Source organism: Somniosus microcephalus, chromosome 15 (genome assembly GCF_052327205.1).
Source record: "Somniosus microcephalus isolate GS21.2 chromosome 15, FLI_Smic_1.0, whole genome shotgun sequence".
Lineage (NCBI taxonomy): Eukaryota > Metazoa > Chordata > Chondrichthyes > Squaliformes > Somniosidae > Somniosus > Somniosus microcephalus.
Window position 1 is genome coordinate 95,930,645 of NC_141001.1, and position 72,089 is coordinate 96,002,733.

A 72,089-nucleotide genomic window follows, 5' to 3' on the forward strand; every position below is an offset into this window, starting at 1 on the left:
AATCTTTGGAATTCTCTACCCCAGAGGGCTGTGGAGGCTCAGTCATTGGGTATATTCAAAACAGAAGTCGATCGATTTCTGACTAGTAAGGGCATCAAGAGATATGGCGATAGGGCCGGTGAATGGAGTTGAGGCAGAAACATAGAAACATAGAAGATAGGAGCAGGAGTAGGCCATTTGGCCCTTCGAGCCTGCTCCGCCATTCAATGAGATCATGGCTGATCATCCAAATTCAGTACGCTGTCCCTGCCTTCTCCCCATATCCCATGATCCCTTTAGCCTTAAGAAATATATCCAACTCTTTCTTGAATATACTTAATGAACTGGCTTCCACCGCCCTCTGTGGCAGAGAGTTCCACAGGTTCACCACTCTCTGGGTGAAGAAATTCCTCCTCATTTCAGTCCTAAATGGCTTACCCCTTATTCTCAGACTATGACCCCTGGTTCTGGACTCCCCGGCCATCAGAAACATCCTTCCTGCATCTAGTCTGTCCAGGCCTGACAGAATTTTATAGGTTTCGATGAGATCCCCTCTCAATCTTCTAAACTCCAGTGAGTATAAGCCCAATCGACACAATCACTCCTCATACGTCATTCCTGCCATCCCAGGTATCAGCCTGGTGAATCTTCGCTGCACTCCTTCCATGGCAAGAACGTCCTTCCTCAGGTAAGGCGACCAAAACTGCACACAATACTCAAGGTGTGGTCTCACCAAGGCCCTGTACAACTGCAGCAAGACATCCTTGTTCTTGTACTCGAACCCTCTTGCTACGAAGGCCAACATACCATTTGCCTTCTTAACCGCCTGCTGCACCTGCATGCTTACCTTCAGCGACTGGTGCACAAGAACATCCAGGTCTCTTTGCACTTCCCCTTCTCCCAATCTATTGCCATTCAAATAATAATCTGCCTTCCTGTTTTTGCCACCAAAGTGGATAACCTCACATTTATCCACATTATACTGCATTTGCCATGTTTCTGCCCAATCACCCAGCCTCTCCAAATCGTACTGGAGTTTCATGACATCCTCCTCACAGCATACCCTCCCACCCAGCTTTGTGTCGTCTGCAAATTTGGAGATATTACATCCAATTCCCTCGTCCAGATCATTAATATATATTGTGAACAGCTGGGGTCCTAGGACCGATCCTTGCGGTACCCCACTAGTCACTGCCTGCCACTCGGAAAATGACCCGTTTATTCCAACTCTTTGCTTTCTGTCCGCCAACCAGTTCTCTCTCCAAGTCAATACCTTGCCCCCAATCCCATGTGCCTTAATTTTGCACGCTAATCTCTTATGCGGGACCTTATTGAAAGCCTTCTGAAAGTCCAAATACACCACATCCACTAGTTCTCCCTTATCTATTTTACCAGTTACATCCTCAAAAAATTCCAGTAGATTAGTCAAGCATGATTTACCTTTTGTAAATCCATGTTGACTTTGTCCAATCCAGTCACTGCTTTCTAAGTGCTCTGCTATTACATCTTTTAGAATGGACTCTAGCATTTTCCCCACTACCGATGTCAAGCTTACCGGTCTATAATTCCCCGCCTTTTCTCTACCACATTTTTTGAATAGTGGGGTAACATTAGCTACCCGCCAATCCATGGGTACCGTTCCAGAGTCTATCGAGTTCTGGAAGATGACCAGCAATGCATCTACTATTTCTAGGGCCACTTCCTTAAGTACCCTGGGATGTAGATTATCAGGCCCTGGGGATTTATCGGCCTTCAGTCCCATGAATTTTCCTAACACCATTCCCCTACAAATACTGATTTCTTTCAGTTCCACCCTTTCATCAGACCCTATGTTCCCCGGTATTTCTGGAAGGTTATTTGTGTCCTCCTTTGTGAAGACAGAACCAAAATATGTATTTAGTTGGTCTGCCATTTCTTTGTTCCCCATTATAAATTCACCCAATTCTGACTGCAAGGGACCTACGCTTGACTTCACCAATCTTTTTCTCTTCACATATCTATAAAAGCTTTTACAGTCAGTTTTTATGTTCCCTGAAAGCTTAGTCTCATATTCTATTTTCCCTTTCTTAATTAATCCCTTTGTCCTCCTTTGTTGAATCCTAAACTGCTCCCAGTCCTCAGGATTATTGCTTTTTCCGGCCAATTTATGTGCCCTCTCCTTGGACCTTATGCTATCCCTAATTTCCCTTGTTAGCCACGGTTGAGTCACCTTTTTTGTTTTATTTTTATGCCAAACTGGGATGAACAAACTCTGCAGTTCATCCATCCGGTCTTTGAATTTTTGCCATTGCCTATCCACCGTCAACCCTTTGAGTGCCATTCCCCAATCAATCCTATCCAACTCGCTCCTCAGACCATCGTAGTTTCCTTTATTTAAATTGAGGACCCTAGTCTCCGAGTCAACTACTTCATTCTCCATCTTAATGAAGAATTCGACCATATTATGATCGCTCTGACCCAAGGGGCCTCGTACAACAAGATTGCTAATTAATCCTTTCTCGTTACATAATACCCAGTCTAAGATGGCCTGATCTCTGGTTGGTTCCTCGACATATTGGTCCAGGAAACCATCCCGTAAACACTCCAGGAATTCCTCCTCCACAGTATTGTTACTAATTTGGTTGGCCCAATCTATATGTAGATTAAAGTCACCCATGATGACTGCTGTGCCCTTATTGCACGCTTCTTTAATTTCCCTTTTACTGCCATCCCCAACCTCCGCCTTACTGTTTGGAGGTCTATAAACCACTCCCACTAACGTTTTTTTCCCCTTAGTATTTCTCAATTCTACCCATACAGATTCCACCTCATCAGAGCTAATATCCTTCATTACAATTGTGTTAATCCCTTCTTTAACCAGTAATGCTACCGCACCTCCCTTTCCTTTTTGCCTATCTTTCCTGAATATCGAATACCCCTGGATATTAAGTTCCCAGTCCTGGCCTTCCTTGAGCCACGTTTCCGCAATCCCAACCAAATCGTATTTGTTTACTTCTATTTGCGCAGCCAATTCATCCACCTTATTACAAATGCTCCTCGCATTAAGACACAAAGCCTTCAGGCTTGTTTTTTTAACGCTCTTAGACCTATTAGAATTATTATTCACTGTGGCCATGTTTGATTTAAACCGTTGATTTCTCTGACTGCCACTTTTGTTTTTCTCCTTCCTATCTTTTGCTTTTATCCTTGTTTCCCTTTCCTCTGTCTCCCTGCTCAGGTTCCCAACCCCCTGCCATTTTAGTTTAAACCCTCCCCCACAGCACTAGCAAACACTTCCCCTAGGACATCGGTTCCAGCCCTGCCCAGGTGCAAACCGTCCGGTTTGAACTGGTCCCACCTCCCCCAGAACCGGTTCCAATGTCCCAGGAACTTGAATCCCTCCGCCTGGCACCATTCCTCTAGCCACATATTCATCTGAAGTATCCTTCTATTTCTACTCTGACTAGCACGTGGCACTGGTAGCAATCCTGAGATTACTACCTTTGAGGTCCTGTTTTTTAATTTATCTCCTAACTCCCTATATTCCGCTTTTAGGACCTCATCCCGCTTTTTACCTATGTCGTTGGTGCCTATACGCACCACGACAACTGGCTGTTCACCCTCCCCTTCCAAGATGTTCTGCAGCTGCTCGGAGACATCCTTGACCCTTGCACCAGGGAGGCAACACACCATCCTGGAGTCTTGTTTGCGGCCGCAGAAGCGCCTATCTATTCCCCTTACAATTGAATCCCCTATTACTATAGCTCTACCCCTCCTTTTCCTCCCATTCTGTGCAGCAGAGCCACCCCTGGTGCCAGGAAGTTGGCTGCTGCTGCCTTCCTCTGGTAAGCCATCCCCCCCAACAGTACTCAAGGTGGTGTATCTGTTGGAGAGGGGGATGGCCACAGGGGACCCCTGCACTACCTGCCTGCGCCTAGTACTCTGCCTGTTGGTCACCCGTTCCCTTTCTTCCTGTCCAACCTCTACCTGCAGTGTGTCCAACTCCGTAAATGTGCTATTCACGATGTCCTGAGCATCGTGAACGCTCCAGTATGTATCCAATCACAGCTCCAGCGCCGCAATGCGGTCTGTCAGTAGCTGCAGCTGGATGCATTTCCTGCACATGTAGTTGTCAGGGACACAAGAAGTGTCCCTGAGTTCCCACATATCGCAGGAGGAGCAGATCACGGGGCCTGGCTGTCCTGCCATGACTTACCCTTTAATTAATTGAATTTAAATTAAATCAATCAATCCCACTAATTACACTACAGTTAACTGGTTTACCAACAGTCCCTGCTACACTAGAGAGACCTTAGAAACTATAAACCAGAGTTAAAGTTTAAAAAAGAGAGAAATACTCGCCAACCAATCACTTACCTGCTTCCTGGTGACGTCACACTTTGATTACTTTTTACCTCTCTCCCCTGCTGTTGAATTGGTCGGGCCTCGTTCGCTGAATCAGCCGCCGCTCCCCAACTGCCGCCGGTTTTTGAAACTCCTCAGCTGCTCGCTCGCAGGTCCGCTCTGGTCGGGCCTCGTTCGCTGAATCAGCCGCCGCTCCCCAACTGCCGCCGGTTTTTGAAACTCCTCAGCTGCTCGCTCGCAGGTCCGCTCTGGTCGGGCCTCATTCGCTGAATCAGCCGCCGCTCCCCAATTGCTGCCGGTTTTTGAAACTCCTCAGCTGCTCGCTCGCAGGTCCGCTCTGATCTCATTGAATGGCGGAGCAGGCTCGAAGGGCCAAATGGCCTACTCCTGCTCCTATTTCTTATGTTCTTATGTTCAATTATGACATGTTATAGTTTGATTTTTAATTGTTACATTCATCTCATTTACAACAGGAAACCCTGTCTCCAGTGAGGTTATGGTTCCATTGGTGCTGTTTCTGAGCTGCTGTGATTCCTGATATAATCCAATCCCATCCACCACGAGCTGGTAATCATGCACCATCAACACTCATCTGGCCCCCTGCTTAAAAGAAAAAACAGACAATCCATTGCAGTTTTCCTAAGAGCCAAATGGGTTAATTCATCAACTTCCGACCCCCTTCTCTCAATTTGGGGAAACATCCACTCAAATTTAAAACTTAACAATTTAACAATGCTCAAAATGTTTACAAAACCCACATCTGCTTGTGGAGTTAAAAACAGAGTTCACAGCTGCTTGTGAACAGAGTTAACTTCTTTCTTTTGCATTTCAAAAGAAGACAAACACAGACATCAGTCACTGTTAGGTTGGTCACACAACTTCACGGCTTTCAAGTAAATCTTTACTTTTGCAAAGTCTTGTACCTTTAAAATCTTTGTTACGATCCTGATCAATTCACTTTAGCAGGTAAAAAAAAATCCTAAACATTCTGTGAAACAACTCCACACAATAGCATTTCCTTTTTTTTTTCTGGTCACCCATATTTGCAATTTGTCAAAAATTTCCAAAAATTGTTTGTGTTTTTGCCACATATTCGGAACTAATAACTTCCACACAAATTTACACCAACCAGAATTTTACCGTGGCCACAATAAAAATCTGGTTTTAATAGGTTAATTAACTTCAATAACTCCAATTCAATTCAAACCAATATTTTTCAATTAAGTAGTATCACTTGAAAAACAAAGGAAGAAGCCACACTAACAAAGAAACATTCACACATGCTTTGTAAACGTTCTATTCATTTTGTTCCAGACACATTAACTTCAAGGTTGAAGCTTATCTTTTGTAAAACAATTAACAAACTTAAAACAGCACGCTTGTCCATCATTCAAGACAAGACAAGCTCTCAGTACAGAAAAGTGGGTGGAGCTGAAACAAACACACCAGACACTTTCTTTCAAAGACAGAAAACTACCACACATTCAACACACTTTCAAAGAAACTGAGATTCCAGCATTCTTTTCTGATCCTTTCACTCAGCAAACCTTGGCCCTGAAATTAGGATCGGGAGCTTGCCGCGCGTGCAAGCCCCCAATCTGCACTCACCCTGCGCGCCGACATCTGAAGCCCGGGCCTGCTTGCATTTCCTGTCACTGGCCCAGTTCAGATGTCGGCGCGATGTGCTTACCTGATCCAACGGCGTAGTTAGTGCGATGTGCCGGCTGGGATCAGGTGAGCACTGTGCAGCCAATCAGGGGAGGGGAAACTCATTCATGAGTTTGACAGTAAGAGCTGTCAAACTCATGAAAACTCCTGGCCCCAAAACACTACTTGAACCTGAAAGAAAATTTAAAAAAAACATTGCACTACTTAAATGAACAATAAAGAACTCTGAAAAACTATTTTAAACAATAATTGTAAAATTTGAAAAAAAAATTATATAAAAAATCGGGGCTAAAACTAAAGTTACCTTACTGTAAATTCTTTAAAAATAACAAACATGTGGGAAAAAAAATTCTCAATTGTACTAAAAGCCCACTTACCTGAAAAACTAAATACTTGTGTGGTTTTTCAATGCGTAAAGACCGGAGGCCTTTACACACGCGCAACTCTGAAAATAAAGGAATTTCACTGCACACGCGCTGCCTGTGCAGTCGCGCGCGTTCTGCCTCTTAACCCCTTGGGTCAGAGGACAGGAAATGCCGGTTTTCAGCGCATGCGCTGTGCATGCGGAAAACCAGCAATTCCTCCGGGCACATGTGAGTACGCCGTCCATACTCACGCGTTGTGCCCGGAATTACTGGGCCCTTGTGTTTTACTTGTTTTGGACAGAAACTAATAGCTTCGTGTTGGTAAAACTTTAATTTTTCCCTTCTTTTTCCTTTTCTTAAATTGCCTCCACAACTTATTCTCCGTCATATCTCACTTGTGGTTGCACCATGCAGCTCCAACCGTCCCCTTTATTTCCCTTTGGGATTACTCGCACCTCTCCTGATTTACCCTCTTCTGCTGCGCCCCACAAACAATCATTATGCCGGTCCACTATCACATTGTGGGCCAGCCTCCAATCAGAGCCTAGCACCCCATGCCCTTCCTTATCCCAATTCATAAAAACACATTTCCACTTCGATTCTAGTCCCCCTACCTTAACTTTTAAAGGTCTTGATACCACCCCTGCCTTTTGGTTGCCCATGAAACCGGCTAACACATAGTGTTCCTGACGACCATGGAGAACTATCAGGACATTCCAAGTGAATCACGGTGCTTGAGGCTCCAGTATCCAGACATGTCCCACTTGTATGTTCTACTTCTACTTTCACACATGGTTGTCCCCAATTGTCGTACCTGAGGGGACACAGGTACTCGGGCTGGGCTCGGCCCCTTCATTGTGATCTTAGTGGTGTATTGCTTCCTTTGCAGCATCCACCTTCCCAGTGACCCCTAGTTGTTTCAGGGCTTCCACTAAGGCCAGCACTGCCTGATTGGTTACGGTTGCCTTTGTCTGCTCTGTAGGTGCAGTGGGCCTTGTTATGTCTTCTAGCGCTCGTAGTGCTTTGTAAAGACGACTCTGGACTCGGTAGTTTGTAATTATAACTACTGTTTTATTTGTGTTGTAATGGCTGCCTGCCGCATGGTGCGGGTGATATTTTCAAGTCCTGTGCGGTGCCTGCGCACTACTTTCCCAGCATCGTAGTGCTGCTACACCTGATTTGAGTGTTAGTACACTTGTACAATGTAGTCCCAACATAACTATGTAACATCCCTCTTTCCCAACAAAACTAATATCATCAATTTTCTATTTTACAATGTTTCCAGTTGAATAACGTTAACAAAATACAGAATGTGAGCTTTCTTTACTCAATTTATATACAGATATTTGACCATGTTGTTTTACTGTTCTGTGCGAATTATAATTGTCTTTATAATTATTCGCGATACCGCTCAGGTGGTTGTATGTTAATCCTCCATCTTGTGGACTTGGCTGTAACTATTCCTTTCTGCGGTGTTTTGGTGTGTTCTTTTCTTGTTGCCGGTGCTGTCATGTTTGGCTCTGTAGAGTGCATGTTTGCAGTTGTTGTATTTGAGGTGTTTGTTTCTGACGTGATGCTGTTTTCCGTGTCTGGTACCCTAACTGCTGTTAATGTTGTCCGCTGTTTGACAGCTTCAGGTGAGGGTCTGATATGGATCCTGTTTTGCCTGTATTGGTTTCCAGGTTCTGTCTCTACCAAGTAAGATCTTGGAGTATCAGCTTTTCCAATAACCTTGGCTGGATTCCATGTTCTCAACAACGGATCTTGTATATGCACTGATTGCCCATCTAGCAGCTCCGGTAGTGGTTTTGCATGCTTGTTATAGTGTGTGCTCCCCGTAGCTTGTGTTTCCATCAGCTTCTGCCGAACGTCCTCTTGGTCCTGGGGAGGATATACCTTTGCTGGTAGAGTTGTTTTGTATTTTCTACCATTTAGTAGTTCTGCTGGTGATTTCGAGTCTGCTCTCAAAGGTGTCGATCTGATTGCCAAAAGGGCGAGGCCTTGGTCTTCTCCCATCTCCTTGCTTTTAATGAGAGCTCTTTTGACTGTTTGGATCTGTCTTTCAATAAATCCATGTCCCCTTGGGTAATGTGGGAATGAGGTAATTATTTTAAATCCGTATTTTCCAGCCAGTGCTCTGAATTCACTGGAGGTGAATTGTGTCCCATTGTCGCAGATGACCTTCTCTGGGATGCCCTGTTCTGCGAATACGTTTTTCGTAATTTTTGTGATTGTTGTGGCTCTCAGGTCATTTATCCTTCTGACAAAAGGAAATTTTGAGGAGTAGTCTGCTACTATGATGTACCACTCCTGGTTGCACAGGAACAGATCTGTTCTGACCGTGTGCCATGGTCTCGGGGGTACTTCCATTTGAATCATCTCCTCCTTCTGCTGTGTGTTTCGGTATTTCTGGCATATGCAGCATGTGGAGACCATTTGTTCTATGCTTTTGTACATGCCTATCCAGTACACAGCTGATCTGGCTCTTAGTTTACACTTCTCCATCCCCATATGGCCTTGGTGTATTAAGCGGAGAAGTTCCGTATGCATCGTTTTTGGTATTATGATTCTTGAGCCAGCAAGGAGAACACCATCCTCCACCGAGATGTCGTCTCTGATTGTCCAGTACTGTCAGATTTGGTTTTGGACCTGCTGGATCTTCTCCGGCCACCTGTTGCATGAGTAGTAGCAACTCCTCTTCTTTACCAGTCTCCTCTTGAATTTGGCTAAGCTTTGTGGGAGTAACATTTACGAGGTGGTGTATTTTTACTGTCAGGCCCTTCATCTCGTGTTTTTCGTGTGGTGACAATCGAGACAATGCATCTGCCAGTGCCATTTCTTTCCCTGGCCGGTATTTTAATTCGAAGCCGTAACTTTGGAGTCTTAACAGTAACCTTTGCAGTCTTGCTGGGGCCTTGCTTAGGTTTTTCTTGTAAATTTGTTTGAGTGGACGATGGTCACTCTCTACCTCGAATTTTCTTCCGTATAAGTAGGTGTGGAACTTTTCGCATCCGTATACTACTGCCAATAGCTCTCTTTTGATGTTTGCGTATCTTGTCTCTGCTGATGTCAATGCCTTCGATGCGAAAGCTATTGGTTTTCCTTCCTGCACGAGGGCTGCCCCTAGCCCCCTGGTAGAGGCATCTACCTGTAGGGTGACAGGTTTTTTTCTATCGTAATAAGACAGGCTGGTTTCTTTACATAATAATTCCTTTAGGTGTTTGAAGTTCCTCTCATGGGATTCTGACCATTGGTATTCGGTGTCTTCTTTTAGTAATTCTCTTAGGTTCGCTGTGTAGTCTGACATGTTCGGGATGAAAGAGCTCATATACTGGACCAAGCCGAGGTAGCTTCTCAGCTCCTTCTTGTCATTTGGAGGTTTCATCTCTGCTATCGCCTCGACCTTTTCGGGATTAGGCTTGACACCCTCCGGTGTGTAGATCATGCAAAAAATTTTCATTTTGTACTTTTAACGATGCACTTCTCGGCGTTCAGCTTGATGCCAGCCATTCTGGTGCGCTCCATGGCCTCGTGCAAGTGCACGTCGTGGTCTCTTTCATTTGATCCGTAAACTTGGATGTCATCAGCGATTCCAATGGCTCCTTCACAGCCATTGTATGTTTCATCGATCTTTTGTTGGAAGATGTCTTGGCTGACTTTCAACCTGAATGGCAGACGCAGGAATTTATAACGCCCCAATGGTGTATTAAAAGTCATCAGGTTAGTTTATTCTTCGTCCAGTTTACGTTCCAGTAGCCGTTTCTGGCATCCAGTTTGGAGAAGACTTTGGCTCCTGCCAGTGCTGATGTGATTTCTTCTAATGTTGGTGTGGGGTAGTGGTCCCGCTTTATTGCCTGGTTTAAGTCTTTGGGGTCCAGACAGATTCTGAGCCGCCCGTTCGGCTTTTCCCGTACCACAATCGAGTTTACCCAGTCTGTGGGTTCAGTGACCTTTGCGATTATTTCTTTCTCTTACATTTATTTTAGTTCGGTGTATAATTTTTCTTTTAGCTCGATGGGTATTTTTCTTGGAGCGTTGATGACGGGTTTTACCTCTGGATCGATTGTTATATGGTACTTGAACTCCCCGAAGCATCCTACAGTGTCATCAAAACATTCTGGATACATGTCCATCAAATGTTTCGTGTCCATGATGTTTGGACGATTCTCCAGTGGGGTGTTGCTGTCGACTTTCAGTGATGTTTTTGTTAGTTCGTGGTTTACCGAGATTAACCCAAGCTTCTCGCAGCTGTTTAATCCCAGGATTGCCGGTCCCTCGGAGTCGGTCACATAGAACATGCAGTTGATGTTTCTGCTTTTGTGTGTTCCTTTTATATAGGTTATTCCGAGTTGTCTGATCTCGCTCCCCCCATACGCCGTCAGCGTGACGTTGTTTGCTTTTAAACATCCTCTTTTCAGGTATCTATCTTCGCCCAAGTTTTCGGGGAAGATCCTCTGGTATAGCCTCAGTGGAAGGATGTTGCTCTGAGCTCCTGTGTCCAACTTTACTTTTAGATTGACGGTTGTGGGCTGTCCTTCGATCCTCTTTTTAATCTGGATGATAGTGTGCCATTCTTTCTTTGGGGTGCTTTCCGCTCTGGACATTTCGTGTAAGAGAACCTTTATGGTTTCAATGTTCAGAGCTTTGTCGTACCCGCAGTCTTCGTCATCTTGCTCACCCATGGTATGGATTTTGTTTTTCTTTTGTTGGTTCTGCTGCCCACCTCTGCTTTTGGTGTGTAGCCCCTCTCTTTTAGCTCTGCACATCTTTTACCAGTGGTTTGCTTTACCACACGTGTTGCAGCTTGTTCCATACGCTGGGCATTTTCTTCTGTCTGTGTAGTCGTGTTGTCTTCCGCAGTTTCTACACGTATTCTTCCCACTGTCATATACTTGTTTTTGTGTGCTATGCTTTTCGCGCACTGCATCTACTCTGTGATCCGGTTCGGGAGTTGTCCGCATGTCAGCCGTATGAGTATTCAACATTTTCATCTGTTGTTTTGTGGCTTCATGAGCCCTCGCTGTATCTATGGCTTCTGATATTCCGAGCTTTTCTTTTCCTATTAGTTCTTTTTGCACTTCTGTATGTGCTGATCCCCATATTAATTGGTCTACCAGCCTTTCTTCTAGTTCCGTAAACTTGCATTTGCTGGCTTCATTTTTTAATCTCGTCAGGAAATTGTCAGCCGTTTCACCAGATTCCTGTCTTAAGCTTTGGAATTTATACCTGTGTATGCGGTGGTTTGATTTAGGCTCGAGATGGTTACTGAACTTTTCATAAATCTCCGTAGGGTTCATTTTATCCTCTTCGGATAAACTCCAGCTGTTATAGCTATCTAAGCCTTTTTCTCCCGCCCACAGTAGAATGTAGCTGACTTTTTCCTCGTTGGAGGAGCCTTTCAGGAAACTTTTAAATGTAAGCTCGCATTTTTGCTTAAATTTCCGGAAAGCTTCCACGATATCATCGGCTTCCCAGTTCATGATGGGGAGCATATTCGCGGTCAGTGCATTGGACGCCGCCATTTTAGCTGCCCGTATGATTCGCGGTTACAATGCTGCAGAGTTTACTTTTAACTTTCTTTCTTCAATCTGATATCGTTTTTATTTGCGTAAGTTTTACTCACTTATACCGCTGCCACCATGTTATGTCTTCTAGTGCTCGTAGTGCTTTGTAAAGACGACTCTGGACTCGGTAGTTTGTAATTATAACTACTGTTTTATTTGTGTTGTAATGGCTGCCTGCCGCATGGTGCGGGGTGATATTTTCAAGTCCTGTGCGGCGCCTGCGCACTACTTTCCCAGCATCGTAGTGCTGCTACACTTGATTTGAGTGTTAGTACACTTGTACAATGTAGTCCCAACATAACTATGTAACAGGCCTTGTAATCGGTTCTTCATTTCTATCTTTCCTCGGCCTTCTGCAATCTCTAATAAAATGGTCCTTTCCTCCACAATTAAAACATCGCTTATCCTCCTTAGTGGGGTAATCTCCTTCCTGTTTCCATCCCCTTGTCTCACACACCTTATCCTTTTGTCTCGACTTAATTAGGCCCCCCTCTACTTCTTCCTGTCTTTCTCTTTCAAAAGCTAGGGCCATTTTCTGCAAGGTCTGTACCTCAGTCTGGTCGCCTTGCACTTCATGCCATGCTTCTGTCACTGCTCTAATATGTGGCAGGCTATTGGCTATTGATGCTCACAGCCAATGATTCAGGGGTCCCGCTAAAAGGTTAGCTTGAACAAGCATCCCTCCACAGGCCATGTTATATATCGGCCACAACCTTTCTGCATAACTTTCAGGACTCTCCCCGGATCAACCAATTATGCTTATCTATCCATATCTATTAATACATGGACAACTGTACAATAGTGTGTGGCTCCTGTATGTAACAATGGCAATCCCTACAACACATTCTGGCGTTACACTTTGGTGTTGCATTGTTTGCACATAGATTTAAAGTAATTGGTAGAAGGATTAGAGGGGAGTTGAGGAGAAACTTTTTCACCCAGAGAGTGGTGGGGTCTGGAACTCACTGCCTGAAAGGGAGGTAGAGGCAGAAACACTCATCGCATTTAAAAAGTACTTGGATATGCACTTGACGTGCTGTAACCTACAGGGCTACGGACCAAGAGCTGGAAAGTGGGATTAGGCTGGTTAACTCTTTTTCGGGCAGCGCAGACCTGATGGGCCAAATGGGCTCCTTCTGTGCTGTAAATTTCTCTGATTCTATGATTGGATGAACTAAAAACAAAAGCAAATCACCACTCTTTCACCGTCCACACTCACCTGTAATGGTACAGACTCACGAAAATCTACTAAACATTGAAACTTAACCAACCTGATCACTCAAAATACTTTTTTTATCTACAACTTTTTGTTTACCATTTTAATTACATGTTCCAAATCAGGTTTCAAATATAAAAACAATTAAATTAAAATTTGTAACAATGTGGTAAAATTTACATATTGAATTATTTTTTCTATGTTTGAATAAGTTCAGTAATGATTTTGTTGGGAAGCCTGTTTGACTGTTAGAAGCTAGGGGCTATATCCTATGTTGTAGTTCCTTTTACTGGGCTTTCTATCCATTCTCCACCTTTGTTTTTTTATTCATTCTTGGGATGTGGGTGTCGCTGGGAAGGCCAACATTTATTGCCAATCCCTAATTGCCCTTGAGAAGGTGGTGGTGAGCCGCCTTCTTGAACCACTGTAGTCTATGTGGTGAAGGTACTCCCACAGTGCTGTTAGGGAGGGAGTTCCAGGATTTTGACCCAGGAACGGCGATATACTTCCAAGTCGGGATGGTGTGTGACTTGGAGGGGAACTTGGAGGTGGTGGCGTTCCCATGCGCCTGCTGCCCTTGTCCTTCTCGGTGGTTGCGGATTTGGGAGGTGCTGCCGAAGAAGCCTTGGCGAGTTGCTGCAGTGCAACTTGCCCTCTGAGGAGATCTTTCACAAACTTCTTTCCAAATTTTTTCACTAGAGCTGTGTACCTCTTGTCTAATTCTACAACTCATAATGGGGCAGTAATTCCTCCCCAAACGCGTGAGTACGGAAGGGGTACTCACGCGTCTGGCCGGAGGAAATGCCGGTTTTCAGCATGCACAGCGCATGCGCTGAAAACCGGCATTTCCTCTCCTCTAACCCAAGAGGTGAAGAGGCTAGCACGTGCGCTGTAGGGGGCAGCGCGTGCGTCTTGGATTTCCTCTGTTTTGGGGGATTTGCGCATGTGTAAAGGCCTCCGGTCTTTACGCTTGTAAAAAGCACACGTAAGTATTTATTTTTACAGGTAAGTGGTGTTTTAGTGCAATTTAGAAAAAAAATTTCCACAGGTTTATTATTTTAAAGAATCTACAATAAGGTAAGTTTAGTTTTAGACCCTTTTTATTAAAAATTTATTTTTTTCAAAAAAAAAAATTATTGTTTAAATTATTTTTTTTAACTTATTTATACTTAATTTAATGATTGGGATGTTTTTTAAAATGTTATTTAAAGTTTAAGTAGTGTTTTGGGGTGCAGTACTTCTCATGAGTTTGACAGTTCTTACTCTCAAACTTATGAATGAAGTTTCCCCTCCCCTGATTGGCTGAACAGTGCTCACCTGATCCCAGCCGGCACATCGCACTAACTACGCCGCTGGGTCAGGTTAGCACAGCGCGCCGACATCAAAACCTGGCCACTGAAAGGAAATCCACTGCGGGCCAGGTTTCAGATGTTGGCGCGCAGGGTAAGTGCACATCGGGGGCTTGCACGCGCGGCAAGCCCCCGACACCAAGTTCTGGGCCAATATAACTGACATAATTTTTGTAGAATCATAGAATGATCCTGCACGGAAGGAGGCCATTCGACCCATCGTGCCTGTGCCGGCTCTTTAGTAGAGCTATCCAATGAATCCTACTCCTCTGCTCTTTCCTCATAGCCCTGTAAATTTTTTCTCTTCAAATATTTCTCCAATTCCCTTTTGAAAGTTATTATTGAATCTGCTTTCATCAGCCTTTCAGGCAGTGCATTCCAGATCACAACAACTCGCTGTGTTAAAAAAAATGTTTCCTCATGTCGCCTCTGGTTCATTTGCCAATCACCTTAAATCTGTGTCCTCTGGTTACTGGCCATTCTGCCACTGGAAGCAGTTTCTCCTCATTCACTCTATCAAAACCATTCATGATTTTGAACATCTCTATCAAATCTCCTCTTAACCTTCTGTGTTCTGTTATGATCCTCAATTACTTGCGATTTTAAATAGAGAGCTTTTAGACACTCAGAGGTTGAACTGAAACATAATTGTTCGAATGGATTACCTGATCCATACCCTCGTGCTATCGTGATTTGGTCTTTAACTTCCTGCAATGTTCCTGCACCCCTTTTTGTGGCGGCTGGTAAGCCACTTAAGATCGATATTGACAGCGTAAATAGTAACATCTTAATGTGTTCTGGTTCATCACACTCATTTATCGCGGCCGCAACTGCTACTTCCTGAAACATAATTGTAGGGTCATCGCCCATTATCAGTTTCACTAAATCACCCACCATTTCTTTCAATTGCATTGTGTTATACGGTATGATATAATCACTCTGTAACACCCCTCTATTCTGTGCTCCTGCAGGGGGACCAAATTTCTGCTGCCTCATAGGAGTCATTGGCGGTGGAACCGGGGGTCCTGGTACTTCTGGCGGGGGTCTCAATTCCTCGTATTGTGGCCCATCATCAGACCACTTTCCTTCCCCCTCAATCCCCTTCCTCTGGGGTTATTAAACATATTATCCCCTTCTCTACCGATAGACGAGCTTTCAATCATTCAATTTCCTTTCAGCATTTAGTGTGATCAGCTTCTCCCGCTTTTTGTTGCTGCAACACCTTAAACGCTGCTTTTACATTGCTTAACTCTTCCTCAGCCGAGGCTGCCTGCTGCTTATGGCTTTCTTTCTCCCATCTATCAGCTCTTCACCAATACTCCGTCACCTGACACTGCAAGTATTCTATGTTACTTTCCCCTTTCACTTTCTCAGCTTGTCTCTGTTCTTTTAATTCCTCTAACTCTTTTAGCAAACGGTTCACCACCGCTTCCCTGTCGCTCGCCTTTTGTTTCAGTTGCTCAAATTCTTTCTTATTTTGAACTGATTGTCTGTGATAGGCTAACAACCATACCGCTATATATCATGGCACCTTTCCAAATGGACCTTCCGTCCATTCGTTTGCTTTTTGTACAGGGTCACCATTCTGCACATTATCTCTAACCCATGGTTTATCTGTATCAAATTTTGAACTAATATATTTTGCTGCCAAATCCTCCATACTTCTCGCTTTCTTGTCTGGCATTGTTATAAAAATGCTTTTTCCCCTCAAGGTCCCTTCGTGGTTTGCCAATTTATGTAAGACTTTCTCTTACTACTGTTCGGACTTCGAGAATTACGAATTCACTTAACAATGACAGACAAGGATGTGATCAATAAAATTGGTCTTTATTCACACTATAGTTCAAAATTCGAGTGTGCATTGAAGAACATTTGGCAATAAATTTAAAGAACTCTCAGCAATAAATATGCCTGCAACTTATTAATTCAAAGTATGTAAAAGTACCCCCTTAACAATTCAAACGTACATAAAAGTACCCCTTTAACAACATCTAAGCTTATGTCTGACTTTCATACATAATCCTTCATCTCTGGGTGATCGGTCAAGGGAAATTGTAAGTCGAAACATAGACTGGTCAGCTTTCTCAGCTCATTCTCCCTCCTGCTCTGTCTTCTGTGTTCCTTCTGTGATCTCTGGTGGTTCCTTCGGTTTTTCTTCTGAAGCTTGAATCTCCCGCCCCTGGGTTATCGTAAATTACTCTCTGCCTCCCCCTGATAGGTCAGTTTTACTCCAAACCTTCCCTGATTGGAGTTCCTTCCACATGACACGTTCCTGTTCCTGTGAGATGTATGGGGGTGGGACTTCCTTGTCAATCATGTTCTCCTTTCTTGTCCATGTGGCCTCTCAATCAAAGAACCCTGCCGACCACCAGGCAAAAGACCCCCTTCTGACTTCTGCCATTTTGTCTCTTCACAGACAAAGAACACATACTGACCACCATTTTGTGTCTTCACAAACAAAGAACACATGCTGATTTCCTACATTTTGAAACCGTCCGTTATCATCTTGCAATTCGCTCGCAATTTCGATCTCCACACGGTAGTGTAGCGTATGTACCTTTAAGAGAGAACTACCTTTACAGCTCCTGTATACTGTAGTACCGGCAGTGACCACACCTGTATATAAACCTTGAGCATGCCCCTGTACTGTTAGTCTTTAGTCTACCCTCCTCCAGTAAACACCTGTTGATTGTTAATTTACAGCCTCCGTCTAGTTATTGGAAAACATCATAATTTAAGAATCACAGATTCAACAGTGGCGACGAGGTCGATTCGAATCTACCTGCAACTCTGCATTTCCTTTCAAGGATTCGCTCTGGGAGGACGGTGGAAGAAAGTCGAGGCCAGAAGCACGGGCGTCGACCACGAGCAACTGCCCAGTCATCCGGCAGAGAGTGAACATCGCAGGGGAGGCTGTTGAGAGCTGGGGCTTGGTTCTCCAGCCACGACGATCCAGCAACAGACTGGCAACAGGTACAGCGCAGACCCTTCCCGGACAGCGGCGGCTGGAGCCGACCGACGGCACTGAAAAGGCCGAGCAGCGTCGACGGGATAAGAGAGAGGGTGAAGCGCGCAGGGCGCAGCCGGGGGGTGAAAACCGAGCGGCGTCGACGGAAAACAAAAAGAGAGAGAGGATAAAGCTGCAGCCGGGTTCAGGACCGAGCGGCGGCAACGAGAGAGGCGCACAGGAGAACGTGCAGGGCACAGCCAGGGCTCAAGGGCTGAACAGCGTCCACGGGGGAAAGAAAGGAAGCGCGGGAGACGCCATTGAGCTGCAGAGAAGAAGGGAGAGCGCGGGAGATGCCATTTTAGAAGCCGCAGCGGAGAAGAAGGGCGAGCGCGGGAAGAAAGGAAAGTGCGGGAGACGCCATTTTGTGCCAACGGAGAAGAAGGGAGAGTGCGGGAGATGCCATTTTAGACAGTTTAATCACACCCAGGGATGCCGAAGAGTGGCAGTATCACTGCATTCGACAATGAAGTTGAAGATTGGGTGACATATGTGGAATGCATTGAGGTGTACTGCAAGGCGAATGAAGTGCCAGATGCTAGGAAAGGACTGGTTTTGTTGAATTCCATGCGTGCAAAAACCTATGGCTTACTGCGAAACCTAATAACCCCAGAGAAGCCAGTGGATAAGGATTTCGAAAGCATAGTGTCAATCCTACAGGACCACTTAAACCCCACACTGCTGCTGATAGCAGAAAGATTTAAGTTCCACAAAAGGAACCAGCATAAAGATGAAAGTAATGCTGAGTACTTAACGGAACTGCGCAAGCTATCGAAACACTGCCAGTTTGGATTGGGACTAGCAGATACGTTAAGGGACAAGTTTGTGTGTGGGCTTCAAAGTGAAGGAACCCAGAAACGGCTTCTATCAGAAAAGGATCTTATGCTGGACAAGGCTTTCAGCATGGCAGTATCACATGAAGCAGCCGCACGGGGCGCTGCAGAGATACAACGGAGACCGCAAGAATATGGCACCAATGTAATGTAATATGGAGCAGGGAAGTGTTATCGCTGCGGCAGAACAACACACGACCAGAAGGATTGTTGGTTCAAGGACCAAGTGTGCAGACAGTGTGGAAAAGCAGGACACATAGCAAGAGTCTGCAGGTCAGGGAAGAAAACCAGCAGCAAGAAATCTCCACAGGAGAAGTACAAAAAGGTACATAAGGTGATGGACAGTAGTTCAGACGAACAGAAAAGTGATACAGACTCCGGAAGCAAGGAGCTGGGTTGTCTGAAACTACATAAGATAATCAAAATGGAGGATCACCAGACTATCTGGGTCACACTCAAGATAGATGGAGTCCAAGTGAAAATGGAATTGGACACAGGATCAGCCCTAACAGTCATAAACCAAAGGGGCTACAAGCGGCTATTTTCACATATACCCTTGAAAGCTACAGAGATTGTCTTGAAGACGTACACGGGGCAAAAAGTCTACCCCAAAGGAAAAATAAGGGTGAACGTGATATACAAAGGCCAGGAAATACCCAAAATGGACCTATATGTATTGCCAGATGGAGGACCACCACTACTAGGACGTGAATGGATCCGGAAGATACAATTAGATTGGCATTCCATACAGGCACTGAAGGTTGAGGCCAAAAAGGATGACGACGTCACACCTGGACGACTGTCAAAAATGCTAACTGACGCACAAGATGTGTTCCAGGAGGGACTCGGAACACTAAAAAGCATAACAGCGACGATTAAAATAGAGGAAAATGCAAGCCCAAAGTTTTTTAAGGCCAGACCTTAAGGCCTTATGCGATTCGACCAGCCGTCGAAGCAGAGCTGGAAGGATTGGAACGTTCAGGAGTGCTGTCCAAAGTAGACTGGAGCGAGTGGGCTACACCCATCGTTCCTGTAATGAAGAGGTCGTTGAGTAATATGCCTGGGGAACCAAAGAAGGTCCGCATCTGTGGGGACTTTAAGGTGACAGTGAACCCAGTCCTTCACACGGTGCAATATCCACTTCCACGGATTGAGGATATTTTCGTCTCGCTATCTGGAGGTAAATGTTTCACCAAAATTGATCTGGCCCAGGCGTACCTGCAAATGGAGGTAGAAGAAGCCTCGAAACAATACCTCACGATCAACACTCGTAAAGGTCTCTACCAATACAACCGGCTGGTGTTCGGGGTAGCATCGGCTCCGGCTATTTGTCAAAGGGCAATGGATCAAGCCCTGCAAGGGATTCCAGGGACCCAGTGTTATTTGGACGACATCCTGCTCACGGGCGAAAATGACGGTGATCACCTCGCCAACCTGGAGAAGGTGCTCACTAGATTAAAGGAATATGGGCTACGAGCTAATCGCCACAAATGCGAGTTTTTCCAGAAGCAGATCTCGTATTGTGGCCACATTATTGATGAAGAGGGGTTACATAAGTCCCCTGAAAAGATTGAGGCAGTCGTCAAGGCTCCAGCACCGGAAAATGTGTCACAACTGAGGACGTTCCTCGGGCTGGTGAACTACTACCATAAGTTCTTACCAAATTTGTCTACAGTATTACACCCACTGAACACCCTACTGCAAACGGGGGTACCATGGAAGTGGAATGAAGAATGTAAATGAGCTTTCCAGAAGTGCAAAGAATTGTTCACATCAAAAGAGGTGTTGGCCCATTTCAACACAGCACTAACAATTTGGTTGGCATGTGATGCATCACCCTATGGTATTGGAGCGGTGCTGTCGCACAAATTCCCAGACGGGTTGGAGAGGCCAGTAGCCTTTGCATCTCGGTCACTAACCTCAGCCGAGCGCAACTATGCCCAGATCGACAGGGAGGCCCTCAGCCTAGTATGGGGAGTAAAAAAATTCAACCACTATCTGCATGGGCAGAAGTTCACCTTGCTGACTGACCACCAACCACTTGTCTCCATCTTTAATCCAAAGAAGGGCGTTCCGGTGATGACTGCACAACGGCTACAAAGATGGTCCCTTTTTCTAGGGGCGAACCAATATGAAATAGAGTATAAGGGCACGAAACGGCATGGAAACGCTGATGGGCTATCACGCCTGCCACTGCCAACTGTGGAGTAAGCACCAGCAGTGGACCCTATCGAAATATTTTATTCGTCGATAATTGAACGATTGCCAGTAACTAACGCGGATATAAAGAAGGAGACCCGCAATGATCCGACACTGTCTCGGGTATATGATTTGACGGTGAAGGGATGGCCAACACATGGCGACTCACTGTTGCCAGCATTCTCATCCAGAAGAGAACAGCTGTCAGTATGCCAGGGGACAGTGATGTGTGGATCCCGAGTGGTAATTCCACCCAAGTTAAGGGAGAGAGTGCTCAATGAGCTTCGCGAAGGCCATCTGGGAGGGGTGAAAATGAAAAGCCTTGCTAGGGCTTATGTGTGGTGGCCGGGGATCGATCAACAAATCGAGGACCTAACAAGGAGCTGCTCAGGATGCCAGAAGGTCCAAAATGCACCACCACATGCCCCTCTACACCCATGGGAGTGGCCCTCCTCTCCATGGCAATGGGTGCATATTGATTTTGCTGGTCCATTCATGGACTCAATGTTCTTAATAGCAGTGGATGCGCACTCGAAATGGCCTGAGGTGATTAAAATGTCCTCAACCACTACAGATATAACGATTGCCGTCCTATGGACCATATTTGCCAGGAACGGCTTGCCTGAACAGATTTGCTCTGATAACGGACCACAGTTTGTGTCCGAAGTGTTTCGGAAATTTATGAGAAGGAATGGGGTAAGGCATTACACATCCGCCCCGTATCATCCAGCCACAAATGGATTGGCTGAGAGGTTCGTACAAACCTTTAAAAAGGCGATAAGGGCCATGTGCGATGATGAAATTCCACTGCAGCATAAGGTGGACAATTTCCTGTTAGCCTACAGAAATGCGACACATGCAGTTACCAACCAGACCTCGGCCATGATGTTCTTTAACCGAAGGTTGAGATCTCGTCTGGATTTGCTCAGACCAAATGTGCGAAGAAATGTTGAGGATAAGCAATTCCAGCACATCAATGAGAAGCCGACAAGAAGCTTCAATGTAGGACAACCAGTCTTGGCCCACGACTACCGAACAGAGAAATGGCAACCCGGAACGATATGCACACGGCAGGGGCCATTAATGTACACAGTGGATGTCGGAGAGAACATTGTGAGATGCCACGTCGACCAGATCCTAGCGTCACAGGAACGAGTCAACCCCATGTCTCGTGTACCTGGGGATGAACCCGACATACCGGTAGCATCTACCTCAGAAACAGCAGCAGCGGAAACTGACGAACTAACCAACGAAAGGGGGCCAGAATCGCCTCCGCACCAAGAACAAGAACCTCAGGAAAGGCGCTATCCAGAAAGGATCAGGAAGCCGCCCCAAAAACTGAATCTATAAATGGACTATTTCAGTTTAAAGTGCATGTTAAAGTGTTAACTGTTATTTGAATGTTATGGGTACTGTTAATCTAAAAGGGGAGGAATTGTAGTGTATGTACCTTTAAGAGAGAACTACTTTTACAGCTCCTGTTTACTGTAGTACCAGCAGTGACCACACCTGTATATAAGCCTTGAGCATGCCTCTGTACTGTTAGTCTTTAGACTACCCTCCTCCAGTAAACACCTGTTGATTGTTAATTTACAGCCTCCGTCTAGTTATTGGAAAACATCATACTTTAAGAATCACGGATTCAACAGGTAGCAGCGGTTTTATTACACTTTCAGAATCATACACCTCCTCCCTCATCGGGCCGGAAACGTACTGATCAAGAAAGTTCTCATGAACACACTTCAGAAATTCTTCCCCTTCTCTGCCCTTAACACTATTACATTCCCAGTCTATATTAGGATAGTTGAAGTCCCCTATTATTATTACTCTATAGTTCTTGCACCTCTCTGTAATTTCTCTGCAAATTTGCTCCTCTATATCTTTCCCATTATTTGGTGGTCTATAGAATACATCTAGTAGTGTAATGGCACCTCTATTATTTCTTAACTCTAGCCATATAGATTCTGTCCTTGACCTCTCCAGGACATCCTCCCTCTCCAGCACTGTAACATTCTCCTTAACCAATACTGCCACACCACCTCCTATCTTTCCTTCCCTATCTTTCCTGAACACCTTATAACCAGGAATATTTAATACCCAATCCTATCCTTTTTTGAGCCAGGTCTCAGTTATTGCCACAACATCATATTCCCATGTAGCTACTTGTGCCTGCAGCTCACTTATCTTGTTTACTACGCTTCGTGCGTTCACATACATACACTGTAAATCCATCTTAGACCATCCTGTATTCTCTCTTAGTTTGACCCCACCTAATAACTTACTATTTCTTACTTTAATGCTCTCTGCCTCTCCCAATCCTTTGAGCACTTTATTTCCCCTTTCTAATGTTACATCCTGGTGCCCATTCCCCTGCCAAATTAGTTTAAACCCTCCCCAAAAGCACTAGCAAACCTCCCCACGATGATATTGGTTCCAGCCCTGTTGAGGTGCAACCCGTCCAGCCTGTACAGGTCCCACCTCCCCCAGAACCCCAATGCCCCAGGAATCTGAAACCCTCCCTCCTGCACCATCTCTCCAGCCATGCATTCATCTGCTCTATCCTCCTATTTCTATACTCCCTTGCATGAGGCACTGGGAGTAATCCGGAGATTACTATCTTTCAGGTTCTGCTTTTTAACCTCTTTCCTAGCTCCCTAAAATTTGCCTGCAGGACCTCATCCCTCTTTCTACCTATGCCATTGGTACCGATATGAGCCACGACTTCTGGCTGTTTATCCTCCCCCCTCAGAATGTTCTGTAGCCGCTCAGAGACATCCTTAGCCCTGGCACCAGGGAAGCAACATATATCCTGGAGTCACGTCTGTGGCCGCAGAAACGCCTGTCTGCTCCCCTAACTATCGAATCCGCTACCGCTATTGCCACTCTTCTGCCACCGTCCTTGTACAGCTGAGCCACCCGTGGTGCTGCGGACTTGGTTCTGGCTGTACTCCCCAGAGGAACCATTGCCCTCACCAGTACTCAGAACTGAATACTGGTTGGAAAGCGAGATACACTCAGGGAACTCCTGCACTACCTGCCTGGTCCTCCTCTTCTGTCCAGCGGTCACCCATTCCCTCTCTGCTTGCGCACTCCTTAGCTGCGAGGTGACCACCTCCTGGAACATGCTATCCATGTAGCTCTCAGACTCACGGATGCACTGCAGTGACGCCACCTGCTGCTCAAGCTCTGAAACCCGGAGCTCGAGCTCCTCCAGCTGATGACACTTCCTGCAGAAGTGGTTGTCCAGGACATGGATTTCCCACATGGCACAGGATGTGCATTCCGTGAGACTGCATTGCCCTGCCATGCCTCTATTTAATAGATATTAATTAACTTACAGAAATAAACTTAAGACTAAGGGGGCGAAATTCGGCTCCTTTGCGCCTGCCGTTAGCGCCTCTGGGGGCGGTAACGGGGCGCAAAGGGGATATCACCGGGGGGGAGGGACAAAAAAAGCACCTCCCACGATATTCAGCGAGGCTTTGCTGAGGCGCTACCCGATAGCGCCGCGCCCCTGCCGGTAGCGCCCTGGGCCACCGCGCTTCTGCCGATGACATCATTGCCATGTGCGGTGACCCCTTAGCACCTCGCCATGTCCACATACCACCCGCGGCAGAAATTCGGCTGTGCCCCACGAGGCTGCCGCATGCGGTGTCAGCGCCAGCCTCATGGGTCGCAAGCTGGGCCGAACTCCGCTCGCGGGGTAGTAGTTAAAGGGGAGGTGCGACCGCGATACACGCTGCCATTTTATTTTTTGGCCAACCTCCAGGCCAGCCCTCCGTGGTGAGCCGCGGCGTGGTCCTGGCCGCCATCGTGCAGCCCGGCACCACATCTCGGTGGCCTAGTTGGGGCCATCGGAGGCCCTGCAGAGTACGCAGTGGCCCTCCCCTTTAACTGAAGGGGAGGGGCATTGAAACAGGGCAGCACTCCGCGGAGCGCTGCTGAGCGCTGCCGAGCGCTGCCGAGCGCGCCTCTACATCGCCTTGGTTATTGCCCCACCAGGAGGTGGAGCATCTGACATTGCGCTCCACTTCCTGGGCGGGGTGGTAAGGTGATTTTCGTGGTCGGGGCGGGACTTCCTCGCTGGGCACAGGATGTCCCGCCTCACCAGCGTTACCGCCCCGAAACCGGGCACTACCGAATTTCGCGGCATCAGCGTCTTAAAAGTCGGGCCCAACTTTATCTCCGGCCACTTCTCTCACTCTCTTAATTAAAGTCTTTATTCACACGACTATCTATAGTTATATTAATTAGTTTATCTAGTTACATTAGAGGGAATAAAACACTAATACTCACCCACCAATCACCTACCTGCAGTCCTGTGAAGTCACTCCTTGCTGTTGCTGTTCTTTTGGAATTCAGCGGCCCCGCGCTCTTTATCCTGCGATGCCGCCTATGCTGCCAATTCCTCTCAGGTCCGCTGTCCTCAGGCCCCACGCTCGTTATCCTGCGCTGCCGCCTATGCTGCCGATTCCTCTCAGGTCCGCTGTCCTCAGGCCCCACGCTCTTTATCCTGTGCTGCAGCCTCTGCTGCCGATTCCTTTTAGCACCTCATTTCCATTCATTGTCCACTGCTATACTATTTGATTTAGGGTGGTCATAGACTCATAGAATCTTACAGCACAGAAGGAGGCCATTCAGCCCATTGTGTCTGTGCCGGCTCTTTGAAAACGCTGACCAATTTAGCCCCACACCCCAGCTTTCTTCCCATGACCCTGCAAATTAGTTCTCTTCCAATAGGTGTCCAATTGCCTTTTGAAATTCCTATGGAATCTGATTCCACCCCTTTTCAGGTCGTGCGTTCAAGATCATAACAGCATGATACATTGGCAGAAAATCCAGCCCTTACATTATGTAATTACCATTAACAGTGGAAGCGATTTTCATGCCCCATTTATACTTCAGAACAGGGTATTAGCAGAACCAAAATAGCACGTAAGATTAAGTTGCCCATTTACTGCTTGGTTTTCCCCCATTTAGATTTTTGAGCGGACCGTACTATAGGCAGCCAGAGATCCAGGCGAAAACAGGTGGGAGCTCCATTCATAAATGCAAATCAGAGTCAGATGACATAGCCATGATCCCTGATGCCTTTTTTATTTCTGCCCATGTTTCTACCACACTTCCTGATCCTGCCCACCGCCCACCTGATTTATGTAGGCAGTGAAAATTAACCTCTGTTTAACACTCATTGACCAATTGCTACAGGTATATTATTCACAGTGTTTAAGTTTGCACTTCTGATAAATGAGACCAGGAGACCAAAAGCACTTTCCAATTTTTCGCCATTCCTGTAGTTGGGGCTGTCTCTGATTCCCGGTGTGGGAGCAGCAGTCTGTATTGTGTAAGTGAGAAATCTGTCTCTGTCTCAGTGAATGGGGGAGAAAGCAGGGACACTGGTTAGGGCTCAGGCTGGACAGTGAGCCCCATTCAGATTTACCGTTCTCTGGAGCAGCAGGCAGCAAAACAGCACTGTGTTTAATGTAGCCTCTCTCAGCCTAATCCAATCATATCGTCGGGGGTTCCTGGGCATTGCAGTCTCATTGGGGGAAAGCACACCATGGGTCAGAACTGTGGCTCAGGATACTTTCAAACTTGGGGAGTCAGCTGGCTGGGTGAGGATGATAAAGTACAGGGGCACAGTACACCTGGGGTCAAGGATGTTCAGAGGCTTGGTGGATTACTTCATGCTTTATGTAGAGTATATTGCGCTGTTTGAGGAGAAAGCTCTTGGAGTCAGGTCCATGGGCATATTTGCGTTTTTTTTTTACTGAGTTCATTATTTGACACATGTTATTCTGAGCTAAATTAGGAATTATTGTGGCAATTGTATTTTGGAGAATTGGTTCAGTGGAAGTTGGGTAAAGAGAAACCTGAAATGGGGGAGAAAGATTTTAGATAATGTGGCGTGTGAATAATGAAGGCAAAACAAAAGTAAAAACGTAACAAATTATAAATGAGGAAAATAATCGACTTTGACATTTAACTACTGAAGAGGAATAAAGCTCAACAGCCACAACCCAGATAGACTCAATGAACACGACAAGCTATAAGAAATTTCATTACAAAGATTTATCATGACAATTGAATGGGAATTGAAAGTTTTTTTTCAATTGAAGTTATCTTGCAAAGTGGCTTAGAAGCTATATTTGAAAACAAATTCGGCCACACTGTCACTTTAAAAGTTGTGAGGGAGGAAACCTTTGCCCTCATAACCTCCAGCAACTCTTATTGCGGTTATAAATAAAACAGAAGCAGCTCTGATAAACTGACAGACTGTCTTTGGACAATATCCTCGGCTGTCTACAGCTTCCCTTCAATCTGTGCTGTGGGATCGCACTGCACCAATCAGAAAGTTTGGAGTGAACAGGTATGATTGACCTGTTGGCTTATGGCTGCACAGCTGAGAGAAAAAAAATCGATATCTGCAGAAACCTCTCATCATGAATTTATCAGAAGAATTTTTTTTTTTTCCCTTGAAGGTATAAATTCTCAAAATTCCCTTTGAGAAAATGCCACAGTGTAGATTTCACTATGATGAGTTTGCTGAACAATACTGAAGCAGCTGTCCTCATGTAAATAAGTTGAGGTTTTTTTGTATTTGTCCTGTAGATTTGCAGAGCAGAACAGTAGGCAATCAGAAATAGATGTTTATAGGTGCAGAATTATTCAGATTTATTCAAAGTAGGAATCCAAGATCTGAATAATTCATGACGTGAAGTGAATAATGAAGAAGTCAAGTAAATTACACAACAAAATAACTCTTAAATGAAAATGAGCTCTCACTGTTACTAAGATTGCAATAATAACCAAGAGCCTGTCCACATCTGCAGTAACATTTCTGTACCAAGCTAAAAGAAATAGTTAATGTACAATTGTAAGTTTATTCAGCGAATAATATGAATTAGACGAATGTCATATAATTTTACTTTATAGCCTTAGAAACATAACTCAAAAAATAGTTTTTGCAGGTGCTGTGCAATTAAATACAGCTGCATGTTTTGAAATCTGTAAAATGTTTTTGGGGGGGGAGAAGGCGATTTTAACTCCCCTCACTTGGCAGAAACCAAGCAGGGGACCAGTTAAACTGGAGCAGGGGAGTTACCCACATCTTTCCCACCTCGATCTGGCTGACTGCAATTTTAAATTGCTGGCAATAAGGACACCTGCCTCAAGCCGGAGGGGTCCTCTTTAAATATGCAGATTGGGCTCCAATGACATCATTGGGGCCCAATCTACTATGTCCATCTTTAATCTAAGGCCTGAGCAGGGGAGCAATGGTGACTTCCCTGTTAGACAAAACCTTGCAGGGAACAACAGCCAGGGCCAGATTACGTTTTGACACATTTTTTTTGTTTCCTTCTGGGCCAGGACAAGCAGGAGGGTTCCTCCAGGATCCACAAAGAAACATTGGCCTAGAAATTCAGTAAGGCGCTGCCAGCTTTGCGGCCAGTTACCGCCCAAAGAGGGCTTCTGCGCCAATAGAGGAGGTTGCGCTGATATTGAGCTCGGCGGTAATGGCGGCGGTAGCCGGTAGCGCTGCGCCGGCACCGATGACATCATTGGTGTGCGCAGTGCCCCGTTTCCGCCCCGATGCCGGCCCGACGCCCATATTCAGTTGCCGCCGCCTCCTCCGTGGCGGCCGCTACTAACATCCGGAGACCAGGGCCTTACTGCAGCCTTAGTGGGGCGCATAAAGGTGGAGGTGCGGCCGGCCGCTTTTTCGGCGGCCGCATGCCCGCACCTCCTTCCCCGGCCTCCTCCACCACCCCCCCCGCGGCATTGCCGGCTGCTTTCCGCGAGCCCGGCACTTCTCCGTGGTGCCGGGCTCATCTGCCGGCACAATCCAGCGGCGATCTCCCCGTTGCAGGCACCTCCACCTTAAGAGAAGGAGGAGGCCTGCAGTACCGCAGCCTGCCGCACTGCATCGGGTGTCGCAGCGGCACCTATAGTGCTGAAATTCAGTTTCAGCGCCCCAAGTGGGGGCGGGCACACCCTGGAATAGCGCCCGGCTCCGACTTGGGGCGCAAAAACTGAATATCTGACGGTCGCAACTGGCTCCGCACCCAGCGCTAACTTTTGGGCGCTAGCCAGCTGGCGGGGCCATAGTGAATTTCTAGGCCATTGTGCATTATCGGCCCCAGGCTTCCCCCCCACGCCCCTTCCCCAATCGGGCTTACGCTCCCAGAGTACTTACCTTGTGGAAGACTGTTTCCCTGGGTCCCTGTGGTAGCCTCCTGCTGCACTGAGTGTCAGCTGTGGCTCTGTTGGTAGCACTTTTGCCATTGAGTCAGAAGGTCGTGGGTTCATAGTCCCACTCCAGAGACTTGAGCACAAAAATCTCGTCCGACCTTCCAGTGCAGTACTGAGGGAGTGCTGCACTGTCGGAGGTGCCATCTTTCTGATGAGACATTAAACCAAGGATCCATCTTCCCTCTCAGGTGGGCATAAAAGATCCCGTGGCACTATTCGAAGAAGAGCAGGGGAGTTCTCCCCAGTGTCCTGGCCAATAGTTACCCCTCAACCAACATCACTAAAAAAAAAGATGAGATCTAGTCATGATCACATTGCTGATTGTGGGAGCTTGTTGTGTACAAATTGGCTGCTGCGTTTGCTACATTACAACAGTGACTACTCTTCAAAAAAAAGTACTTCATAAGCTGTGAGGCGCTTTGGGACATCCTGAGGATGTGAAAGGCACTTTTCTTTTTTCTACTTTAATAGCCACTTCCTGCCGACTTCCCAAGCATTTTGGTCATAAAGTCGGCAAGTGTAATGTTAATGAAGCCTGCCCGATAAAATCCCTGATAGAAACATAGACATAGAAGATAGGAGTAGGAGTAGGCCATTCGGCCCCTCGAGCCTGTTCCATCATTTAATGAGATCATGGCTGATCATCCAAATTCAGTACCCTGTCCCTGCTACTGAAAGGATTCGCAAATTTCATGTCTCCCCCGAAGATTTACTTTTGGTTTATTAAAGAAACCCTGGTTGGACTGAGTTTAAAATCCAGGGCACAACAAGATGGCTGCGGTCAGCCTCATGGCAAAAGCCTGTAAGTTTCAGTTTTGACTGACAGCTTGTATTCTGATGACTGTGAGAAGGAACTTTCCAGAACTCGAATGCAGACAGACCTTCTGCATTTATGCATTAGAAGCAAACCCAGTGGCATACGGGCCTCTGATTAAAAGCCATCAAGGTTGTTTGCACAAACAATCAACAGCAGTCAGGGCCTGTTGAATATGTAGTGGGACAAGCTCAGCAGCATTCAGGCCTTCGTTTAGAGAACGTCAACATTGTTTACAAACAATCAATGGGGCATTCAGACTGGAATGGCCCCATCACGAAACCAGTTGGACAAAGGGGAACACTGATGAGACCAGTAAAACCGATCACCGGCCATCCAGGTCGATGGGCCCAGATTGGTACCATTTATATAAGTTTCAATACGTCCAGATTAGACAAAAGGAATTAGCTGATCTGGCGGGAGATAAGGGCTACCGGGAAGGGTATAACTAGTCCCTCGGGAAGCCGTATCTCTCTCTCTCTCCCTCTCCTGCCTCGCCTCCGGTGCCCTGCCTTACCATCAACCCAGCAAAAAGGACCGTCGACAAAGAGCCCGTCCAGGGAAGTAGAATACCTGCAGTTACGTTTAAATTACTGGGGTATCTCTGCTTTGTGGCGGTGAAAACCTAAGACATCGGCAGGCAACAGGGCACGGAGCAGGCGTTTCAACATCCTAGACTGGTGAGCATCAATTTTCTGGCCCATCACAAGATAACCTAGATAGGTGCAAAGGGTGGGAGTTAAAGGGAATTGCTAATGTGTCATTTTAGTCATTTTCCCTCGATGTGTCCGTTTCTCCTCCCCCGTTAAGTGTAATTGTGCTGCATCCATAGTGATTTTCTCTGTATAGTAATTGTTCTCTATTTTAATAAACATTGGTTTTCTTTGCACCGAACCACTGGTCTCGTTTGCCTATATCGCTACTTGTAAATAAGTCCGGTGGTCAGAACCAAAGGGGAAGCGATTCGAACCGCACGGGGCTGGGGCAGCTCAGGCATACGACTGACTGACCAGACACAATCCCCAAACCAAAAACCCCCTACACTTTCTCCCCATATCCCTTGATCCCTTTAGCCTTAAGAAATATATCTAGATGCAGGAAGGATGTTCCCGATGGTGGGGGAGTCCAGAACCAGGGGTCACAGTCTAAAGATAAGAGGTAAGCCATTTAGGACAGAGATGAGGAGGAATTTCTTCACCCAGAGAGTGGTGAACCTGTGGAATTCTCTACCACAAAAGGCAGTTGAGGCCAATTCATTAAATGGCCCAGTAATTCCGTTCCAAACGCGTGAGTACGGTCGGGGTACTCACGCGTCTGGCCGGAGGAAATGCCGGTTTTCAGCATGCACAGTGCATGCGGGGAAAACCGGCATTTCCTGTCCTCTGAATGAAGGGGTTCAGAGGCAGAACGCGTGCGACTGCACAGGCAGCGCGTGCGCAGTAAAATTCCTTTTTTTTTTCAGAGTTGCGCGCGTGTAAAGGCCTCTGGTCTTTACGCGTGGAAAAACAAAACGTAAGTATTTAGTTTTTCAGGTAAGTGGGCTTTTAGTACAATGTAGACATTTTTTTTCCACAGGTTTGTTATTTTTGAAGAATTTACAGGATGGTAAGTTTAGTTTCAGACCCTATTTTTAAAAAATTAATTTTTTTCAAAAAATTGATTAATTGTTTAAAACATTTTTTAAAACTTATTTATAGTTATTATAATCAGTGGGATGTTTTTAAAAAATTTATTTAAAGTTAAAGTAGTGTTTTGGCAGCCCATACTAATCATGAGTTTGACAGCTCTTACTGTCAAACTCATGAATGAGTTTCCCTTCCCCTGATTGGCTGCACAGTGCTCACCTGATCCCAGCCGGCACATCGCACTAACTACGCTGCTGGATCAGGTTAGCACAGCGCGCCGACAGCTGAACCGGGCCAGTGACAGGAAATGCAAGCAGGCCCGGGCTTCAGATGTCGGCGCGCAGGGTGAGTGCAGATCGGGGGCTTGCACGCGCGGCAAGCCCCCGATCCTAATTTGAGGGCCATTAAATATATTCAAGAATGAGTTAGATACATTTCTTAAGGCTAAAGGGATCGAGGGATATGGGGAGAAAGCAGGGACAGAGTACTGAATTTGGATGATCAGCCATGATCTCATTAAATGGCGGAGCAGGCTCGAGGGGCCAAATGGCCTACTCCTGCTCCTATCTCTTATGTTTCTATGATTCTAACTCCTTCTTGAAAATATTTAATGAATTGGCCTCAACTGCCTTCTGTGGTAGAGAATTCCACAGGTTCACCACTCTCTGGGTGAAGAAATTCCTCCTAATCTCAGTCCTAAATGGCTTACCCCTTATCCTTAGACTGTGACCCCTGGTTCTGGACTCACCCACCATTGGGAACATCCTTCTTGCTTCTAGTTTGTCTAGTCCTGTTCGAATTTTATAAGTTTCAATGAGATCCCCTCTCATTCTTCTAAACTCAAGTGAATACAAACCCAATCGACCCTGATGGGCCGACCGCTCGCTTTGCCCCTTTCTCGCTCAGGAGTTAAAATCGTACCCTTGGGGCTCAATTTTAACTCAGCCATCAGGCGGGCTTTGAGGCGTGTGGGGGGTTAAAATTGCAAAACCTGGGGGTCAGGACCCCCCCTGCCGCCCGGTTCCCGACACCTAGCCATTTTAACCCCAGCGTGTCTGATGGTCCCGCCTGCAAGAAGCGGGACTGGTCTTTAGGGCCCTTAAACAGCACTCATTGGCCTTTATAGTCCCATTTTAACAGGCCCTTGCCTGTTTAACCCTTATCCCACGTAAAACATGCCTGGCGGGGATCACGCCTGTGAAACCTGGTGTGAGCACTATTGGCTTGCTGACTATCAGCTGCAAGTCAACCATTAAAGAGGAGATTTGATCAGTCATCATTTGCAGGTGGCAGGACTTTGTTGTCTCAGGCCTGGGGCAACTTTTACCAGGCTTAACCACACCTGTGGAAGGTTGGAGCCTCACATACTTCTCCAGTGTGACCTCCTGCGAAACCCCTCTCGCCACCCTCACTCAGCGCTTCCTCAACTGAGGCATCTACCAGAAGCATGGGAGGCCTTTTTTTCCTTCCCTTCTTGGCATTAGAGGACCTCCAGCACCAGGCGCGACAGCAGCAGAACCAGGAACAACAGCAGCACCAGCAAAAGCAGCAGCAGCAGGAGCAGGAGCAACAGGCTGCTGCTCACCCACCTGAGGCAGCACAGGCCAGAAGGGGCCAGCGCATGGAAGCCCATCGGTGCAGGAGATACCCCCCAAACAGGATCTACAGACACAGGGTCAGCTACCTCAAAATGACTGAGCAGCAGTGCCAAAGGCGACTCCGACTTTCGCGAGAGGTAGTGACTGACATCTGCGCAATGATACAGCAAGACCTGCAGCCCAGAGGACTAGGTGGACACTCCTTACCAGTGGCCATCAAAGTCACCACCGCACTCAACTTTTTTGCCTCAGGCTCATTCCAGGGATCAGCAGCAGACATCAGCGGCATTTCCCAGGCGGCCGCACACACTTGCATCACGCAGGTAACCGATGCCCTCTTTGCCCTCGTGCACAATCACATCCATTTCACCAAGGATCGAGCAAGTGTCACGGCGCGAGCGGTTGGATTAGCTCATCTGGCAGACTTTCCAAGGGTGCAGGGTGTCATTGACTGCACACATGTGGCCCTTAGGGCACCCCATCGCAATCCAGGTATTTTTGTCAACTGCAAGGGCTTCCACTCCCTTAACGTTCAGCTGGTGTGTGACCACTAGAAGGAGATTTTTCATGTTTGTGCCAAGTACCCTGGCAGTTGCCATGACTCCTTCATACTGCGCCAGTCTAATGTGCCTCCGTTGTTCAGTCCGCCAGACCAACTTCACGGATGGCTGCTTGGAGACAAGGGCTATCCCCTGAGGACTTGGCTAATGCCGCCATTGAGGAGGCCAGCCAACGAAGCTGAGGAGCGCAACAACTCCAGCCACATTTCCACTAGATCCGTAATCGAGCAAACCATTGGCTTGCTGAAGATGCGCTTCAGATGCCTGGATAGATCAGGTGGAGCCCTACAGTATTCAGCAGCCAGGGTCTCCTGAATTGTCGTGGTTTGCGGTGCACTCCACAACATGGCACAGCGTCGTGGCTTGCAGATTCCTGAGGCCCAAGTGGCTCCTCACATACCCTCCTCAGATGAGGAGGAGGGAGGAGGGAGGAGGGAGAAAACTAACATCTTGCAGAGGCCCATCAACCAGCGGCAGCATTACGCGAGAACATTGCTGCCCGGGATGCAAGGAACGCAATCATCCTGGCCAGATTTGCTTAGCCTAGTAAATCAAACTCTTTTGCCTCGCAGCTTCTTACCTGTGCATCGACAATGGCCAAACCCTGCGGATTCCAAGCTATTTGACCAGCATCCTGACAACTGCAAGTAATCCTAAGCCCTCAATGTGAAAGCCCCATTCGTGAAATGACACACGCCAGAACTGCAGCAGTTGCCATCAGCATTTTTATGCAAAACAAACAACTGATGGCATTTTTACAAAATACATAACATTTCACCCAAGTGACTACCCTTGTGACTATTTGTGTTTTATTTTCCTCTTGCGCATGCTCCTACGTAGTGGTTCCCCTGTGGCTTCAGCAGATGTGGAGGCCCCTTGCTCACTTTGCTGCTGCTCCTGTCTCGACACCTTTGGCGGGCGTCCTCTGGGATGGCGAACCTGTGAGGGCTCGTCAGCAGTCTGCCGCTCCTACGGCTGTGCAGGGGTTGAGACCTCTATCTCACTTGGGTGTGGACTCTGACAGGGCTCTGACCGAGGGCTCTGCAGTGGCATGGAAGTGTGAGCGCTTGGAGAGGAGCCCCCACTTCCTTGAGGTCTGCCACCAACCTCCCTCTCATGGGTCAGGTTCCCCTCAGCACCTGCAAGTGGCTTGAGAGCACCTTGCTGCACATCAGGGGGGCCATGGGGACCCGTATCTGCAATGGCAGTCCTACTCAGAAGGACTTCCATGAAGGTCTGGTTTCTCTGTTCAATAGATGCCCATCGCTCCTCAAGAGATGTAATTCTATTCTGAACACTCACCATGTTTTCCATACCCTGGCGACTAACCTCCTCCATGGCCATAGCCCTCCTCTCCTCTACCGTAGCCCTCCTCTCCTCTACCGTAGCCATCCTCCCCTCTACGGTAGCTAGCCTTACCACAGAGGCAGCAATCATTTCCACGTAGGTAGTCATCCTTTCCGTGATGATGCGTTCATGCACCACTGACTCCACAAAGGCTCTGCTCATGTTCGCTATGGACTCCTCCATTCACTCCACACTCGCAGCGACCCTGGAGACAAAACCTTCCAGGGACTCCTGCATCTGTGCATGGAGTTCCATCACCTCTGATCTTATGGATGGACCCAGAGGCAGAGGATTGACATGCAGCTAAGCCGAGCTGGCAGAGTCCTGCGCCCTCCGATGAGGACTCACCACTGCTGTCCCTGTCTCCACAATCTGCTGATGCTCACTTGTGAGCTGTGATACACCAGGTGACAACTCTAATCTATGTCCCGAAGGTCCCACTGAGGTGTGAGTGTCTGCGCTGGTGCTGGGTGCGCTTATTTCTGCTGATGCTGCGCCCTCAGATTTTGCAGATTCCTCTGAGGAGTCTGGAATCTCAGGCTCTTCCTCCTGCACATTGGGGATGGGGGCTCCCGATGGTCCTGTGGGGGAATCAAGGAAAAAGTTAGAGATGTGATGCCAAGGTTACATGCACATTGCATTTTGCAGATGATCATAAGTCCATATGATATAGCTTCAGAATCATTATCAGCAACTCATGCAATGCCAATGAGAGAGATGGAAAACTATTCTTTCACCAGCTTGCGGGGATGCTCCTGTCTGTCCTTCCCCAACTTCCGCATCTCTGTCAGTCCCGACAATCTCCAGGACGGCTTCCTCCCAGAGGGTGAGCTGGGCTAATGAGGGCGGCCCTCCTCCTGTCCTGGCTCGCTCTCTCCTGTTGTGAGCTCCCTTTTCCTGCAATGAGGGAGACAAGTGGAGGTTGAGTGAGAATGAAGCAGTGAGTGCAGAGATTGCATAGCATAGATACTTAGAAGGAGACAAAGATGGATTGAGGTTGCAAGACCAAGGGCCCTCCCTGTGTGTTGTCAGTTGCGTTCAAAGCATCAGAGTGAGAGGGAGTGTGAGGGCTGCATGGTGGAATAGTTATGTGAATGTGAGCATAGAGAGAGAGGGAATGGGTAAGGGTGCATGGATCTGAGTGTCAAGTGGGATGTGGAGGAAGAGATTGCTAAAGCTGAGTGCTGCTGAGGAAAGGCAATGGTGATCAGATTGAGGGTGATGGAAACTTCATACAGTACTTACTTTTCCAGTGCGATGAAGGTCATGGAATCTTTTCCTGCACTGCATCCAGGTGCGCCGTGTGAGCCCCAAGGAGTTGACTTCCCCAGCCACCTGTAGCCACACAGCCTTGGTCTGACTGGGAGGCCTCTTCCTCCCTGAAGAAGGGAACAGGGCCTCCCTGTGGGCCCTAGCACCATCCAGCAATGCCTGGAGTGAAGCCTCATCAAATTTTGGGGCAGCTCTTGCCCTCCCGCTGGCTGTTGCTCCTGCAGCCTCCTGTGCCATCTTAATGGTGAAGTTTGGAAGCCTGCAGAAGAAGCAAAGCTTGCTGTGGACCTTAAAAGCAGCAGCAATGATGATGTCATATTCTGCGACTTTCTGCCAAGGGTTCCCACACGTTGGAAATCAATTGGCCAATTGAGTTAAAATTGCATCAATCTCACACACCCATTTAGATTCGTGTGGGAAACACTAAATTCGGGGAACCCGACAATTCCCCGCACCTGAGTTAAAATTGACCCTTTGGTGTTCAAAAGGTAAAGAAAATCTTCTCATTGTTTAGGTATCTCTTCCAGGGAAAAGGTAGAAGATTTTAGCTAACTATTAGATGATAAAAGAACAAAGCCAGCAACTTCAAGGGAACAGTAGCATAGTGGTTATGTTACTGGTCCTAGATAATCCAACAGGCCTGGACTAATGATCCAGAGCCATGGCAGCTGGGGAATTTAAATTCAGTTAATTAAATATATCTGGAATAAAAAGCTAGTGTCAGTAATGGTGACCATGAAAATATTGGATTGTCATTAAAACCCATCTGGTTCACTAATGTCCTTTAGGGAAGGAAATCTTAATGAGACATTACCTGGTCTCACCTATATGTGACTTCAGACCCACCAGCAATGAGGTTGACTCTTAACTGCCCTCTGAAATGGCCTAGCAAGTCACTCAGCTCCACCAAACCACTGCGGCACACTCACTGTGGGAGTACCTTCACCACACGGACTGCAGCAGTTCAAGAAGGCGGCTCACCACCACCTTCTGAAGGGCAATTAGGGATGGGCAATAAATGTTGTCGTTGCCTGCGATGCCCACATCCCATGAATGAATAAAAACAAAACTTTATATAGCACCTTTAATGTAGGAAAAGCATCTCACAGAAGTGTAATCAGAACTAAAGAAGGAGGTATTAGAGGGTTGACTAAAAGCTTGGTTAAAGAGGTGATTTTTAAAGAGTGTCTTAAAGGAGGAGCGGAAGGTGGAGGGGGAGATAATTAGGAAGAAAATTCCAGAGCGTGGGTCCTAGGCAGCAGAAGGCACACCCACCATAGGTGGGATGAAGGAAGCGGGGATACACTAGAGACAAGAGTCTGCGAGGGGGGTGGGGAATGGGTAGCTGAAGGAGCTTACAGAGGTCGGAACAGGCGAGTCCATGAAAGGATTTAAGCACAAAGCTGAGATTTTTAAATTTTGAGGCACTGAGGGACTAGAAGTCAATGTAGGTCACCGAGATTTGCTGCAGGTTAGGACAGAGCAGCAGAGTTTTAGATGAGCTGAAGTTTACAGAGGGTCGAAGATGTGAGGCCAGCTTGAAGAGTTCTGAAATAGTCTGGAGGTGACAATGGCATAGATATGGGTTTCAGCAGCAGATGGGCTGGGGTCGGGTGGAAACAGGTGGTCTTAAGGAAGGACAGGGAGGTGGCGGGGCAGTGTTTTAAGGAGGAAATTCCTTCCACTGGAGGAAATTATGGCTCATCTATGACTAGATGTCGGACAAGCAGTGGCGGGGTTGAGAAAGGTGGCGGAGAGGTAGAGGTGGGTTTTATCAGCATACATGTGGATGCTGGCCCCCGTGTCTTCAGATAATGTTGCCAAGGGGCAGCATGTAGATGAGGAAGAGGAGGGGCCCAAGGATAGATCCTTGAGGGAATCTAGAGGTGACAGTATGGATGCAGGAAGAAAAGCTATTGTTGGAGATGCTCTGGCTAGGATTGTATCGGTAAGAGTGAAACCAAGTAAGGACAGTCCTGCTGAGCTGGACAGCAAAGGAGAGGCATTTGAGGAGGATGGTGTGGTTGACCATGTCACAGGCTGCGGAAAGGTCGAGGAGGAGAAGGGATACTGTATCCTGTTCACTGTCACAGAGAATGTTATTTGTGACTTTGGTTAGGGTTGTTTCCTTACTGTGGCAGAGGTGGAAGCCTGATTGGAGAGAGTGAAACGGAGTTGCAGGAAAAAATGGATTTGGAAGACCACAACACATTCAAGGACTTTGGAAAGGAAAGGAAAACTTAAGTAACAATGTTGAAGAGTTGAAAATGATGCTAATCTTTCAGAATGATCCTGTGGTAAAATTATTTCAAGTCAGAGAATCATAGGAGTAATTTTAACTTTTATCACCGGGTCAATAGGCAGTTCATTTTACACCCTACCCGATTTAAAGAAGATCAGGCGGGGTGTAAAACGGGCAGCTGGTTCACTATTGCCCGCTTATCACCTGCTGATTCAAGTTAAAATGACTCCCTTATTTGACTCTCATTAGGGCACCAAGTATTGTGAGACGTGTTACCAGAAATGATCATTACAAGAGTGACTACACTTCCAAAATCACTTCATTGTAAAGCGCTTTCGGACATCCTGAGGCTCTGAAAGGTGCTGCATAAATGCTAATCTTTCTTTTTATGTTGATTCACATTAGAGCATCAAGTATTGTGAGACATGTTACCAGATATCCTAGGCTGCCTATGTTGCATTGATCACACAGCTCATCTCCAACTTCACTGCTGCGCACAAATATTTTGACTCCCTGCATGCCGTGCATGTCAAACCCTTGTTGCCTGCGAGGTGACATTGCATGTATATCAATTTCTGGTTGCCTTAGAGATGGTACTGCCCTACTGGTGCCAAATAAGTGGAAATGTCATGCTGTGGAGTCATTCACCAGTGAAGATGCTGACACAGACAGCATTCACTTCACTTGTGATGCACTGCTTGAGGCGGATCTCCTTCCCTTTCCTGAACTAAAATCAAATGTGGATGACTTGCAGCCAAATCACTGCTTTAGCTTGTTGCAGCTAGTTGCAATATGATTAATTATTCATTTGGAATCAAATGTAAAAGTAGCTTACCCATTTTATATGCGCCACTTTAATGGTAGCTATGAATTATTTGTATTACATTATAACACTGAAATCTTTTTCCCCCCATTATTGTTTAGTCTGCCTTAATAGCTCACTTAAGTATTCAGATGTACTGTAATGCATTAGCCTAAAAACGTGTTCTTAATTTTTATTTCTATTTCTCAGTCTCTGTATAAAATCACTACATAATTAATCAGGCACTTTAGCTCTACCAATCAAAGCTAAGCAATTCTTGCAAAGGGGTGGCATGTGACTGTATCAGAATCATGTCATGTCGCTGCAGCCCTGTACGTACATTCACTGCACAATTCGAATCACCTTCTGCAAACGTTGTAATACTTATATGTGATCATTTCAGAAAATGTGCTTGCCTCCAGCCAAACTGCCAATTCCTGTACCACTGATTTCTCATGACCATAAAACCACTCAGCACAGAAACCAATATAATGTTGGCGTTTTTACTGTGGGTGAAGCGCCAGTGAAAGTGCGCTGCATTAACCAATGTCGCTTCACTCGTGTCTGTAAGCTTCCACCCATATGGAACTACGTTGCTCTGAATGAGAGGTGATTTTATTGAAACATATTAAGATACTGAGGGGAGGCTCGACAAGGTGGATGCAGAGAAGATGTTTCCCCTCGTGGGGGAATCTAAAACTAGGGGGCATAGTTTCAGAATAAGCGGTCGCCCATTTAAAACTGAGATGAGGAGGAATTTCTTCTCTCAGAGGGTCGTAAATCTGGAATTCTCTGCCCAAGAGAGCTGTGGAGGCTGGGTCATTGAATATATTTAAGGTGGAGATAGATAGATTTTTGAACAATAAGGGAGTGATGGGTTATGGGGAGCGGGCAGGGAAATGGGGCTGAGTTCAGGATCAGATCAGCCATGATCTCATTGAATGGTGGAGCAGGCTCGAGGGGCCAAATGGCCGACTCCTGCTCCTATTTCTTACGTTCTTATGTTTCTCTCTGAAATTTGCAGCATGCATTGGTACGGTGGGGCGCTGACGGGATCGGATCAGCTGCCCATTTCACAGCCCCGCCCGTTGACTGCAATGGAGAGTAAGATCGAACAGCGTGTGACCTGAAGCTGGTAGGAGGAAGAGGGAATGAGGGCAGCATATTTGCGGCTCAAGAGGAATAAAGGAGGAAGGTTGAGAGGAGCAACAACAAAAGTATATTTTCAATAAAATAGAATGTGCCAATAAGGTTGCCGTGTAAAGCATGGTGCTGTAGCACGGTGGTGTGAATCAGCAGGAAATATATTCTGCTGATAACCTCATTGGTTAAGTGAGGATGGCAATAGGAAAGTAGGGGTCTGACTGTATTTGCCGCAAGAAAAGAAGCTATTGTTTCTTCTCGTACAAATTGGTAAAAATTGTCACAGTTTATTGCTTCCACACTGCACCCCTGTGTACAGAGGTCTGACAGTATATGGGTATAGAGTAACCTTATTTCTGCATGTCTGTCATGTTTCCTTTCCAACCAGATTAAGTACATAAATCACGGACAAGGTGCATGAGCAACTGTAAAGACTCGACATTTGTTCTCGGAGGCCATTTCAAAATAAAGTAACTGAAAAATAGGGAAAATTAAAAAGAAAGCAGAGATGGAGAAATAATTTCACTTTGAGAATAAACAGCACGGAAGGAGGATTCAAGTTTTATGACCCAAATAGATTAATTGCAACTATGTCTTGCAGTGCTACAGGTTCAGTTAAGAAGATCTACAGGAGTAACGTCCAGCAGGGCTTTAAGAGGAGAGTGCCTTTACTGTACAGCTTCCAGTTCCGTGCCTGTATAATCACAGGCTCAAAAACGCCAGCATCTATTGCTCCAGTAGGCTAAATATATAGAACACACTGGAAAAATAGTAAATACACGCACAATGGATTTTTCTGATTGTCGCTACAAATTTCAATAACATGCCTCGATTGCTACCAGGAACTTCCGGGATGTTTCTATAACTAAAACAAGTAATTAAAGATTCTACTATAGTGTAGCACTGAGGGAGGGCTGCACTGTCGGAGGTGCCGCCTTTCAGATGAGATGTTAAACCGAGGCCCCGTCTGCTCTCTCAGGTGGACGTAAAAGATCCTATGGCGCTTTTTCGAAGAAGAGCAGGGGAGTTATCTCCGATATCCTGCCCAATATTTATCTGTCAATCAACATAACAAAAACAGATCATCTGGTCATTATCACATTGCTGTTTGTGGGAGCTTGCTGTGCGCAAATTGGCTGCCGCGTTTCCCACATTACAACAGTGACTACACTTCAAAAGTACTTCATTGGCTGTAAAGAGCTTTGAGACGTCTGGTGGTCATGAAAGGCGCTATATAAATGCAAGTCTTTCTTTTTTTTTCTACAGCCTTTGCCAGATTTTTGTATCTACAGTAAATGATGCCGTGGTTTACAGTGACTAAGTAAGTCAAATTATGTTTCAATTACATGGAATTCCAGGATTTTTACCAATGTGGAAGATCACAGTCTGTGGTTCCATCTCATTATAATTAAAGCTACTGGTTACTGGTTACAATGATTTCATAAATATCATTCCATTTTTATTACATGGGAATCCAGGATTTTTTTTGTTTTGGGAACCATATTTTACACTTCCATCCATTTTCCCATGAAACCTTCCTTGCCCATAATACGTAATTCATTAAAATGGTTTCATTTCTATCACTATCTGTCCTCACCAGTTGATTAATTTTGTTTTTATTTACACATCTGAATATAAATATCAAACCATGGAGAGTTTTAGCACAATTTATTACCTTATTAATATACTTTTCTCAAATTAGGATTATTCAGACTCATTGTTAAAAACACTTTTTCTCTCTTTTGATAAAAATCCCTATTTTGTTGGTTGTTCAGAATAATTCAAAGCATTATTCTTCTTTTGGATGATAGTGCTCCAAGCAAAGATGCTAAGCTCTGGGTAACTTATCCATTCAATGTCAACTATGCCATCTTTAATTAAACAACAATGGCATTCACTGGCTAAGTACTGGCAATAACAAAGATTTAATGTAAAATATTGGATGGAAGCAAAGATAAGTATAAAGCAATACAGGAAACTCTTTTTTATCCGGCACCGATGGGACCGGTGTGGTGCCGGTTGATCAAAAAGTCTGAATTACAGAGAGGTATACTTACCAAGGTACGAGAGCCCCGTACACGGCCACGGGTGCAGGAGCCCCGGTTACACGGCACTTGTGCAGGAGTCCCGGTTACACGACCACAGATGCAGGAGTCCCTGTTGCACGGCCACAGGTGCAGGAACCCCGGTTACACGGCCACAGATCCAGGAACCCCAGTTACATGGCCACAGATCCAGGAACCCCGGTTACACGGCCACTATTTTACAGTAAAACTTACCTGAACCAACTCTTGAATTTTGCCGGTTAAGAGAGAGTTTCCTGTATTGCTTTCTAGAGTTACATTTTTGCCATGAAGGTATAGGGACTTGAAGATGTGATTAAAATAATTTTACAAATTCACAATTCATTGCTCCAGAAGCAACAGTAACAATTTTCAATTCTATACCACTTCTCATGTAAAGTAAACATTCCTGAGTATTTAACAAGGTGGAGCAAGAAAGAGGAAGAAAAACAAATTAAGGGGCAGATTGTATATATGGTCAGAGAATAGGGGTTTAATGAGGTTTTTGGAGGTAGAGAGGAACATAGAAAGGTGAGACGATTTGGGCAGAGGTGACTGAATGAACGACCACTTATGGCGAATAAAGGGAGCAGGCGAAGAGTACCAAGTATCTAGTTTGAGAAAATAGTGCAAGGTCATGGAGGAGTTGCTTAATTGTTCACAATAGTGTTAGATCCGTGATTCTGAGAGTATGATGTTTTTCAATAACCACACGGATGCTGTAACTTAACAATAAACAGGTATTTACTGGAGGAGGGTAGTCTCAAGACTGGGGGTACAGAGGCATGCGCAAGGCTTATATACAGGTGTGGTCACTGCCGGTACTACAGTATACAGGAGCTGTAAAAGTAGTTCTGTCTTAAAGGTACATACATTACAATTCCTCCCCTTTTAGATTAGTAGTACCCCTAATATTCAAATAACAATTAACACTTTAACATGTACATTAAACAACAATAGTCCATTTATAGATTCAGTCTTTGGGGCGGCTTCTTGACCCTTTCGGGATAGCGCCTTTCCTGAGGTTCTTGTTCTTGGTGCAGAGGTGATTCTGGCCCCTTTTCATCGGGTAGTTCATCGGTTTCCACTGCTACTGGTTCTAAGATAGATGCTATCTTATGTGGGGTTCATCCCCAGGTACTCGAGACATGGGGTTGACTCGTTCCTGTGACGCTAAGATCTGATCGACGTGGCATCTCACAATGTTCTCCCCGACATCCACTGTGTACATTAATGGCCCCTGCCTTGTGCATATCGTTCCGGGTTGCTATTTCTCTGTTCGGTAGTCATGGGCCAAGACTGGCTGTCCTACATTGAAACTCCTTGTCGGCTTCTCATTGATGTGCTGGAATTGTTTGTCCTCAGCATTTCTTCGCACATTTGGTCTGAGCAAGTCCAGACGAGATCTCAACCTTCGGTTAAAGAACATCATGGCCGGGGTCTGGTTGGTAACTGCATGTGGCACGTTTCGGTAGGCTAATAAGAAATTGTCCACCTTATGCTGTAGTGGAATTTCATCATCGCATATGGCCTTTATCGCCTTCTTAAAGGTTTGTACGAACCTCTCAGCCAATCCATTTGTGGCTGGATAATACGGGGCGGATGTGTAATGCCTTACCCCATTCCTTCTCATAAATTTTCGAAACTCTTCGGACACAAACTGTGGTCCAATATCAGAGCAAATCTGCTCTGGCAAGCAGTTTCTGGCAAATATGGTCCGTAGGACTGCAATCGTTTTCTCTGTAGTGGTTGAGGACATTTTTATCACCTCAGGCCACTTCGAATGAGCATCCACTGCTATTAAGAACATTGAGTCCATGAATGGACCAGCGAAATCAATATGCACCCGTTGCCATGGAGAGGAGGGCCACTCCCATGGGTGTAGAGGGGCATGTGGTGGTGCATTTTGGACCTTCTGACATCCTGAGCAGCTCCTGGTTAGGTCTTCGATTTGTTGATCGATTCCCGGCCACCACACATAAGCCCTAGCAAGGCTTTTCATTTTCACTCCCCACAGATGAACTTCATGTAGCTCATTTAGCACTCTCTCCCTTAACTTGGGTGGAATCACCACTCTGGATCCACACATCACTGTCCCCTGGCATACTGACAGCTGTTCTCTTCTGGATGAGAATGCTGGCAACAGTGAGTCGCCATGTGCTGGCCATCCCCTCACCGTCAAATCATATACCCGAGACAGCGTCGGATCATTGCGGGTCTCCTTCTCTATATCCACGTTCGTTACTGGAAATCGTTCAATTATTGATGAATAAAATATCTCGATAGGGTCCACTGCTGGTGCTTCCTCCACAGTAGGCAGTGGCAGGCGCGATAGCCCATCAGCGTTTCCATGCTGTTTCGTGCCTTTATATTCTATTTCATATTGATTCGCCCCTAGAAACAGGGACCATCTTTGTAACCGCTGTGCAGTCATTACTGGCACGCCCTTCTTAGGATTAAAGATGGAGACAAGTGGTTGGTGGTCAGTCAGCAAGGTGAACTTCTGCCCAAGCAGATAGTGGTTGAATTTTTTTACTCCCCATACTAGGCTGAGGGCCTCCCTGTCAATCTGGGCGTAGTTGCGCTCGGCAGAGGTTAGTGACCGAGACGCAAAGGCTACTGGCCTCTCCAACCCGTCTGGGAATTTGTGCGACAGTACCTCTCCAATACCATAGGGTGATGCATCACATGCCAAACGAATTGGTAGTGCTGGGTTGAAATGGGCCAACACCTCTTTTGATGTGATCAATTCTTTACACTTCTGGAAAGCTCGTCTACGTTCGTCATTCCACTTCCATGGTACCCCTGTTTGCAGTAGGGTGTTCAGTGGGTGGAATACCGTGGACAAATTTAGTAAGAACTTGTGGTAGTAGTTTACCAGCCCGAGGAACGACCTCAGTTGTGACACATTTTCCGGTGCTGGAGCCTTGACTACTGCCTCAATCTTTTCAGGGGACTTATGTAACCCCTCTTCATCGATGACGTGGCCTCAATACGAGGTCTGTTTCTGGAAAAACTCGCACTTGTGGCGATTAGCTTGTAGCTCATACTCCTTTATTCTGGTGAGCACCTTCTCCAAGTTGGCGAGGTGATCACTGTCATTTTCGCCCGTGATTAGGATGTCGTCCAAATAACACTGAGTCCCTGGAATCCCTTGCAGGACTTGATCCATTGCCCTTTGCCAGATAGCCGGAGCTGATGCTACCCTGAACACCAGCCGGTTGTATTGATAGAGACCTTTATGAGTGTTAATCGTAAGGTATTGATTCGAAGCTTCTTCTACCTCCATTTGCAAGTACGCCTGGGCTAGATCAATTTTGGTGAAGCGTTTACCTCCAGATAGTGAGGCAAAAATATCCTCAATTCGTGGAAGCGGATATTGTACCGTGTGAAGGACTGGGTTCACTGTCACCTTAAAATCCCCACAGATGCGGACCTTCTTTGGTTCCCCAGGCATATTACTCAACGTCCTCTTCATTACAGGAACGATGGGTGTAGCCCACTCGCTCCAGTCCACTTTGGACAGTACTCCTGAACGTTCCAACCCTTCCAGCTCTGCTTCGACAGCTGGTCTGATCGCATAAGGCACTGGTCTGGCCTTAAGAAACTTTGGGCTTGCATTTTCCTCTATTTTAATCGTTGCTGTTATGCCTTTTAGTGTTCCGAGTGCCTCCTGGAACACTTCTTTTGCGTCAGTTAGCATTTTTGACAGTCGTCCAGGTGTGACGTCGTCAACCTTTTTGGCCTCAACCTTCAGTGCCTGTATGGAATGCCAATCTAATTGTATCTTCCGGATCCATTCACGTCCTAGCAGTGGTGGTCCTCCATCTGGCAATACATATATATCCATTTTAGGTATTTCCTGGTCTTTATATATCACTTTCACCCTTATTTTTCCTTTGGGGTAGACTTTTTGCCCCGTGTACATCTTCAAGACAATCTCTGTAGCTTTCAAGGGTATATGTGAAAATAGCCGCTTGTAGTCCCTTTGGTTTTTACTGTTAGGGCTGATCCTGTGTCCAATTCCATTTTCACTTGGACTCCATCTATCTTGAGTGTAACCCAGATAGTCTGGTGATCCTCCATTTTGCTTACCTTATGTAGTTTCAGACAACCCAGCTCCTTGCTTCCGGAGTCTGTGTCACTTTTCTGTTCATCTGAACTACTGTCCATCACCTGGTGTACCTTTTTATACTTCTCCTGTGGAGATTTCTTACTGTTGGTTTTCTTCCCAGACCTGCAGACTCTTGCTATGTGTCCTGCTTTTCCACACTGTCTGCACACTTGGTCCTTGAACCAACAATCCTTCTGGTCATGTGTTGTTCTGCCGCAGCGATAGCACTTCCCTGTTCCATAGGACATTTCATTGGTGCCATATTCTTGCGGTCTCCGTTGTATCTCTGCAGCGCCCCTTGCGGCTGCTTCGTGTGATACTGCCATACTGAAAGCTTTGTCCAGCGTAAGATCCTTTTCTGATAGAAGCCGTTTCTGGGTTCCTTCACTTTGTAGCCCACACACAAACTTGTCCCTTAACGTATCTGCTCATCCCGCTCCAAACTGGCAGTGTTTCGATAGCTTGCGCAGTTCCGTTAGGTACTCAGCATTGCTTTCGTCTTTGTGTTGGTTCCTTTTATGGAACTTAAATCGTTCTGCTATCAGCAGCAGTGTGGGGTTTAAGTGGTCCTGTAGGATTTCTACTATGCTTTCGAAATTCTTGTTCACCGGCTTCTCTGGGGTTATTAGATTTCGCAGTAACCCATAAGCTTTTGCACCCATGGAATTTAACAAACCAATGCTTTCCTAGCATCTGGCACTTCATTCGCCCTGCAGTACACCTCAATACGTTCCACATATGTCGCCCAATCTTCGACTTCATTGTCGAATGTAGAGATACTGCCACTCTTCGACATCCCTGGGTGTGATTTAACTGTCAAAAATGGCATCTCCCGCGCTTCCCCTTCTTCTCCGCTGGCACAAAATGGCGTCTCCCGCGCTTTCCTTCCTTCCCGCGCTCGCCCTTCTTCTCCGCTGCGGCCTCTAAAAATGGCATCTCCCGCGCTCTTCCTTCTTCTCCGCGGCTCAGTGGCGTCTCCCGCGCTCTCCCTTCTTCTCCCCGCGGACACTGTTCAGCCCTTGAGCCCTGGCTGTGCTCTGCGCGTTCTTTTTTTTTTTTTCCGTTTCCGCCGCTCGGTCCTGAACCCGGCTGTTGCTTTACCCTCTCTCTCTCCGTTTTGTTTTGTTTTTTCTCGACGCCGCTCGGTTTTCAACCTCCGGCTGTGCCTTGTGCGCTTCACCCTCTGTCTTACCCCGTCGACGCTGCTCGGCTGTCTCTCCACCGTCGGTCGGCTCCAACCGCCGCTGTCCGGGAAGGGTCTGCGCTGTACCTGTCATCAGTCTCTTGCTGATCGTCGTGGCTGGGGAACCAAGCCCGGCTCTCCACAGCCTCCCCTGTGATGTTCACTTTCTGCCGGACGACTGGGCAGTTGCTCGTGGTCGACGCCCGTGTTCCTGGCCTCGACTTTCTTACACTGCCCTCCTGGAGCGAATCCTTGAAGGGAAATGCAGAGTTGCAGGTAGATTCGAATCGACACTCGTCGCCACTGTTAGATCCGTGATTCTGAGAGTATGACGTTTTTCAATAACCACACGGATGCTGTAAATTAACAATAAACAGGTATTTACTGGAGGAGGGTAGTCTCAAGACTGGGGGTACAGAGGCATGCGCAAGGCTTAGATACAGGTGTGGTCACTGCCAGTACTACAGTATACAGGAGCTGTAAAAGTAGTTCTGTCTTAAAGGTACTGTAGTGTATGTACTTTGCAGAAGGAACTATATTCTGCAGCCCCTGTATACTGCAGTACCAGCAGTGACCACCCCTGTATATAAGCCTGTGTAGTAACTTTTGCATAGTTGTTCCAGTTTGTCTCCACTCAGTAAAGACCTGTTGTAACCAATTCCTGCAGTCCGTGTCTCAATTACACACGGACATAATGCTGGCGACGAGCAGATCCGAACTTACCTACAGTCTGCACCACCTCATGGGGATCCATCCCTGAAGTGAAGTTGTCAGAGGTCGAGGCCAGAAGGAAGAAAGAAAAAAACAAACAAACAGAAGAAACGGGCGTCGACCGTGGGCAACCGCCTCTGATTCATCGGAGTTGAAGATTTGCAGGAGAGGCTGTCGAGAGCGGGGCTTGGTTATCCTGTCGATGGTGTTCCAGCTAATCGGGCTGGTGGCAGGTAGTACACTGATCCTTCCTGGGCTGCGGCGGGCTAGAGCTTGATCGGGTGGCTTTTCAACGGGGCCGAGCAGCGTTGTCGGGAAGAGGAGAGGGAGAGAGAGGGTGGAGCACATAGGGCGCGGCCGGTGCTACGAAGCCGGGCAGCGTACAGACCCGAGAAGAGGGAGAAAAGTGTCCTGCAGGGTTGCTCCGACGACGGGGAAATAAAAGAAATTAGAAGCGCAGAAAGCCGCGAGGAGCTGCAGTTTGCCACGGGAACCGCGGAGAGCGGCGTTAGCAGCAGCGCGGGGGGAAGTGCGTGAAGACCATAGGGCTTCGCCATCAAGGCATAAAATGCCAGCAACAGCGCTAGCAGCAGCGGGGAAGACGGAAAGCGCGGGAGGCGCCATTTTGTTAAATCGGGGAAGAAGGCAAAGCGCGGGAGGCGCCATCATAGATTTCCAAGATGCCAAAGACTGGCAATATCACTGCCTTCGATAATGCAATAGAAGACTGGACCACGTATGTGGAAAGAATCGAAGTATATTGCGAGGCAAACGAAGTAGCCGATGAGAAAAAGGCATCGGTACTACTAAACTTAATGGGCGCAAGAACGTACGGCCTATTGCGGAACCTGATTACTCCAGCCAAACCGATGGCGAAGAGTTTTAACGAAATTGTTGATATCCTACAGGAACACCTAAATCCTACACCGCTGCTGATAGCAGAAAGATTTAAATTCCACAGGAGAAATCAGCATAAAGATGAGAGCAATGCTGATTACCTTACGGAACTATGCAAGCTATCTGTTGTGTATGTAACCGTTTACCTTTAAGGGAACTATAGAATGTAACCGTTCGCCTTTAAGAGCACTACTTTAGGGTGGCACTATTTGTTGGCTCATGTATACTGTAATACCGATAGTGACCACACCAATATATAAGGGTTGTGATACGTTAACTAGGGCAGATTCGCCCGAACCTCTGAATAGTAAAGACCTGTTTTATTTGTTAATCTTGGAGTCTGTGTATTATTTGCAATACAACCCACAGACTTAACAATGGCGACGAGGACGATCGTACCCTGCGGCAACAGTACTTCCTAAGCTACTAAGGAGCGTCGAAGTGAGGCAACCGCCTTCGTCGTGCTGCTGGAAGAACACACGAGGCTGCAGCAACAGACAGGAAGCAGACTAGCAACGAAAGTTCATCAGCAACAGGCACAACTACCCTTTTACCATGGTGCGGAGTGCGTCGATCAACTAACAAAAGAAAGCAACCGGCGACCGCAACGACTGTGAGTAGGGGAAAGTGTGGAAAATATCCGGAGGATAAGGGCAGTGACCACCACGGTCGAGGGGGTGAAAAAGGCCGGACAGCGACCGGGATCACAAGGCGCGGTGGCGATAAATAAATAAATAACTAAATAACCCGCGAAGAATCAGCCGCAGCCGGGGAGGAAAGGGCCGGACTGCGGGAGGTCGGGGAGAGGCGCTTGAATCCGCTGAGCGAGAGCCCGAGAGGGAGCGAGCAAGAGCCGCGCAAGCGGGTGAGCCAGAGCCCGAGAGGGAGCGAGCAAGAGCCGCTTCGAGCGGGAGGCGCTTCGCGAGCCAGCGATCGCACCAGCGATAAGGGCCGAGAGCCGCTTCGGGCGAGAGGCGCAGCGCGGGCCATCGATCGCATCCCTGATAAGGGCCGCACTCGGGCTGGTAGGGCAGAGTCGGCAGACACTGAAGGCGCGAGAGCCACGGTGAACAGCGCGCGCGGGCCATCGATCGCGGCGGAGATAAGGGCCGCACTCAGGCTGAAAGACAGCGTCGGGGGTCAGGTGAAGACCGTCAAGCGCGGGAAAACCACCATTGAAGTGGGCGGGGAGAGCGAGAAGCGCGGGAAAGCCGCCATTTTTCGCGGGAAAACCGCTGGGGAAGAAGACAGAAGCGGGAAACCGCCATCTTAGAAAATTAATTAGAATTTTCAGAAAGGCTGGTGTGTTCTCAAGAAGAGAGGAAAAATAAGAATAAGTAAAGCAATACTTGTGGTGTTCTCAAGAAGAGAAGAAAATTAATAATAAGTAAAGAAATACTTGTGCTGTTCTCGGAAAGAGAAGAAGATGCCTAAGCGAGGAAATATTAATGATTTTAATGCTGAAATAGAAGACTGGGCCACGTATGTGGAACGCATAGGAATATATTGCGTAGCCATATACGACAAGGCAATAACTTTGTTAAATTCGATGGGAGCAAAAACATATGGGCTCTTGAAACATCTAATAGCACCAGTTAAACCAGTGGACCAGACCTTCGAAGAGATCGTAGCAGTGCTGAAGGATCAAATTACTGCAAGCACTTCCAAATGCTACCGTTGTGGAAAGACAACGCACGACCAGAATCAGTGCTGGTTTAAGAACCAGGAGTGCAGGAAATGTGGCAAATTGGGTCACATCGCGAAGGTATGCAGGTCCGGAAAGAAGACCAACAAGCAAAGGAAGCCACCACCACAAGGAAAGTACAACAAGGTACATCAGGTGGCTGAAAAGAGTTCAGACGAACAAAATTCAGACTCAGACCCAAACAGCCAGGAGTTGGATAGTCTGAGAATCCACAATGTGGGTAAAGTGACTGATCTACAGACGATCTGGGTCACACTAAAAATAGCTGGAGTCCAAGTACGAATGGAGCTGGACACGGGATCAGCTGTATCAGTCATCAACCAAAAGGACTACCACCGGCTATTCTCTCACATACCCTTAAGAAATACCAAGTTCGTATTACGGACATATACGGGGCATAACGTATACCCCATGGGGAAAATAAGAGTCAAGGTGAGAGATAGGGGTAAAGTACACCCAAGAATGAATTTGTACGTACTACCTGAGGGAGGACCACCACTTCTAGGACGGGAGTGGATCAAGAAAATAGACATGGAATGGCACTACCTACAAGCAATGACGAGTGAGGACTCGGTGCAGACAAGCAGCTCAGACTCCGAGCCGGAAGACGATAAGTCCAGCTTATGTATGAAAAACAAGGTTGGAAAATCGATGGCGTGCATAAAGACAGAGAATTCTGAGTCTGTTCAAGCTACAGACATATGCATTACGGAGGAACACCGGGCTCGAACTCAACGTTATTTCAAAGTACAACAACAATTAGAACAATTAAGTTACCGCCTCGTACAAGAGATGAAAACAATGAAAAAGTTCTATGACACCGAATGGGAGAGTCTGGAAAGACAACAGAACCTACTGGCTAAAGCAGAGAGCGACCATAGAGCCATCGTGACCAATTACCGATCACATCTCCCTTATGATGTTCAGGAGTTAGAATATTTGCATGATCTAGAGATACAGCAGAAGGGCAAACCACGCTACACTGAGGATTTTGTTCTGCAATTAGAGATGGAGCTAGTGCAGGCAAGGTTAAGAGAAGTTGAATCGCAGTGTGCTTAAAGAGATGCAGAAACAAATCTTGGACATGGAAAAGAGAAACGCTTCTTTACCTGATGTGAATAATGTGGACATGTTGCGAGAGGGGATTATTGAGGCGAAACTGAAAGAAGCTAAGCAAAGGATGTTGGAACTTGAAACACAGAACCAAATCAGCAGAAATCAGCTATGTCGAGCAGAGAAGGAGTGCTATGGTCTACATGAGAAGGTGCAATATCTCTCAGCCCAGAATAAGGGGCCACTCACTCAGTTAAATGAGAGTAAAAGGGAAATGGCTGAGATAGACTGCAAGAATAAAGAAGAATTGATGGCAGTGAGACTTCGAGAGGCAGATAGCATAACAGCCTTGGCTGAACTCCAACAGGAAATTGCAAAAAAAACAATTGCAGAGAAATCTTCAGGAAGCCAGGATTTTATTCCAGTCCTTCTCTATGACTCCTTACAAGCAGAGTGTGAGAAGTTGAAAGAACAGTATGGACAGGCCCAGGCTACAATTCTGGAGGGGATTAACTCGGCAACCCCCGAAAAGCTAGTTTCAGTAGAAGCATATGAACAACTAAAGGTTGAACATGAGCAAGAAGTCCAAAGGCTGCAGGAAATGTTTGATGAGCTCCAGGCCAAGGCTGCCTCATCGGTAAAGATTCCATCCATAGGTGAAACATTAGTGGTGGAAGAGGAGAGGGGTTTGGAGCTCTCAAAAGTTATTGAAATAGCTGAGGTTGCAACACAGACTGAGAAGATGGCAGCAGAGCAACCCTTGGATACCAAAAGTACGCTGACTCACGTCAAGGTAGAACAACAGACCGCTGAAACAGTTGCTCCGGTAGAGGGATTGAATAGTCCGATCAATCAATCTCCAAAGGAAGTTGAAGTATTAAAATCACAAATGAGGTCATTAGTAAACGACTTGCTGAAAGCCCAGAAAAAGCTGGATGAAGAGGTACACATGAAGAAGTCTCTTCAGGAAAGATGTCTGGATTTGGAACAAGAGCTGGCTAACGTCCAGCTGGGTATGGAGGAAATAGACGACCCTCTCGCTGGCCTAGCTCAGGACGACACCGAATATTACCATGACCTGGTGGACTACACCGAATATTGCGATGTCCTGTCCTGCCCAGCTTGTAACTTCGACTCCCAAAGTGCAGAAATCATGGAGGAGCACCAAAAGTCTACGGAGCATCGGGTGAAGCTGGCTCTACGACGGAAACAGGAGGCAGAGAAGGAGGAACTGCGCAGGCAGCTGGCAGCTGACAGTGGAGCCCAGAGAGTCTCCAAGAAGCAGAAAAGGAAAAGTCAAAACAGAAGATGACCCATCTGAACCATTATCACCTCTACCAGATCACACACGTGGTCCCTCCGAACGGAGCCAAATCAGTTCGGAAGTTCAAACTGTTAAATCCATGGAAGGACTATTGAATGAGTCACTTCAGCAATGTGAACTGTTTTCCGCAGAGACTGAATCTGTGATCTGTAAGGACTATTGAATGAGTCACTTCAGCAATGTGAACTGTTTTCCGCAGAGACTGAATCTGTGATCTGTTTTGACATGAAGTTATATATGTTATTATGTTATGTTAAACATGAAGTTATATGATGTTGACTCCATCGAGAGTATATCTGTAAACTGTTTATATGAAGTTGAAGATTGTATGTTTAAAGGGGATTCTGTAAGTAATAAGCTAAAAAGGGAGGAGTGTTGTGTATGTAACCGTTTACCTTTAAGGGAACTATAGAATGTAACCGTTCGCCTTTAAGAGCAATACTTTAGGGTGGCACTATTTGTTGGCTCATGTATACTGTAATACCGATAGTGACCACACCAGTATATAAGGGTTGTGATACGTTAACTAAGGCAGATTCGCCCGAACCTCTGAATAGTAAAGACCTGTTTTATTTGTTAATCTTGGAGTCTGTGTATTATTTGCAATACAACCCACAGACTTAACACTATCAAAGCACTGCCAGTTCGGAGCAGGACTGGCAGATACCCTGCGTGACAAATTTGTCTGCGGACTCCTGAGTGAAGGAACCCAGAAGAGGTTACTCTCAGAGAAAGAGCTGACGCTAGATAAGGCTTTCAGCGTGGCAGTATCGTACGAAGCAGCAGCAAGGGGAGCTGCGGAAATACAGCAAAAGCCACAGGAATACGGCACCCACGAAATGACATGGGGGTTTGAAAAATGTTATCGCTGCGGCAGAACAACCCATGACCAGAAGGACTGCTGGTCCAAGGACAAAATATGCAGGCAATGCGGAAAGATGGGACACATTGCACGAGTTTGCAGGTCTGGGAAGAAGACTAACGACAACAAAAAGGCTACTAAGGAACAGTACAGGAAAGTACAAAAGATGACGGACAGTAGTTCCGAAGACCAGATGAGTGATAGTGAATCCGGGAACAAGAGAATAAGCTGTCTCAAACTTCACATTGTAATCGCAAAAGAGGATCACCGAACCATTTGGGTCACCCTCACGATAGCAGGGTCCCAAGTCAAAATGGAATTGGATACAGGATCAGCCCTGACCGTCATGAATCGACGAGACTACGAGCGGCTATTCTCACACATACCCTTGAGAGAGGCATCCATTGTCTTGAGGACGTATACGGGGCAAAAATATACCCCAGAGGAAAAATAAGGGTGCCTGTCGAATACAACGGCAAGAAAATACGGAAATTGTATCTTTACATTCTGCAAGATGGTGGACCACCGTTATTGGGACGTGAATGGATCAGAAAGATAAGTTTGGACTGGCACTCCTTTCAGGCACTGACGGTGGCTGGTAAAAAGGATGACGACGTCACACCTGGATGATTGTCAAAAATCTTAGCTAACGCCAAAGAGGTATTTCAACAAGAACTGGGAACTCTTAAAGGCGTAACCGCCTCGATAAAAATAAAAGAGAATGCAATTCCCAAGTTTTTCAAAGCAAGACCGGTACCATATGCAATTCGCCCAGCCGTCAAGGCAGAGCTGGAGAATCTGGAGAATGCAGGCGTGTTATCTAAGGTAGACTGGAGCGAGTGGGCGACACACATCATTCCTGTCATGAAGAAAACGGTAAACAATAAGTCTGAGGAGCAAAGGAAGGTTCGCATCTGTGGGGACTTCAAGGTGACGGTGAACCCAGTCCTTCACACAGTACAATATCCTCTCCCGAGGATGGAAGATATTTTCGCCTCACTATCTGGAGGGAAGCGTTTTACAAAAATTGACCTAGCACAAGCATATTTGCAGATGGAGGTTAAAGAATCCTCTAGGAAGTATCTCACGATAAACACTCACAAAGCTCTTTACCAGTATAATCGACTGGTATTCGGAGTAGCATCAGCTCCGGCGATATGGCAAAGAGCGATGGAACAAGTCCTGCAAGGGATTCCGGGGACTCAGTGTTACTTGGACGACATCCTAGTGACAGGTGAAGATGACAGTGAACACCTTGCCAACCTAGAGCAGGTGCTCACTAGACTAAGAGAACATGGGCTACGAGCCAATCGCCCCAAGTGCGAGTTTTTTTAGAAACAGATATCATATTGTGGCTACGTGATTGATGAAGAGGGGTTACATAAGTCCCCTGACAAAATTGAAGCGGTAGTTAAGGCTCCAGCGCCTGAAAATGTGTCGCAACTGAGGTCATTCCTCGGATTGGTGAATTACTACCATAAGTGTTTGCCGAATTTGTCCACAATTCTGCACCCACTGAACGCCCTACTACAAACTGGAGTAGCATGGAAATGGAGCGATGAATGTAAGCGGGCCTTTCAGAAGAGTAAAGACCTAATCACTTCAAGAGAAGTATTGGCTCACTACAACCCATCACTACCGATAAGACTGGCGTGCGATGCGTCTCCCTACGGCATTGGAGCGGTACTGTCACATAAATTCCTTGATGGTTCAGAGAGGCGATAGCTTTTGCGTCACGCTCGTTAACTTCAGCCGAGCGTAACTACGCCCAGATTGACAGAGAGGCCCTCAGCCTGGTGTGGGGGGTGAAGAAGTTCAATCACTACTTGCACGGTCAGAAATTTACTCTACTAACTGATCATCAACCTCTTGTCTCCATTTTCAACCCTCAGAAGGGCGTCCCGATAATGACAGTACAACGGCTACAGAGGCGCTCCCTTTTCCTAGGGGCACATCAATATGACATCGACTACAAAGGAACTAAACAGCATGGGAATGCTGATGGATTGTCGCGCCTACCGTTGCCGACGGTGGAAGAAGCACCTGCAGTGGATCCAGTGGAGATATTCCACTCGACCATAGTCGAATGTCTCCCTGTGACGAATGCAAACATAGAAAAGGAAACACGAAATGACCCGACACTCTCCTGGGTCTATGATTTAACGGTGAAGGGATGGCCAGCACATGGCGAACCACTGTTGCCAGCATTCTCGCCGAGAAGAGAACAGCTGTCAGTGTGCAGAGGAACCTTGATGTGTGGATGCAGAGTAGTAATTCCACCCAAATTGAAGGATAGAGTGCTCAATGAGCTTCACGAGGGTCATCTGGGAGGGGTAAAAATGAAGAACTTAGCCAGAGCGTTTGTGTGGTGGCCGGGAATCGATAGAGAAATCGAAGAGATGACCAAGAGCTGTGCAGGATGCCAGAAGGTCCAAAACGCCCCACCACAAGCCCCTCTACATCCATGGGAGTGGCCCTCATCTCCATGGCAAAGGGTGCACATTGATTTTGCTGGTCCATTTATGGACTCGATGTTTTTAATTGCGGTGGATGCACATTCAAAGTGGCCAGAGGTAATAAAAATGTCCTCAACCACCACAGAAAAAACTATCACAGTCTTACGAACCATATTCGCCAGGAATGGGCTGCCTGAACAGATTTGCTCTGACAATGGACCACAGTTTGTGTCTGAAGAGTTCCGGAGGTTCTTAAAGAACAATGGTGTTAAGCATTACACATCCGCCCCATATCATCCAGCCACCAATGGATTGGCTGAGAGGTTCGTTCAAACATTCAAGAAGGCTATCAAGGCAATGTGTAATGAAGACATACCCCTACAACACAAGGTGGATAACTTCTTGTTTGCCTACCGGAATGCGACACATGCGGTTACCAACCAAACTCCAGCCATGATGTTCTTCAATCGAAGACTACGATGCCACTTGTATTTGGTTAAGCCAAACATCAGAAGAGATGTGGAGAACAGGCAGTTTCAGAATATGAATGAAAGGCCGACCAGGAGTTTTAAGATAGGTCAACCAGTTTTGGCCTGGGACTACCACACAGAGAAATGGCAGCCAGGAACGATCTGTACACGGCAAGGACCTCTAATGTATACCGTGGACGTTGGAGAGAGCATTGTAAGATGCCATGCTGACCAGATTCTAGAGTCACTGGAAAACGTCAATTCCACGCCACGATCCGATACACCTGGTGATGAAACCGAAGTACCAATTGCATCTACCTCAGAATCGGTGATATTGGAAGCAGACGAACCAAACAACGACGTCGATCCCGAATCAACTTTGCCAGAAGAACCTGATACCTCAAAGAGGCATTATCCAGACAGAATCAGGAAGCCTCCTCAAAGACTGAACTTATAATTGCTTAACTTCAGCTAATGTATCTAGCAACTGTAATTGTAAATATGTTATTTAATTATTAATCGAATGTTATGTACTGTTTAGCTAAAAGGGGAGGAGTTGTAGTGTATGTACTTTGCAGAAGGAACTATATTCTGCAGCCCCTGTATACTGCAGTACCAGTAGTGACCACCCCTGTATATAAGCCTGTGTAGTAACTTTTGCATAGTAGTTCCAGTTTGTCTCCACTCAGTAAAGATCTGTTATAACCAACTCCTGCAGTCCGTGTCTCAATTACACACGGACATAATAGGTACATACACTACAAATAGCACAGTGCAGACATGTGGGCAACATTGCACCAATTGGCACAGGGGGTTCTGCTTCATAAAATGCACCTAAGGCGGGTAGTGACAAGTGTGGCCAGAACATCTCATTGATCTTTATACTGGTATTATTAGGACTCTCACAAACTCCTATTCCTCATTTCAATTATGCAATGTGTTCAGAACTCACAAGCTATCGTCACATTATTTATACAGGGGTACATCAAGGCAAACAGAAACCCAAATCAATGAAGACAAAATAAAGATACAAGAAGGGCAAAACAAAATAAAATGCAGGCCTTTCAACCCAAACCAAATAATTCATAGACTAAAATGAGGTCAAGGGAGCATCATTTTCTTTACCTTCTCCCTTTAAGAGGGTTCCTGGAGCCGCCAAGCTCCTAGAGATCCCAATGGGCAAGGTTTGCATTGTAAGCAGAGCCTCCCCAAGGGCTAGAAAGAAAACAATGTGAGATCATTATGGTCTCATTTTCATGAAATTAGAAGGCTTCCAAAATGTGCAGACAACTCTGATTTAAAAATCTGACGTGGAATGCCTCAAGCCTCTATGGTGGTAGAGGCAGGAACCCTCACAACATTCAAGAAGCATTTAGATGAGCACTTGAAATGCCATAGCATACAAGGCTATGGACCAGGTGCTGGAAAATGGGATTAGAATAGACAGGGCTTGATGGCCGCTGCGGACACGATGGGCCGAAGGACTTCTTTCTGTGCTGTATAACTCTATGACTCTATGGGCTCGATTTTCCAAGCCCCGAGGAGGCGGGTTTGGAGGCGGGAGTGGTGGGAAAATTGCAGAATCGGGGGGCAGGAACCCATCCCGCCCCCAACCCGCCTCCGTGCCAATGTCCCAAGAGGCAGGTACCCGACCTGTGCTGGGAGCCGCCTCCCCGAGGCGGGAAGGGGATTAGTGCCAATTAACTGCCTGTTAACAGGTAGTTAACAGGCAGTTTTTTGCCTAATCCCTATTTTTAGCCCTGAAGTGTGGGCTGTCCGACAGCTCCAAACTACGCCAAGTTAGCGAGGCGGACCGTCGGTCTGCAGGGGTTGGAGGGGTTGAGATGACCATTGTGCAGGTGAGTGATGGGTGCATGTTTGCAGAGGTAAGTGTGTGAGGTAAGTTTAAAGTGTTTTAATAAGTTTTACTTACCTTTACTTTCTCCTGCAGGCTTCCTTCCTTCAGTTCTCGGGAGTCCCTCAGCTCACCGGCACAGAAAGCAGAATGGCAGCTGAACTGTCAAAAGCTGCAGCCTCTGCTTTCTGGTCTGGAGAGCTCTCTAACTGAGTCTGAGTACAAGGACTCAAGTTAGAAGACAGATTGTCAGTGATTGACAGCTTCACAGAGCTGTCAAATGTTGATTTTTCATCTGTCAAAAGCTCTTGACAGATGAAATGTCAATCGCTGACGTCACCAGTAACCAGGTGTCCCTTAATTGGCCTGCTGAGCCCGCTGGGTGGGCTTAACAAGGTCAATCAAGGGAAAGTGGCGTGGGTTGGCCACAAGTCGATGGAGGTGGGACTACAACCCAAAAAGTGGGAGTCCCGCCTCCAAAAGCTCCCCATTAACAAAATCGAGCCCTATGACTCTAAGCATTCAAGGACCTGCACCCAGTCTTCCAACAGAGTGTCTATTGGTACCACTGTGCCTGCCAATGAGTTGGAGGTGGGGTGGGACTTATGGCAGGACTCACAGCAAACAGTCAATTTTACAGCAAATTTACTCAGCAAACAGAGTCTATTTAAAAAGAGTCTTTACGAACAGAACTCATGACCGAAACTACAGCAAACCAGGGTAATTTCTCCAGCAAAATGCAGTGAGTGGAGGATAGTTATATAATACAAATTATGTGCATAATATCAATCCCAGTCATTTACAGCAATACGGTCTCCAGGCATGATTGACAGGGGAATTACCCAATCATCTGGTCGGGTAGAGTGTTTGTCACTATATGCAGCCATCTTCCGACGGTCAGTAATGGCATCTACGGCCCGATCAGTGGTACAAGGCCTCAGAAAATTGGGGCCATGATGTATGATAACGAATGCATTGCAATGTATCCCTGAATTTTGCACATTTCAGGTGCAACTTCTGTCCAGTACTAATCCACCCATGAAAAGTGTTCATTAGAGATGTGCAGCATTATCAAATGTGAAGAGGGGTGCTCTTAAATGTAAACAGCCATTTTGCCTGTAAATTTGGGATTTGTCTTCACTGCACTCCTATCCCAGGTTTTCATGCTTGAAGATGTAGAAGATTAAAGAAAACATACCAGGGAGGTAAGCTATAAGGTTGCATGTGAGCTTCGGAGGGGTGAGTAGTACAGGAATAACAGGTTCTGAGGACTCACTTTGTGGCATGCATATTTGGGACAGATACATGCTATAGAAATCTGGAAGATAGCATTATCTAACAGCTTTCCTTCAGTCTGTCATCCTCCACCTTTGCAGCCAGGTCTATTGGGTGTTACTGCAAGCAACCACCCTCTCAGCTACCTTCTGTCAAGTATTTTGGACAGTTGGTCCTTGGGGATGGTGCCTCTGAGTGCCAATCAAGCCAACCCTCTTTTATATCACTGTATGCATCAGCACCTCAAGGGAATTGTGCACTTTTTGGAACCTTCCATTATTGAAAAATGCTTTGAATTTCAACCTCGTTATACAAAAGAGGAGATTAATTCAGATGTTTCACTGAATGAATTTTAAAATGGTTTTCATTTCCTTGATCAATCTATTTTATTTGTAGGGAAAACCTTAAATAACACTCTTGCGATAACACTTTTGCTGCAGCTTGCTCATCGTGGTTTTGCAACCTACTGAGGTTGCTTTGCAACATTATTTCACCATCTTACAAATCACTGGCCTAAATAAATTCTGCTTTTCAGTGCAAAATGCAAAGAAGTGATTTAAAATATTTGAATAACGCTGAACACTCAGCATCATTACAATCTTCTTGTTCTTAGGCTGTCCCTCGGAACTGAGGATGACTTGCTTCCACATTAAAAATGAGCTCGCAGGTGACTGATTAGTCCAATGCGGGACCTACAGTCTCTGTCACAGGTGGGGCAGACGGTGGTTGAAGGGGCGGGTGGGTGGGGTGCTTGGGTTGACGTGCGCTCCTTGCACTGCTTGCGCTTGGCTTCCGCTTGCTCCCGGCAAAGAGACTCGAGGTGTTTGGCGCCTTCCCGGATGATGCAAAATGTCTTAGTCCATTGTGTGACAAAAATGCAGCACTTTTATCAATGATGCAATATTTTAGTTCTTTTCTTCTGGTCACAGAGCACTCAGGATCAGAATTAAATATCGATTGATTCATCAACCAGAGCAGCTAAGTGAACTAAGCATGGGAGAGCACCCAGGGAGTAATGATCACAATATAATAAGGTTTAAGATAATGATTACAAGAGATATAGATAGTACAAAGACCAAAGTATTAGATTGGATAAAAGGCCAACTATGAGGGAATGAGGATGAAGCTGAGGAAGGTAAACTGGAGAAAAATATTGACAGAGGTAGGACAGCAGATTATATTTAAAAGAGAGATCAATAGAGCTCAGGAAAAATATATTCCACTAAAAATAAGAGCAAACTAGACAAGGATGTGATTCCATTGAATAACAAAAAGTTGAATCTTAAGAAAAAGACATATGCAAAATAGGAGTTGATGACAAAAGTGAATATGATGAGCTTAGAAAAGAGGTTCAAAAGACAATTAGGAAGGCAAAAGGAAATATGAAATGAAAATATCAAAGAATATAAAAAATAGTAAAGTATTCTATAGGCGCATAAGTATCAAAATGAGAATTAAGACAGGGTTAGGGTCACTAAGGGACGAGCAAGATAAACTCACAGGAGATGATGCTGAAATCGCAGGGATACTGAATGGATGCTTTGCCTCATTTTTCACTGAAGAGGTGACCAAAGAGAAAAAGACAGCAGTAGAAGAAGTCAAGGGGAATATTACAACAGTTAAGATAGAAAGAAAGGAGATATTAAACAAACTAGCAAATGTTAAGGAGGACAAGACCCCCGGTCCAGATGGATTGAACCCACAGATACTCAAAGATACTAGAGAGGAGATACAAGAAGCACTAGTATCCACATATAAAAATTGAACAGAAAAAGGAATAATGCCAGAGAACTAGAAAACAGCAAATATAATTCCTATCTTCAAAAAGGGTGCTGGAACTAACCCAAGAAATGATAGACTAGTTAACTTAACATCAGTGGTCGGAAAAATACTAAAGTCTTCGCTAAAAGACCAGATAACAAAACATATAGAGATGGAGAATATAATAAAAATGACTAGATTTATAAAAGGATGGTCATGTTTAATCAACCTTATTAAATTATTTGAAGAAATAACAGAAAGAGTAGATAAGGGCAATGGTATACAGTGGATGTGGTATACACGGACATAAGAGACACATGACAAGTTGCAGAATGGATTGAAAGATGCCTACAAAACAGAAAACTGAGGGTAGGAGTTAAGGGAGGGTTCTTGGACTGGCAGAAAAGGGGAAGTGGTGCTCAGCAGGGACCTGTGCTGGCATCACTCTTGTTCACCATATACATAAATGATTTGGATTGAGTATTTGGAAAAATGGGGGTAGAAATTTTTCTGGCCCCATTTTCGGGACCAGACTCGGCACGGCGTGAGCAGCGCATGCCCAAACAGAAGGGCACAAGGCCGACCCAAACGGTAAGCTGCCAGCACGTGTCATACCTCCACAGGCAGCTTGCCTACAGGGGGTGGAGTGGGCAACAGAGGAAGACACAATCGCCAGGATTGTTGAGTCAAGAGGGTCACTCCTGCTATCCTTGCTCCACAGAAAGGGTTTTTTAAATAAATTAAATTAACATTTACATTTTGTTGGCAGCCGTGAGGGCCACTGAAGAATCCTAAGCAGGGGCAGATTAACATATTCAAAAGGGCGAACGCTAGTTTTAGGTGTCTGCCCGGGACAAAAGCAGGGTGGTAATGTTAAATCTTTATAGAAACTTGGTCAGACCACATTTGGAGTACTGTGTGCAGTTCTGGTCTCCATATTACAAGAAAAGGATATTGAAGCACTGGAGAAAGAGCTGAAAAGATTTACAAGGGTGTTACCAGAATTGAGAGGATGCAGCTATCAGGAAAGTTTGAGCAGGCGGGGGCTTGTTTCTCTGGAAAAGAGAAGACTATGAGGAGACCTGAAAGGGGTCTGTAACGTTATGAAGGGGTTCGATAAGGTGGCTGTGGAGAAGTTGGCCGTGATTTCGCCTACCTGGATGGCTTCAAGGCGGGAGAGGGCTGTGGTGGGGGGCGCCCCCGCTGCAGTGTTGATCCCGGCGAAAAAGAAGATCTTCCCCTACTGGGCCCTGTTAGGCCTGCCCTGCACGTTACCCGGCCCAATTAAACGGTGTGGGTCTGGTGACATCACCGGATGATGCGATTTTTGCCAGTATATTTAAAGGGGCCAAGGCCCCATTTGCTGTCACTTGCAATTTCAGACAATTCAGTGCTGGCAGTGTGTGCACATTTGAAATATGAGCTCCCAGCGCCAAAGAGCAGTGCTTCGCTTCTCTGATGACTCCCTCCATCATCTTGTGGAGGGAGTGAGAGCATATAGGAAGGTTTTCTTCCCTACGGATGATAGGAAGAGGCCTCCCCAGCAGACAAAGGCAGTGTGGCTGCAGATAGCGCAGGAGGTAATGGGGATGTCAGTGGTGGTCCGCACCTGAGTGCAGTGGGAAGAGGTTCAATGATCTACTAAGATCAGGAAAAGTGAGTATAAAGCCATACTTACCTTAATGCTGCTGTGCCTGTCATCACATCCCTACCACTCTGCATTGCTAACCCTACTCCTGCACAATGTTACTCACCCCAACACCCTTGGACCTTCATCCATTCCTCTCTCTCTATCTATCTACATTATCAGGTCCCCATCTAACTATGCACCCCTCACACTGAGCCTCATCGTAATGCAATGACAGCAACTAACAGCACAAAAGGAGGCAATTTGGTATTGGCAAGCCACTTTATCAAAGTCTCCCTGTAAAGCTCTATTCCATTCCATTCCTCACACTCATTCCATCACTCCCACTCAACCTTCACTGCTTTTCCTCCTTGCAGGAAAAGATAGTCCACAATAAGAGGGAGAGAATGGGAGGAGGCCCTCAACAAGCCATGGCATATTTGACCACTGCAGAGGAGGCAGCACTGGCGATTGCTGGAGTGGTGGACCTGCCGGAAGTGGGGGACGGAGAGAGTGGCTCATTAGAAGAAGCTGGTGACATAATTATTTTCCATACACTTGCATGCCTTTCATCAGTCACTCATATGAGGTCTGCTATCAACAGAAAATGAATGCTCATCATGTGGATAATTGTATGTGTCTACAGTTGACATCTCGTATAGTAACTGATGTCTTTGCTCTCCCACAGGTCCATCAAGATCCTCCCCCCACTGTCCAGGAGAAACAGCAAGAAGACTCCTCAGAGGAGCCTCCTGCCTCTGAGGGCGCAGCGTCACCGGTAGCATCAGCGGCCCTGGTGGAGCCTGAGCGAGGACACCGAGGATTTAAGCAGTGGGAGAGCGAGTGAGACCCAGACTCACCGGCAGTGGTGGAGGCAGCCCTGGGTGGAGCCTGAGCAAGGACACCGAGGATTTAAGCAGCGGGAGAGCGAGCGAGGCCCAGACTCACCGGCAGCAGCAGTGGCCCTGGGTGGAGCCCTGAGTGCAGTTTAAACAGAGTGCTGCGAGTTGGGAATTGGTTTCTTACTTTACACCAAGGAAAGAGTCCGAGAGCGGGAGCAGTCAAACAACAACAACTGCGAAACGGCTAAAGTGACATCACAACCAGGGAAGGAGCTGATTGGTATGAAGGACCTGGTGAGTATTTCTACAGTCCAGTCATTGAAGTAAAAGTAAGGTCTCTAGTTTAGCGTAAGTAGTGTTTAAAGGGAAGTAAGTGTAACGATCAATAACATGTCATTCTATAGTGGACACTAGGAGGAGCCGTAGAGCTGTGTAGAGCTGTATTAAGACTACACTACCCAGCTGTATATATATTAAGACTACATTACGCATGAGGCACTAGGCTACCCACAAGGCAGCAGTCAAGATGGAAGCCTCTACAGATACTGTACCAGTCCACATGTGCTCAATAAAGTAACTAGCAAAAGCTAGCTGTGTTCATAATAAGAATGTCTATTTATTAATGAACATAACATGGTACCAGGGTGGTGAAGATCTGCTGAAAACTGTGAAAAGCGACATGGAGAATTTGAAGCCACCAGAGCGTTTGAATCTCATAGAAAAAATCGACTACAATTGGCAGACTTTTAAACAGCAATTCGAACTCTACATTGCAGCCATCGGATTCGGTACGAAGTCAGAAGCAAGGAAGATAGCGTTGCTGCTTACGATTGCAGGCCCACAGGCGATAGAGGTATTTAATACATTTGTATTTAATCCAGCGGAGAACAGAGAAAAATTAGAAGATGTGCTAAAAAAATTTGATGCACATTGCTCTCCCAAAAAGAATGAGACGTATGAAAGGTACGTGTTCTGTTCTCGGACACAGCAACAAAATGAGACTTTTGTTAGCTTTATAACTGATCTGAAACTGAAAGCACAGACATGTCGTGGTCCACATTGGGACCAACGACATAGGAAGGAAGGGAGATGAGGTCCTGCATCAAGAATTTAGGGAGCTAGGTAACAGATTAAAGAGCAGGACCTCAAAGGTTGTAATCTCTGGATTACTCCCAGTGCCACGTGCTAGTGAGTATAGGAATGGGAGGATAGAGCAGATGAATGCGTGGCTAAGGAGTTGGTGTAGGGGGGAGGGTTTTATTTTCCTGGATCACTGGGCCTGCTTCTGGGAAAGGTGGGACTTGTACAAGTCAGACGGGTTGCACCTGAACCAGAGCGGGACAAATATCCTTGCGGGGAGGTTTGCTAGCACTGTTGGGGGGGGTTTAAACTAACTTGGCAGGGGGATGGGATACAGAGGGGAGCTGAAATAGGGGGTGATGTGCTGCCAATTATAGAGAAAAAAACAAGTCAGCTTGGTAGACAGGGCAAACATATAAGGGCAAGGCTGGGTGGCATCTATTTTAATGCAAGGAGTCTTGCAAATAAGGTGGATGAACTGAAGGTGTTGATAAACAAATGGGAGTATGATATTGTTGCTATCACGGAGACATGGTTGAGGGAGGGGCAAGACTGGCAGCTCAATATTCCGGGGTACAGAATCTTCAGGCGAGACAGAGGGGGAGGTATAAGAGGAGGGGGTGTCGCAATATTAATTAAGGAGTCAATTACTGCAGTAAGGAGGGATGATATATTAGCAGGTTCCTCTAATGAGGCCATATGGGTGGAGCTTAAAAACAAAAAGGGGGCAAGCACTTTGCTGGGAGTGTACTATAGGCCTCCAAACAGTCAGGGGGAGATAGAGGAACAGATATGTAGGCAAATCTCAGAGAAATGTGCAAATAATAGGGTAATAATAATGGGGGATTTCAACTTCCCCAATATTAACTGGGATAGTCAGAGTGTGAAAGGCTCAGAGGGTGTAGAATTCTTAAAGTGCATCCAGGAGAGCTATTTGAGCCAGCATGTAGAAAGTCCTACAAGAGAGGGGGCGGTACTGGACCTAATTCTAGGGAATGTGGCTGGCCAAGTGGAAAAAGTGCTAGTAGGTGAGCACTTTGGTGACAGTGACCATAATATGGTAAGATTTAAGGTGGTCATGGAAAAGGACATGGATGGGCCGGAAATAAAGGTTCTAAATTGGGGGAAGGCCGATTTTAATAGGATAAGGCAGGATCTGGCCAAAATGGACTGGGATCAGCTACTTGTAGGAAAATCCGCATCGGAGCAATGGGAGGCTTTCAGAAGGGAGATTGAGATCATACAATGGCAACATGTTCCCGTAAAGGTCAAGGGTGGTTCCAAAAACCACAGGGAACCTTGGATGTCAGGGGATATACGAGAATGGATTAGGAAAAAAAGGAGGGCTTTTGGCAGATACAAAAGGCTAAAGACGGAGGAAGCCCTAGAGGAGTACAAAAAGTGCAGGGGGATACTTAAAAAAGAAATTAGGAGATCAAGGAGGGGCCATGAAATAACACTGGTGAGCAAAATAAAGGAAAATCCTAAGATGTTTTATAAGTATATTAAGGGTAAGAGGATAACTAGGGAAAAAATAGGGCCCATTAGGGACAAAAGTGGCAATCTGTGTGTGGAGCTGGAAGATGTAGGAGGGGTTCTGAATGAATTTTTTGCATCTGTTTTCACTATGGAGAAGGACGATGTAGACATAGAAATAGGGCGGGGGGACTGTGATATGCTCGAACATATTAACATCGAGAGGGAGGAGTTATTGGCGGTTTTAGCTGGCCTAAAAATGGATAAATCCCCAGGCCCGGATGAAATGTATCCCAGGCTGCTGTGTGAGGCAAAGGAAGAGATTGCGGGGGCTCTAACACATATATTCAGGACCTCTCTGGCCACAGGGGATGTGCCAGAGGACTGGAGAACCGCTAATGTAGTACCATTATTCAAGAAGGGAAGTAGGGAAAAACCGGGGAACTACAGGCCAGTGAGCCTAACATCAGTGGTAGGAAAATTATTGGAAAAAATTCTGAGGGACAAAATTTGTCTCCACTTGGAGAGGCAAGGATTAATCAGGGATAGTCAACATAGCTTTGTCAAGGGAAGATCATGTCTGACTAATTTGATTGAATTTTTTGAGGGGGTGATTAGGTGTGTGGATGAGGGTAACGCAGTGGATGTGGTATACATGGATTTCAGTAAGGCCTTCGATAAAGTCCCGCACAGGAGACTGGTCAAGAAGGTAAGAGCCCATGGAATCCAGGGTGCCTTGGCACATTGGATACAAAACTGGCTTAGTGGCAGAAGGCAGAGGGTGATGGTCGAAGGTTGTTTTTGTGACTGGAAGCCTGTGGCCAGTGGGGTACCACAGGGATCGGTGCTGGGTCCCTTGCTGTTTGTGGTCTACATTAATGACTTGGATATGAATGTAAAAGGTATGATCAGTAAGTTCGCGGGTGATACAAAAATTGGTAGGGTGGTAAATAGCGAGGAGGGTAGCCTCAGTCTGCAGGACGATATAGATGGGTTGGTCAGATGGGCGGAACAGTGGCAAATGGAATTTAACCCGGAAAAGTGCGAGGTGATGCACTTTGGGGGGACTAACAAGGCAAGGGAATACACAATGAATGGTAAGACCCTTGGCAAGACGGAGGGTCAGAGGGATTTGGGTGTGCAAGTACACAGATCCCTGAAGGCGGCGGAACAGGTGGATAAGGTGGTAAAAAAGGCATATGGGATACTTGCCTTCATTAGCCGAGGCATTGAATATAAGAGCAAGGAGGTTATGATGGAGCTGTATAAAACACTGGTTAGGCCACAGCTGGAATACTGTGTGCAGTTCTGGTCGCCACACTACAGGAAGGATGTGATCACGTTGGAGAGGGTGCAGAGGAGGTTCACCAGGATGTTACCAGGGCTGGAGCGCTTCAGCTATGAAGAGAGACTGGGCAGATTGGGTTTGTTTTCCTTGGAGCAGAGGAGGCTGAGGGGGGACATGATTGAGGTGTACAAAATTATGAGGGGCATAGACAGGATGGATGCTGAGGAGCTTTTTCCCTTAGTAGAGGGGTCAATAACTAGGGGGCATAGATTCAAGGTAAAGGGCGGGAGGTTTAGAGGGGATTTGAGAAAGAGCTTTTTCACCCAGAGGGTGGTTGGAGTCTGGAACTCACTGCCTGAAAGGGTTGTGGAGGCAGGAACCCTCACAACATTTAAGAAGCATTTGGATGAGCACTTGAAATGCCACAGCATACAAGGCTATGGACCAAATGCTGGAATATGGGATTAGATTAGACAGGGCTTGATGGCCGGTGCAGACACGATGGGCCGAAGGGCCTCTATCCGTGCTGTATAACTCTATGACTCTATGGCTCTATGACATGTAATTTCTCTGAGCTCAAAGCATCCATGATTCGTGACCAGATTGTGTTTGGTATTCATGATAAAAAAAGTCAGGGAACATCTGTTGAGAGAAACCGAACTAAATTTGGAAAATGCGGTGAAAATATGCCAAGCCAGCGAGCTAGCTCGAAATCACGCGAAGACTTTCAGTGAAATCAATAATGATGCAAATGTAATGAGTGACAATGCTGCTGTCGGTGCTGTGTCCTACAAGGGGAAGAAACGTGGGCAGAACAGAAATGAAAAGCAATCGGAGGATGAAATTTTTAATTGTAAACGCTATGGTTACAAACACCAGTTAAGACAATGCCCAGCGTTTGGAAAAATGTGCACAAAGTGTAATGGAAAGAATCACTTTGCCAAACAATGCTTTTCAAAAGTAAAAACAACGAAAGGGAAACAAGTTAATGTGATAGAGGACACTGATTTAAGTGAGACATTTTTTGTAGGAATGGTGTCATGTGACGATATCAAAAAAGATACAGAAAATGTGCAGCCCTCAGAAATAGACAATGCTGATCATAAAGTTAATGCAGTAAAAGAGGACAAATGGATGATCCCACTGCAGATAAATGGAGCATTAGTTACATTGAAACTGGACACTGGGGCAAAAGCAAACTTAATCAGTATGAGTGACATAAAAAATATGAAAGAAAAGCCCAAAATACAGAAAAAGTCAGTACTACTGAAGAGCTATAATGGACAGAAAGTAGATAGCTTAGGTGTATGCAGACTTAAAGTGACAGTCAAAGACAAAGTGCATCATCTCATGTTTTCTGTTGTGGCTGAAAGACTTGATTCGATACTAGGTGACAAAGCTTGTGAAGACTTAGAACTGGTCAAGAGAGTCTACCGTATAAACTGTGCCATAAGCAGACCAGATGACTCAGGTGATGAAGCAGAGAGCCCATCAAGGATGAAAAGGCCAAAGGGTATCCATGTCTTCAAAAAGCCTAGTTTCTCCAAGAAGAAAGAAAAAGACTTTAAGGTCAAAGAGAAGCCAAAGGAAGAAAAACACAAGGAGAAAAAGTCCAAAGATACAACCGCAGCAGATGTTGTTAAGCAGTGGAAAGAGAAAAAGAAAAAGAAGAAGCCTGCACCAGAGCAGGAAGCAGTTCCGGTGGATACTCCTTCTTCCCTCAGGCCAATCTTTGGTGTTCCATTAGCCGAGGCTGCTGAGAGGACTATGCTGTATGATGGGATTCAGCTGCCAGCAGTTTTTCGAGAGTGCATTGACTACATTGAGAGTTATGGCATGAAGAGTGAAGGAAACACTGAAACCCTCTCCAAGCAAAGATCGCAAGGAGACCTCGATCTATACAAGAGCAGATTGATGACAATGCCGCAACTGCATCTTGTCATTCACCGCCAGAACAATCTCATGAAGACACATCAGACTTACCCGTGTTGAGAAGATCCACACGTGAAGTAAAAGAGCCTGATAGACTTAATCTTTGAGTACAATGTAAAGCTTTGAAAATGTGTTGACTGTTTTGAAAATGTTTATGTTTATAGAGCACTAACAAAAGTGTTACTGATATTATCTTTATCGTTTTCTTGAAAGTTGATTGATATTGATTTTGTTAAACCTCAAAGAAAGGGGGATGTAACGATCAATAACATGTCATTCTATAGTGGACACTAGGTGGAGCCGTAGAGCTGTATATAGCTGTATTAAGACTACACTACCCAGCTGTATATATATTAAGACTACATTACCCATGAGGCACTAGGCTACCCACAAGGCAGCAGTCAAGATGGAAGCCTCTACAGATACTGTACCAGTCCACATATGCTCAATAAAGTAACTAGCAAAAGCTAGCTGTGTTCATAATAAGAATGTTTATTTATTAATGAACATAACAGTAAGGTCCCGAGTGTATTTAATATTCTTTAATTTAAAGGAAGCAAAGGGAGTAAATTAAGGGTAGGACATGGCAGGGCAACTCGGCAATGTGGAGTGCTCCTCCTGTGCTATGTGGGAAGTCAGGGACACTTTCAGTGTCCAGGGCAAACATGTGTGCAGGAAATGTCTCCAGCTGCAGCTGCTCAAAATCCGCATTTCGGAGCTGGAGCTGTGGCTGGAGTCACTTTGGAGCATCGGCGAAGCTGAGATCTTCATGGATTGCACGTTTAACGAGGTGGTCACACCACAGGTAAAGAGTGCACAGGCAGACAGGAAATGGGTGACTGCCAGACAGAGTAAAAGAACTAGGAAGGTAGTGCAGGAGTCCCCTGGGTCCATCGCCCTCTCCAACAGATTTTCCGTTTTGGATACAGATGGGGAGATGGTTTCACAGGGGAATGCAGCAAGAGCCAAGTCCGTGGCACTACAAGTGGCTCAGCTGCACAGGAGGGGAGGAAAAAGAATGGGAGAGCAATTGTGATAGGGGATTCTATCATCAGGGGAACAGATAGATGTTTCTGTGGCTGCAGACGTGACTCCAGGATGGCATGTTGCCTCCCTGGTGCCAGGGTCAAGGATGTCACTGAACGGCTGCAGGGCATTCTGAAGGAGAAGAGCGAACAGTCAGAGGTCGTGGTTCACATTGGTACCAATGATATGGTTAGAAAGAGGGATGAGGTCCTGTAACAAGAATTTAGGGAGCTAGGTAGCAGATTTAAAAGCAGGACCGGAAAGGTTGTAATCTTTAAATTACTCCCGGTGCCACGTGCTAGTGCATATAGGAATAGGAGGATAGAGCAGATGAATGCGTGGCTAAACAGTTGGTGCAGGAGGGAGGGCTTTAGTTTCCTGGATCATTGAGTGTGCTTCTGGGGAAGGTGGGACCTGTACAAGTTGGACGGGTTGCACCTGAACCGGAACGGGACCAACATCCTTGCAGGGAGGTTTGCTAATGCTGTTGGGGGTGGTGGGGGGGGGGTAAACTAACCTGGCAGGGGGATGGGATACAGAGTGGAGTTATAGTAGGGGGTGATGCACAGCCAAATATAGAGGAAAAAACAAGTCAGCCTGGAAGACAGAGCAAATATGTAACGGCACAAGGGTGTATGGCAAGGCTGGATGGCATTTATTTTAATGCAAGGAGTCTTGCGAGTAAGGCAGATGAATTGAAGGTGTTGATGAACACATGGGAGTATGATATTGTTGCTATCACAGAAACATGGTTGAGGGAGGGGCAGGACTGGCAGCTCAATATTCCGGGTATAGAATCTTCAGGCGAGACAGAGGGGGGGGTGAAAGAGGAGGGGGTGTCGCAATATTAATTAAGGAGTCAATTACTGCAGTAAGGAGGGATGATATCTTAGCAGGTTCCTCTAATGA